The sequence below is a fragment of the Haliotis rufescens genome, unplaced genomic scaffold (genome assembly GCF_023055435.1).
Source record: "Haliotis rufescens isolate VD_foot unplaced genomic scaffold, xgHalRufe1.0.p SCAF_3, whole genome shotgun sequence".
Taxonomy (NCBI): domain Eukaryota; kingdom Metazoa; phylum Mollusca; class Gastropoda; order Lepetellida; family Haliotidae; genus Haliotis; species Haliotis rufescens.
In genome coordinates this window covers 25,435,545-25,496,492 of record NW_025964001.1, presented here as the reverse complement: position 1 = coordinate 25,496,492, position 60,948 = coordinate 25,435,545, and the positions used below count along the sequence as shown (strand labels likewise).

General features: G+C 40.7%; 3 protein-coding genes across 5 annotated transcripts in view; all 3 read left to right on the top strand.

Moving 5' to 3' along the window:
- Positions 1-1,300: 1,300 nt before the first annotated feature.
- On the top strand, positions 1,301-9,247 carry LOC124144626 (toll-like receptor 2). The gene is made up of 2 exons (XM_046514118.2): positions 1,301-1,705; positions 5,112-9,247. The coding sequence occupies exons 1-2, from the start codon at positions 1,692-1,694 to the stop codon at positions 7,228-7,230; spliced, it is 2,133 nt and encodes a 710-aa protein (XP_046370074.2). The 5' UTR covers positions 1,301-1,691; the 3' UTR covers positions 7,231-9,247.
- Positions 9,248-16,862: 7,615 nt separating this feature from the next.
- On the top strand, positions 16,863-38,690 carry LOC124144608 (toll-like receptor 3). Of its 3 annotated transcripts, none has more exons than XM_046514106.2 (2): positions 16,863-17,012; positions 36,149-38,690. In XM_046514106.2, the coding sequence occupies exons 1-2, from the start codon at positions 16,975-16,977 to the stop codon at positions 38,265-38,267; spliced, it is 2,157 nt and encodes a 718-aa protein (XP_046370062.2). In that variant the 5' UTR covers positions 16,863-16,974; the 3' UTR covers positions 38,268-38,690. The 3 variants fall into 3 exon arrangements, with proteins under 3 accessions (XP_046370062.2, XP_048259909.1, XP_046370056.2); XM_048403952.1 differs by lacking the exon at positions 16,863-17,012 and adding an exon at positions 20,261-20,474; XM_046514100.2 differs by lacking the exon at positions 16,863-17,012 and adding an exon at positions 20,261-20,659.
- A 16,338-nt stretch (positions 38,691-55,028) lies between these two features.
- The window catches only part of LOC124146464 (acyl-coenzyme A amino acid N-acyltransferase 1-like), a 9,213-nt gene continuing 3,293 nt past the window's right edge, over positions 55,029-60,948 (top strand). Inside the window, exons 1-5 of the mRNA XM_046516770.2 lie at positions 55,029-55,175; positions 56,625-56,946; positions 57,590-57,856; positions 58,721-58,890; positions 59,282-59,395. Of these exons, the coding sequence (XP_046372726.2) occupies positions 56,652-56,946; positions 57,590-57,856; positions 58,721-58,890; positions 59,282-59,395 (846 nt within the window). The 5' untranslated portion in view covers positions 55,029-55,175; positions 56,625-56,651. The remainder of the gene's footprint in view (positions 55,176-56,624; positions 56,947-57,589; positions 57,857-58,720; positions 58,891-59,281; positions 59,396-60,948) is intronic.

Here is a 60,948-nt window from a genome sequence, read left to right as displayed (position 1 = left end):
GTTGATTCAACACTGTTTGGGACAGAACTTCAGTTATATCACAGCTGTCCATCTTAATGTGATAGGAAAGCACTTAAAATACAAACATCCTAGCAAATTAGTCTATTAGTTTGTTATTTTTTGTTGGGAACATGACATGTGGACCGAAACAATGAAACTGCTCCCACTATGTTGCAAAACTGACATACATGTATTTCTTAAAGGTTTCCCTATATATACTCTGCAAAAAATGAAACGCAAAATTAGTAAAATCGTAAATATCTGATACAAAAGAAACACACACACACAAAAATGATTGGGAATTTCTGCATGGATTGGGATTCATTTGAGTGGAATTAATGCGGTATTGCAGAAAATTGGTGAAAAGACGGAAATATCGCAAAACCACAACCACGTGAGAGCCTGGCGCCGAAACACACCAACATGACATGCACGTGCAACATCACTTGTTGGGCTGTAAAACATTGGATTTTGCACTTGCATGTCATCACAATATAGCAAGTGATCAGCAAAACAAACCACGACTGACCGACAGCAAACAGGAGAATAATCTTCAGATGGAGCCAGGATTTTCCACGGTGCACCACGCACCATTACGAGACCGTGGAACCGTCACCAGACACACGGGACAACACGTTACCTACCCAGATCCGGTCGACCATGTGTCACAACTAGAGCACGGCTACGCCACTTTCGTGAAAGAACCATCACCTCTACAACGACAATTTAACGACGCAAGGTTACGCGGATGAGATTCTTCGGCCACACGTCCTTCCCATTATGCAACAAGCGAACGTTATTTTCCAACAAGACAACCCCCGACTTCACACGGCACGACTGACAACAGCCTTTTTTTCTGGAATCACAACTTCCAGGTTCTACCATCACCCCCCCCCCCCCCCCCCCCCCGAAAAGTTAATATATATGGGGATTGGATTTCAGCGATTGCGAGCGTCAGCGCAAGAACCACAGAACCTCCGACAGTTGGCAGAAGCACTGCAGGCAGAGTGGGTGAATATGAGCAAGGCTACAATTTAGGATGAACAGATGACCTTTATCTTGAAACTCCACTGATCCATGTGTGCCATATGAAACCTAGGTCAATGACAATGATGTGCGTCAATTTTGAACGATCGATAACCATCTGTTGATTATTTATATGATAGGTCAAATATACATAAACATTTTTTGTAATTGCGTTTCTCTTTTTGCAGAGTATATTAGCAGCAGAATCTCTGCACGTACACACACTTTAGAGTGTCGACCTTACTATGACACCAGATGCGTCAGAATAGCGCAATGACAGCCGAGACAGCGATGCGTTCGTTAGACATCAACAGCTTTGAGGAAGATAGTGTCACGTGCATACACAAGCCACGCCCACTCATGAATATTGTAGACTTAAGACCATTGTAGGTTTAAGGGCACAACAGACGTACTTAGGTTTGGTTAGCTGTCGTACTGACATCGCTGTGTTGACCGTGCTGTCTCGGGATAGATATCACAAATTTCGAGTAAAGCAGTCCCTCATAGACACTGATCTCAACAACCACACCTGTCTCCAGTAAGTGAGAGCTACACAACGTGCACCTGTGCACCCACAGCTATTATAGTCTGGTGCTAAAGTGGAATTGAGTGTTGCCATCATTGGTATTGGAGAGACGCTGTGGAGACAGTCACTCGGAACAGAGATGATGTGGAAAATGTAAGTTTGTAGTTTTTAGTTGTTATCATGTTTGTACACTTCCGGAATGAATCTCTATTGTGATAAATTATTTCACTGTTGTGACGTTTAACGGTGAAGGGGCGGTCGGGTAGCCTAGTTGTGAAAGCGTTCGTTCGTCACGCCGATGACCCGGCTTCGATTCCCGACATGGGTACAACATGTGAAACCCATTTTTAGTGTCTCCCGCCGTGATATTGAAGAAATATTGCAAAAAGCGGCTTAAAACCATACTCACTCATTCACAGGATGTTCAACGCGTGTTCATGTAAACTGCATTAAATACTGGACTTATTGTATTGTATTAAGTCAAACGTAGTGACACCAAAAACTAGAGCTAAGATATTGAACACTATTAAACATCTTAACACTAGTTTTTGGTGTCACCACGTTTGACCTGTTACAATACAGTAAGTTCAGTATTCAATGCAGTTTCCATGAACACACATTCCACCATGTGTTGACAAGCTCAGCCACCAGAAAACAATCAATATCACCAGTTTTCGATGAATATGATTCAAAGAAAGCGAGAATACCCTTTTCATATCAAATAGAAATCTCTGCATAAAGCAGAGTCGATAATACGATTCCGACTATATCATGAGCATGTGTTTATGAATCACTATCAAATAGTGATGATGCCAGGTGTTCGCGAAAAGGTGAGCGAATCCTTCCCCACGGGTGTCACGCGTCACACACACTGCAAAGGCAAGTCGGTTTTCCATCTGAAAAAAACAACACGGGAACACATGGTATAAGGCAAAATAGGGAATTGCATCGGACATAATCTTTGTCACTGATGCGTCAAATTTGGAACATGCCTACCATTAAACTTTGCTGAGGCCTTGAATTTTGTAACCTTGATCAAACAATGTCTGAGCGAGAGTCAGAAACACTAGGACAAGGATAACAGGAAGCAGGCAAGTATGTATTTCCGAGGTCACGAATATCGCCCATGATATGATCTGTTGTGATTGGTGTGTGTGTGTGTGTGTGTGTGTGTGTGTGTGTTTTGAGACCACTGATTGGGGAGATACTTCAAAACAGACAAAGGAAATTCATTAAAGGACCACACAGAAGTTCATCTTGTGAAGCATGATATATCACAGTAACGTAAAATACAACTTGACAACCACTTGTCACTGATCACCAGTGTCTACTGTAGGCCCATGCCACTGAGACGGAAGAAACGAGGAGGTGAAACAAAATGATACAAAAGATTTGGGAGATAACCCTGATGTGTAGGCTCATGGACATCTGAAATAACGTAATTGTATTTGAAACGGATCGTGTCCTCAGTAAACTGAAATACACATGAAGTGTTCCTATACCTTCAGTACACGACAATCAGTCCCGAAGTCCACGGGGGGGGGGGGGGGGGGGGGGGGGGGGGGGGCAGTGGCCCAGTCGTCTAAGGCGCCGCGATTCGCTGTGCAGAGTTGCGTCCCTTGGGCACGCCAGAATCCTATGATTGTGGGTTCGAATCCCGGCTCGTGGGTTTCACCGAAGTGGTAAACGTCTGAGACCTGCATCACTTCGGGCTTTCCTCCCACATTAAGCTGACACGCCGTGATATAACTGGAATACTGTTAAAAGCGGCGTTAAAAACCCAACTCACTCACTCACTTAATGGGTCGGTTGGTCACGCTCGGTGACCAGGTTGTTTGCGTTTCATCCGGCGTGGATTGTTGCTCATAATATTAATCACTGGTTTTCTTGTCCAGAGTCAATTATTTACGAGCCGCAGTCATATGACTGGAATGTGAAATGAGGCGTTGAACAATACACAAACAAAAAACTATAATTGGCCACCAGTGCACAGTTCAAACCCCTGGTCAGTGCTTTTTACATACACGGTGTTTAGTACATGGACATACAATCACTATATTCCATGTGATATAACGAAAAATATTCCCCGTATGGGATGATGGATCGGGTGTTGTATCTTTCCAGTCCCCAGTGCCCAGCACCATTCATTTACTCGGGACACACAATCAGATAAGTAATACCTAGAAGCTCACTGAGTTGTTCTCCCATTAATACATAGAGGATATTTCATGTGTCGAGTGAAATATCACGTTTCTCTAATCGAGTGATCTTTTTCACGAGATTAGAGAATGAATGAATGAATATGGTTTTACGCCGCTTTTAGCAATATTCCAGCAATATCACGACGGGGGACACCAGAAATGGACTTCACACATTGTACCCATGTCGGGAATCGAACCCGGTTCTTCGGCGTGACGAGCGAACGCTTTAACCACTAGGCTACCCGACCGCTCCCACGAGATGAAACATTATGTATCACGAGACACATGGATTGTCTTTTTTATCATATAACTTTTGCGTAGTTGTCTACCGGCAAATTATTTCATTACAAATATAAAACCTTAAAACGTAAATTCTCCCTACCTCACACACAGGGACGGTTCATCGCCCCTTGTATTTGAGACTAAAAAGTAGTTTTCGTGTTTGTAAATTTAAAAAAACAAAAAACTAGGGTCACGAAAGCTCTGTATCATACATTATAGATATGATTGCAAATCAACTTTTACTAAAACATATTTTTGAAAATTACTAGGCCGCTGTTGGGAGAGAAAGAATACACGCTGGTCAAGGAACAAAAGTGGCGCTTTGTGAAACGAAACGTCTCAATTGACGGGTTAAATCATAAATGTACAGTTTATAACGAAACGTTTTCAAGAGAATAACAAACGGCACGAAGCTATATTTACACCATAAATGATCATCTGTCATTATTTTGCCTTGTCAATGTGAAACTAACGTAAAAAGGAAGTCAATAGGGCTCAGACACGAACGATAAAGGGAGACAATTTGAGGGGAGGTAACTCTTGTATGACAATAGTTCCGTCAATGTGTTATGGTTCACAGCAGTGAAATATCAGGTGCTATGTTCACTGCAATGACAATATCACTTTTTTCAACTTCGGAAAACTCCGTCTTTCACACTGAAGTATATAATGCATCGTGGGGCCACCCAGTCGTCTAAAGCCCCGGAATTCACTGGGCAGATTCGGTTCACTCAGGCGTGCCAGAAACCGTATGATCGTGAGTTCGAATCACGAGTATGTTTCTGGGTTCGTCAGAGCCACACCCGTGCTCGTGGGTTTCACCAAACTGTCTACTACCGGCATTACTTCGGGCTTTCCTACCACAGTAATCTAACACGCGATATAACAGAAATACTGTTCAAAACGGCGTTAATATTGGCCCACTCTTTCAAACACTCACTCACTCATCCAGTATATCAACAGTATGCTGCACCAGCCTCACAGATATATTCCCTGACAATGTCCATTTCTCAAACATCATCTCAAACGCAATTCATGAAACTTCTTACTCGACAATTTCTTTTTCTATGTTTCAGTGGCCATCTTGAAACGACAGCCTTCTGCCAACTTCTCCTCATCCTGCTGCTAGTGACGCTGACATCAGCAGCACATCACGGGAACTGTGGCGACAGCTGGTGTAGCTGTGACAATCACACCAAACAAGCAACATGCAAAGGTCACGGAACGAAACTGACATATATTCCAAGGCTACCAGAATTCACAACTGACGTGGATTTCTCAGGAAATTTTCTTCCAAACATGTCCTCAAAAACTTTCAAGAATATTAAATCACTTAAGTTGAAAAGGTTAACTCTGAAATCAAACAGGATAAGGAGCATGTCAGCTGACTCATTTATTCATCTCAGTACTTTAACAGAGTTGAATCTTGATTACAACAGTTTCTCAGGAATGTCTTTAGCTGGAACATTCCCGACTTTGAGCCATCTTCCTCTTGTAAAATTATCGCTTGTGCGACTAAAGTTGAATGATTCACGCATCTTTCATCAGTTACATAGTTATACAATCAAGTCCATAGACCTAGACAGAAACGACTTTAAAAGTTATAATCAGACCGATTTTAGTGGCCTCTTCAACATCCAGAATTTATCTTTGGCTTACAATTTCATCCGTGAAGTAAATCTGGCGTACACCCCATCGTTACTGGTGTTGAATCTGAAGGATAACCTTATTCCCACACTACCTAATTTTTGTTTGACAAATGGGTCCTTTTTCCCAGGCCTTGGAAAACTGAAGTTGGATCACAACTATATATACCAACCACTTGAGGGTCGTTACATTCAATGCTTAAAGAATTTGGTTGTCTTTTCTGCCAACAACAACCACCTTGAGGCAATAAAGCCAAATTCATTCTCTGAAATGCCAGCACTGACTTACATAATCCTGAGAAACCTCGGAGGAGGCAACCTTTATATAGACAAATATGCTTTCAATAACAGCAAAATAGAATACATTTCTTTAACATCAAGCGGTATACACTTCAAGAGACAAGTACACAAAGATGCATTCAAAGGATGCCCCAATCTTCAGTCAGTTGATGTTTCTTTTAATCATTTTTCAAACACATCCGACCAGGACCTAACTGCCTGGTTTGGACACTTAAAATCTTTAACAGGATTTGGCCTTGGAGGCTGTGGAATCAAATTGTTTCCAACGTTTGTGTCAGTTTACTTAGAAAACTTACAATATTTCAAACTGTATGGAAATTATATCTATAAGTTACCCGCAGGTGCGCTGACACCTTTAAAGAATCTTACCCATATTTGGCTGTCAGGTAACCGATTAGCCAAAATAGACGAGCGAGTGTTCACCTCTGAAGTCCAACAAAAGCTTCAAGTTGTTGATTTAATGCACAACCCATATGCATGTAACTGTGAACTCCACTGGTTCCTCAAGTGGACAAAGTCCGAACCTCACAAATTCAAAGACTATCCAGAGAAGTATGTGTGTTCCAGTCCGGGGGAAATGAGAGGAAGCATGCTCTCCAAAGTAGATCTGTCTGAACAGCCTTGCCTTCTCCCTTTCCCTGCTATCTTTGCCCTGCTTGGAGTCTGTGGGATTGTCTTCCTTGTCCTCATCTCAGGGTCTATTACGTATAGATATCGATGGCACATTCGTTTTTTCATGTACAGAAGAAGATACCAGAGAGGGGAATGTCAACGACTTGAAAACATAGAGAATACATACGATGCTTATGTAATATATAGTGTGGAGGACATCAGATGGATCAAGAACGAACTCATTCCCAAAGTAGAGGAAACACATGGTTCCAGATTGTACATTCGTGACAGAGACTCTTTGGCTGGTATCCCTATCGTCGATAACGTTGTTAACAATATGAATGTTAGTAAAAGCATCCTGATTCTTCTGTCGAATGCCATGGCCAGAGATGAGCAGTGTCAGTTCGAGCTGATGTTTGTCCAGAGACAGCTGGAAGGGGAGAGGAATCCTATCATCCTGGTCCTGCTGGAGGAGGTGCAGGTCGCCAACATGACTCAGTCTGTGTACGCCCTGGTCAGGATGCATCCCTTCATCCCCTGGGGGGACGAAGAGGATGCCAGAAGATTCTTTTGGGATCGCTTAGTTTTGTCACTTAATACTGAACGCGAAGTCAGGCCAGATGTTGTCGATGCATAATTTATTTACTTTGACACTTTGGATTAATTGCGGATTCTAAGAGTGTGTCTAAGTGTTCTAAGTAAGGTGAAAGTGGATACCAGAAGATTCTTTTGGGATCGCTTATTTTTATCACTGAACAATGGACGAGAAGACAGACTTGAGGCTGGAGATACTCAACACCTCTCATGAAATGTCACTTCATCTTTGAATTGCGAGAAGATGTAGATCTCAATTGCCATTACGTTGGTTTATCCTTGATTTCAGCAGTATTTCGGTTTCATGACGGCGTACCAGTATGGAATGCCATAGGTCATAACGGTCGTAGATGTTCATCACCTTGGTGAAATCCACGAACACGGATGCAGTGTTGACAAACCCTGGATCATTATTATAACGAATTTTGTATTGGAACCAGCGATCAGTGCAACTCTGCACACTGTCGCCTCTGGTCTCTGTGAAATCCATGCCCAGTATTGACATGCACGTGACAGAAGTAGGAAACCTATGAGCATTAACTAATATTTTTTTAATTTGAAGTTTACACGATATGAAGCTTTTCCATTGGACGAGGGGTCGGTCACATTACCGCGAAATTGTCGTTCATAAGTGTATGAACGACGCAATTTGACGTTCATACGTTTTTCACGAGACCGTGTTCTTGAAATGACGTAAACACTGACGGACTAGTTCCATTCCATAGCACGAATACATGCAGAAGCGTTCTTTCTGAACATTTAGACCCTTAAATCTTGAACTCAGCATTTCAATGTACATTGAGAAACGTCAGAGAGTTTGACTGCATGATCGCTTACGAAGAATTGTAAACCTATAGAAAGTGTGTTCTGTGTTGTGATTGGCTAATTTGGGTCACATGACCAAATGTTAAAGGGTGAAAATATGATTTGCATTCCCTGAAGCAAGCGACCGAAGGTGTTAAAGAGTGCGCATGGTTTTTTTCTAAATAAAACAATAGGTTTACAATATCGATAAATACTATGTGTGTGTCTATTTCCGGGATTTTATCGAGTATTTGCATCTTGGAAATTTTCTTTCGAGCCCCGCAAGCTAACGCTTTCGGGTCTCGAGATGAATTTCCAAGATGCAAATACTCGATAAAATTCCGGAAATAGACACACACATATTATTTATCTTCTAAATGCACATCCAAACTACTGAAGTATCGGCTCGATCCGTGTCTAGGCTGATAGTGAATCTACAGCAGTCTATGAATTCACCTTAGTGTCGCAAGCTCCGACGTTCATACAGTTTGGCCCTCACTCTATGAAGGTTCATACTCCAATGAACTCACACAAAGTGAAGGTCAATTCTTAACACAACTGGTAAGAGGATCACGTACCATAATATTTAGGATGTATGTATGCTCAACTATTCGCTGTACCAAGTATGAAACCACTGCAGGTTTTTTTTATGTGTACTTAATTCACTTAGACAAATGTTATTAAAGGCGGATTCTATGAGGTGTCAAGGTGACCTTTCGGATTGTTCAGTTATAGTGGTTTGAGAAGTCGAGAAACGTAAATGAAAGTGACAAAACTCTTTCCATATTCATAAGAACACTCTGCCCAAAGCAGAGTTGACTGTGCGATTCCGGAACCCGTCACAAACACATGCAAAGGCAAGTCAATACTTCACCTGATCGGACATTGTATTCTCTGATGCGTCAAATTTGGAAATGTCCCCTACATGTCGACCATAAATTTTTTGCAAGCTTTACTGAGGCAATAAGGCAACCACCTCCTTTAAAACCCCGTCTACCGGGTTGTCACGCTGACATATGTATTAAACGTTGGTGACTATCATTTCCTGTATGTATTTGCGTCCCTCAGCTTCCTGAATTAGCCTGTACAACAGCCCGAGGTGAAGACGAGGCACTATATCATTTCCCGGGAAACACGTTTGTGTGAGGTGAAATGGGGTTTAACGTCGCGTCCAAGATTATTGCACTTATATAGCGACGTGCATGCACGTGTGTGTGTGTATGTGTGGCTGCTTGTACTATATAGTCCGGACTGATGCCGATTTTTTAGTGCTAGCCCACTGAGATCCCATGCCACAGTTTAACAAGAGTACCCCACTCAGATACAGTTTACAGACTCAGTGCCGAACAGTCCTTGTTTTTCCCCTTAATGCCGAGCGCCAGACAGGGTAACAACAAGTACCATCTTTTAACGTCTTTTGGTATGAATCGAACCCCGGACTTTCCGCTCTCCGGGCGGACGAAACACGTTTGTTGTAAATATTGTACTATTGCAGTCTAATTTTATTATTTGAATAAGTGTCACATTTGTAGATAAGATTAAAAAGTTTCAACGTGTTGGTTGATAAATGTCACCCTTGTAATGAAAGGCCCACTGTCAAGCATGTATTGTTGAATTCGTGTGCTCTTCAAAGTCGCAGGGGGTTCTTATTATGACGGGGAAATCTGAAAGATCTGTTTACGCTGAGAAAGGGTATCTGATCTCAAATTACGAGGCCTGTATCATATGATATCGCCTTGAAATTAGTATTGTGTTTATTATATGTAGTTAATATATGTGTATAATGTAAATGTATCATACCTTGTCTATCTGGTTTGATGTATAGCGAAACTCTGTGATGCGATATGTACTTTGATGTTTTACCGTGTTTAATCTATGTGAAAATGACATTGCCGATGCGACGTTAGATATTAACTCTCTCACTGACTCAGTGATGTGTTTTCACTTGTGATTCCCCACTTGAAGATACAGTGTGCCGTGTGACAGAAATGACATGGAAGTACGCGGAAGGCGAAAATGAATTATTACATTGAAGTGTCATTTTCATATTAAGCATGAAAAGAAATCTCTCAGCAGGATTAGGGTGATTATTAATCCTCTGATCCTGACATGTTGATTTTATCCCAAAAAACAATTAAGATTTTTCCCGACCTGTGATATATAGGGTAGGTGAAATGGGTGTTTAACGTCCCGTTCAAGATAAATACACTTCTATAGCTACGTGTGTGTGTGTGCGTGCGCGTGCGTGTGTGTGTTTGTGTGCAAGTGTGCGTGCATGTTTATGTGTGTGTATGTGTGTGTGGTGTCTCTGTGTGGTGTGTGTGTATGTGTATCTTTATTGTATATAAAACACCTTCTTATCGTGAGGAACTTATTACTTAAGTTAGTTAAAATGCTATTCCGTGGTTTCGTATTAAAGTGTGTTTAAAAACACACTCAATGGCTAGCCTACTGAAGCTGGTTACGTAACGGGTGGTTTGATCCGGAGTCTGTTAAGCTATGTTGGCAGGCGACGTGGCAATATTAACATCGGTAGAAGATTTGTTATACCCTCTGTGTATTTAGATGTGTACTTGTACTGACTAGTTACTATCAGTGCTGCTAGCTTGTGTATATTTGCCTGTTGTACGTACTCACACTGTGGGAGTCATTCTGTCAAGTGCTTACTTAAATCTTATGTGCTTTAGCCAGGTTGTTGCTTAGTGCTAATAAATGTTCAAATTGTGTGTGTTTTCGGGTTCGCTTTGAAACGCCTTTGTTAATTACGAGTTGGCTTTTCTGTGGATTGTGTCGTTACTCCAGCGAAGGCGGCGCAAACGATAATTGAGCACCGTGACAAAAAAATGGGGACTCGTCCGGGATTTTATAGTAATTTTGTTTAAGACAAGGTTCCCGTTATTATTTCCCGTGTGTGTGTCTGCTCGTACTGGACTGGACTAATGCCGGTTTTATATTACTACCCACTGAGATACAATTCCGCGAGGCGACTAACGGGATCGGGTGTTCAGGCTCGCTGACTTGGTTGATGCATGTCATTGTATTCCAATTGCGTGGATCGATTCTCATGATATCAATCACGGGATACTCAGACACAGTATGCTGACCCCGAGCAACCGACCAGTCATGGGTTGATCCTCTTTATGCCGAGCGCCAGGGAGGGAAATCACAAACACAAGCATGAAGCTGCTACTAATGCGCATGCGTAGACATGTTAGAAATGCAGGGACGTATCGCCATGCACGTTGCAGCCTCATAATGCCCACCCACATGTTGCACGTGTTTTAGCGGACCTTTTGAGACAGAGTAACATTGCTGTACTGCAATGGCCGGCTGTTTCTCCAGAACTCTCCCCCATAGAAGATGTCTGGGATGATGTAGGGGACGCCTACGACAGGACCCTGAACCAGCCGGTAACGCTAGCTCAGTTGGGCCAATCTTGTTTGACATTTGAAACAAAATCCTCCAAGACGTTTTCAATCATCTCGTGTCTTCCATGCGCCGCTGCTGTCTCGCCTGTATCAACACAACCGAGTGTTGCTGTTGGGAGTCGGCACCCTCATGTAGGTCTGCATTTTAACAGAGTCATCATTGCTGATTTGGGCGAACACTTAAAGTGACTGAGTGAGTATGGTTTTATGCAGGTTTTCTCACTATTCCAGCACTATTGTGACAGGGGACACCAGACATGGGCTGTACACGTTGTTCCCATGTTGGTAATCCAAGCCGTGTCTGCGGTGTGGCGAGAGAGCGTATTAACCACTAGGATACCTCACCACCAACGATTAGCTTGGATAAATTGGCAAGTTTGATTGAAGTCATTGATTACCACAATGTTCATGATGTACATGGCATCTCAGTGTTTTGTAGTGCCGAATATATACTGAGTAGCCACGGTGTGGCTTCATGGGCGCACACCGACGGTATATTTGGTGCCAGATTTGAAGAACTGCCGAAGGTTGTTATTGCCATCAATAGAGATATCCGCTGTGATTATATCCCCAAAAGGTTAGGAGCAGTATGATGAGCCAGCCGCAAGTAGATAGGTTCACCACATTAGCTGTCAAGTCCACGTTCCTATATTTGAAGGGCGGTCGGGTAGCCTAGTGGTTAAAGCGTTCGCTCGTCATGCGAAGACCCGGGTTCGATTCCCAACATGGTACAATGCGTGAAGCCCATTTCTGGTTTCCCCGCCGTGATATTGCTGGAATATTGCTAAAAGCGGCGTAAAATCAAACTCACTCACTCACACTCCTATGTTTGAATAACTTGGATGAAATACTGTTTGTATAGGAAAACGAAACTAAATAATTGCTCTTGTTAATAATTAAGGAAGTTATGGAATCTCCGGAAAGGATGAACTATATTGTCTGGTCTGAAACGGTTATTTACAGGCCGACATCATACATCTGGAATATCGCCGAGTACGGCCTTACAATAAACTAGAATATGGCGTTGTGGTTTGCTAATGTGTAATAGAGTAGAAAATATGTATTGACTGTTTATAGAAATCTTCGAACTCCAACTATATTATAAGCATATGTTTGTGAATCACTACGAAATAGGGATTTCTGGTGAGCGTATCCTGTCCCATCCCGCAATTCAAAGTGGCATTAAATCAAACTTTATAAGCAGAAGAAGACGGGAGTGTTTTTAAGTGTCTTGAGACAAACATGAGAGTTCATTCAGTATTGAAGGCCCCGTGGCCAAGAGTACAATTTCTTTCATATAACATGACTACGATAGTGGGATGTGGATGTATTACGTAATTTCTAAATATAAAAGTATATATCTATAAATAAATCTAACCTTTAATGCAGATTAACACTTCTGCTTAACGGTAAACTGGCAAATGTCTCTTTAGATAAAGAGCAAAACCTCTTATAACATTAACATTTTGGGGGGACTTTAGGTAGGCAAATGTCTGTCTTGATGGACAATGATGAAAATAACGAGGAATTGAACTATCTTTACTTATCTCGTAATATAGGCAAACTAGTGCTAAATGATATTCATCATCTAATTCTAATAAATCACAATTATTACAGAACATTAATTCAGGTTGTATAAACTGTTTGCTAAAGCGCTGTTTTTGTACTTTTAAATCATGTGCTAAAAGAAGCGCATGTAAAATCCTCCACTTCCATAAATCCTCTCTCTATCCATATATATATATAAACGATAAACGTCTGTTTGAAGACACGCGTGACACCACGTTTGCATGGAGACACGAGTGACACCACGTTTGCATGGAGACACAAATGGCAGCACCCATGTTTGCATACACGAGTGCCAACACCTAGGCGTGGATTTCTGGTGTCCCCCGCCGTGATACTGCTGGAATATTGCTAAAAGCGGCGTAAAACCATACTCACTCACTCACTCACTCCTCCATATGGAGACAGAGGAGATCCTTCCCTCCGACCCGCCGCCCCCAGTAGCAGGGTTTGAACTCGCTCCCCTCGAATCCAGAGGGGAGGAGCCCTTCCGCTCGCCCGAGGGCACGAGGTATGGGAGAAAGAAAAGGAAGAGGAGAGACATTCCCTCTCCCCAGACTTCCCCCGGCCCATCACCAACGCTGACCAGGTCCCTCAACGACAGCCACACCCAGACCATCCCGGTCGAGGTAACTGGCCCATCCCTGAGCCACAGTCTCTCTCAGACTGACCCGCTCGATGAGGACCCCCGCAAGGACCTAGACCAGCAAGCAGCCAAGGCCTTGGCACTATTCAAGCTCGGCTTCTCGGCCTGCATTGCCAACGACTACGGCAGGGTCTATGTCAGCACGCGCACACCACCAACACCACTAGTCCTGGTGCAGTACCTAGGACAAGAGCGGTTTGATCATGAGATCAGCAGCTACCAGGATCTCTCCGACTACCTGGCCAACTGCGACCTCAAGACCACCCCGAGTTCACCGCCCACTGTGCCGCCAAACTGACCAAGTCACTCTTCCGAGGTCTCAGCCCTGAGGAAGCTGCCCTAGCCAACAGGTTACTCAACGGGCACCCCCATTAGACGGCAGCAGACCCAAACCGCCACACACACGCTCGCCAGCCAACGCCGTGCCTTCCCACGCTTGACCCCCTCCCCTCCAACCCATGCCCACATTTTTCCATAATATTGTATATTATTTTATCCCCCGATCCCACCCAGCAAAACCCCCATCCCCCTTAGCTTTAGTAGATTAGGCCAGTAAAATTATTATATTTTTGGGGGTTGCACTTCTCTATTTATTCATTACGCTTTTTCCCCCCAATAGTATATGTGCAACCCCGTGTGCGAGATACGCTAAATGTATTTTATTACATGCGGAAAGCGCACGTTAAATCTCCGAGTCTACCTACCTACCTACCTACCTACCTCCCTACCTACCACTCACACTGCATTCTATGGGATCAACATGGAAAACAGCACAGAGAATTGGGATGTGGACTTGGAACTCACGAAGACAGAAGCATTGCCATCGCCTCCATGGCAACGCAGCATGTGCAAAGGTTGTCTTCCAGTATACGCTCTTGCCACGAAGGCACGTGATGGGACGTTTCAATGCGTGTATTGTCACACCGTCCTGAAGGACACTTACATGAGGCGTTTAAGCCGACCAGTAAGTGTCCTGTCAGAAGATAGATGATGGTCGATCCGTGCCTTTGTAGCACAGCGACTATGTGGGTGAGGGGTTATCTCCCAAAACCCCTACATCCCATTTCCCCTACAACCCAATTCCCCTACAATTAGATAAAACAACACACGGCATTTACCTGTCTGGCATTATGAACTCACCTAAAGTAGAGATTAAGGTCTGGAGGGGATTAGGGGACTTAAAGGAAAGTTTTTAAAAAAAAGAATTAATGTAAGTGTAATGTAAGATGCCTGTATGATGAGAAGATTTTGAAAAATGAACATTTTGTTATAATGTATTATGAATTTTGAAAAATGAACATTTTATAATAATGTAGTATGAATTTTGAATAATATCGTAATCGTAATTAAATATTTATCTCAATCTAGACTCTATTCGTGTTTCTTGGGTTGTTCCATTGTATGAAATAGGTAACAGACTAGGGATAAGAAGTGCCATGGACCGTGAACTTTGTTATCTTAAGCTGTAGGGGAAATGGGATGTAGGGGTTTTGGGGGGTTACCAGGTGAGGAGGTAATCTTCAAGATCAAACGGCCCTTTTCAGAGCCATCCCACTCTCCCGAAAGAACGCTTTCATATTTACAACACTAAAACATGAAGAAAAGGCATATATGTGACAGTCTTAAAAAACAGCTAATGAAATTCTCACTTTCATAAAACAGTTCAAAACAAACAAAATCCAGGCGAAGATGATATAAGGAAGTAACTTTTAAAAGCAATATATTGTACATTGATAGGCCAGTTGGTTAAACTGTTTAATGTCTTAAGTAGTAGCCACCTCCCACAGAGTTTAGTCATGCACCATGACTGTGGAATATATTTATTGTATGAAAAAACGGTCTAGATATGTATATAAAGCAAGTCTATCCAGCGCCAGCTAGCTCTATTCCAATAATTTCTTACATAAGAAGGCTGTTAAGACTGGCCAAACGACTACAGGCGTTTTGCACTAAACAGCTGCTTGGGTAAACTATTTTTCAACTTGATAAAAGAAAGAATAAAGGAACACATGGAAAAACTGTATTACACGACCACTGTCAGTCTGGATTTACTAAGGGGATACCGAACATCAGATAATGTATTTGTTCTTTGAACATTAGGTTCAACAAAAAGTAACAAGAAAAGAATATACGTACAGTTGCTTTGTAGACTTTCAAAAGGCCTTTGATTCAGTTGACAGATCACTACTAACAAAGATATCATACTCCTATCAAATAAAATTTGAGGAAATGTATAAAAGATAACATCATCACTATATAATGATATCTCTTATGATGTAAAAACTGACGAGGGCATTTCACAATCCTTTAACTTCAACATCAGGGTAAGACAAGGATGCTATTTACTTCCCACATTATTTAATTTATTCCTCAATGATCTTCCACATTATATCAAATCTGAAAGTTAAAATATAACATTTAATGGTTTTAAACAAGTACTGCTCATAATAATTCAGATTTCATATCACCAGCATCCAAAGGTGACAATAAACTCTAAATTAGACTCTCTCTTGGAAACTCTTCAGATGCTAATGCAACCAAAGGCACAGGACAAGCGAACTTCGTTTTCCGACAAGACAACGCCGGACCCCCACTCAGCAAGACTGACAACAACCTTTTTCAGGAATCACAACATCCATGTCCTGCTCTCCAGATTTCTAATTGAACATGTATTGGGTGCACTGGATAAACAATTGTGAGCACGTCAGCAACAAACACAGAACCTCCGACAGTCAGCACAAACACTGCAGGCAGAGTGGGTGAACATTCCAACGGCTCTGATTCGGGATCTGACTGCTTCAATGGGACAACGATGCCAGTCAGATTTGGACTCTAATGGTGATTATACAAGATATTGAGAACAGATGACATCTACCTTGAAAATCTACTGTTCCATATGTATGAAACAACCACTAACACACACACAAACACACGCACGCTCGCACGCACACACACAAACAAACACGCACACACAAACACACACACATACGCACACACACAAACACAAACACACACATACACATACACACACACACACACACTCACTCACTCACGTCGCTATATAAGTGGTGCAAAAGTATAAACGCAATTTTAAACCCCATTTCACCTAACCTTTAAGCTGCCATAGTCCAACAGAGGTAACTGTGTTGATCGCCATTGTCCGTAACACATATAAGGTTTTCAACATCCACGTCCTGTTTCGTGTGAGAGCTACATAACGTGCGCACGCACTGTGCACCAGAATCAGTCACAGCTACTGTGTGGTGATAACGTGGATTCTGTAAGGAAGCGTTGATATCAACGCAGAGACGCTGTAGATATTCCGGTAGGGAGGTGAGAAGGTATGAGGCAGTCGCTCGGAACAGACATGACATGGAAAACGTAAGTTTGTAGTCGTTAGTTTGTATTCTGATTGCACTGATCTGGAACTAATCGCTATTGTGATGAAGGCTTTCGTTGCAGTCACGTTTTAATGTACACTCAGTGGGGAAGCGTTAAATGTAAAAACTCTTTTGGTGTCACCACGTTTGACTTATATGATTAAACAAGGAACAGTACCAATACTAATATGGCTATACATACTGTGTATAGTTGCCTCTATATATGACTAAACAAGGAACACTACGACTATTCAATCTACTGCGTATAACTTCTTCAAGTGGCATTTAGAAGCTAGTACGATGAGGTGGATGAGGTGAAATGGGGTTTAAAAGGAAACAACACTCCATCTCTCAGTCGTCAAGCCGGCGCCGTTTTAATTATCCCGCGTAATCACCCGATGTTGATCCGCGACCCAACAAGGGAGGACAGCGTCAACAGCGAGGGGGAATCCCCATGAATCCTCCCAAGATAACCTGACAAAGACTATGGAAAATAACTCTGTATCGTTCACCCTGCCTCTGAGGATGTCAAGGATATATAGCAATTGGCATTTCTCGTGACCGGGGATAATTACCTTATCTAAGATTGGGTTATTTTGTCAAAAGTAAATGTTTTTATGTGTAGGTTTATAAATCAGCTTTATGACGTCAAGAACATAACGTTGACCTAGGACTACGTTTCACTTTTCCCTCTATTGTCACTGTTACAGCATAGGCATTATGACGCCACAAATACTACTGTTGTGCGTCGCCTACGACAACAATGTAAGTTAAAGTTTTCATTTCACCTGAAGAGCCGTTGAACGGCCAAAGATCTTGTGTGGATAAAGGAGTTTTGACAAGCACGAATATCTGGACTTTTGGTATATTTTAAAACTGCTGCAACGTCTGGGGCTGTGGTTGACGTCGTAAACGTCTATCCAATTCATCCCACAGGTGCTCTATCGGGTTCAAATCCGGGGATCTGGAGGGCCAGGGGAGAACATTAACGTTGTTGTTGTGTCAACTTCCTGTTCGCAGTTTCCGGCTTAACGTTCTTCCCGACGTCTGTAGACCCGTGCTCTTCCATCCCCTCGACGGAGGAGAAATCTTGAGTCGTCGCTGAACCAAACATCTCTCCATCGCAATTGAGGCCATACCCTGTATTGACGACGCCAATGCAGTGGTTGTTGACGACGTTGTCGACTCAATATGATACGTCGACAGGACGTCTTGCTCGTAGACCTGCTGCTCTTAAACGGTTTTGTCGGAGATTCTGCGCAGTCCGGGGATTTGGGATGCGGGTGGGGTGGGGTGGCTGTGGTCGTCCTTTCACGTAGGTGGCGCAGTCGGATGTAGCGGTCTTGGACAGTGGCGGTTACTCTTGGTCGTCCCGATGGTGATGGGCGCTACATCGAAAACCATGGCTACAGCTGATCGGGATTCCTCTGCCTGCAAGCGGCCTATGACGTTGTTTCTTTGCACTTCTGATAATCTTGGCATGTTGTTGAACTGTCACTGTTCGATTAATTCCGTTCAAAGTGCTGCTGTACGTGCATATATATATGGACATATGGAAAAGGTTCAAGCTAAAGTAACTCGACACTGGAATATATTATTTCTGATAAATTAATAGTTTCAGATACAATTCATCCGATCACTGCATCAAATTTGCGTTTTATAAAAACGTATACTTGTAGCTATTCAGTGAAGTGTGTTGATAAAGTCTCGCTGAATACGACTCCCTTTACATGGGCACACTAGTCTATGATATTATAAAGTTTCAGTGCTAGAGAATCACCAGTCTCGATTATTCGCCGAACAGATTCCATTGGGGGCAAAAAGCAAAATAGCGGCGCGAGATATATGAATGGATCTCTGAAAATCAGTGTGTGTTTCTGAAGCACCAGAAGCCAGAAGCCTGGGAACTCAGCATGTTGACATCCTTGTCATGCCCAAATCATTCCTTGGAATGAGTCTTGCTGAATACGACTCCCTTTACAGGGGCACACTAGTCTATGATATTATAAAATGTCAACGCCAGAGAATCACCAGTCTCCATTATTCGCCGAACAGATTCCATTGGGGGCAAAAAGCAAAATAGCGGCGCGAGATATATGAATGGATCTCTGAAAATCAGTGTGTGTTTCTGAAGCACCAGAAGCCAGAAGCCTGGGAACTCAGCGTGTTGACATCCTTGTCATGCCCAAATCATTCCTTAGAATGGTTTCCACTCTCTCCTGAATGGACCCGTGAAGATCCGGGGTAGAATAGGTCTTCAGCAACCCATGCTTGCAGTAAAAGGCGACTGTGCTTGTTGTAAGAGGCGACAAACGGGATCGGGTGGTCAGGCTCGCTGACTGGGTTGATGCATGTCATCGATCACAATTGCCTGGATCGATGCTAATGATATTATTCACTGAAGTGTCTGGTCCAGACTCGATTATTTACTGACCGCCGTCATATAGCTGGAATATTGCTGAGTGCGGCGTTAAACAACCAACCAACCAACCAACTCTCCTGAATGATGCCTACTATGCCTACTATGGTGAGTCGTGTGGTGAATCGTATTTTATCAACATTTTCTTGAGTGGTGCCAATTGATGGTCTTCCTGTTCTTGGATCATCTTCGAGGCTCTCATGTCCCTTCTGGGGCGGTCTGGTAGCCTAGTGGTTAAAGCGTTCGCTCGCCACGCCGAAGACCCGGGTTCAATTCCCGACATGGGTACAATGTGTGAAGCCTATTTCTGGTGTCCCCCGCCGTGATATTGCTGGAATATTGCTAAAAGCGGCGTAAAACCATACTCACTCACTCACTCATGTCCCTTCTGGAACTCCGCTATCCACCTCTTAATAGTGTCAGGGGGTGAACTTCAGCCCTAAAGTTGACACTATGTCCGCATGGCTGGCTACTGTAGTTATCCTTTTTAGCTGGAGATATATTTACTTGATGACAGCCAACAGACTAAAAATACCTTGTCAGCATGCAGAGCTTTGCTGTCAAGTTTGGTTCAAATGCTGCCTGTTAGTATGGAAAGCGTTGTACGTAATACACGCAAACTATTATGGGTGTGTTATAGTCTTCCTTGTTAGTCGCAGTACATTTCAAACGTTTCTCGTACGTTAAAGAAAACGAAGCCACGAAAGTAAAGTAATGTCTTCATTCTGAGAATTGAACAAAGCTTCTTTGAACAGTATTTCACTTATATCACAGCTGTGATCCATGGAGGCCACCCGCAACCTAACATGATCACTAAGATGATTAACAAAACTAATTGCAAGCGCTGGACACAGAATTTTCAAAACCAAAGGGTGGAGGTGCACTTGAAATACGGTTCAATATATACAATGGGACCTTATCTGATGTAAGCGCCCAACACGACTGTGACTCATGCTGGTGACCTGCTTGCATGCGATCCAGTCAAATGATCACTGCTCTCCGCACGCTCCCCCGGGACAGATGTCACGACGCTCGAGTAAAACAGTACGTCGCGTATATTGATCTCAATAGTCCCACCCTGTCTCTACACAGCCCGCACCTTCACTGTGCCCCAGAATTAGCCACAGTTTTATACCAGTGTTACAGTACATTCTGAAAGGACGTGTTGCTATCATTGGAATGGTGGATATGGAGTAGTGGTTACTTGGAACAGACATGACATGCAAAATGTAAGTTTGTAGTTATTTCCTCATTCTGATTGTACTGTTTTTGAGTGAATCTCCACGCAACTGACCACCGACGCATCCAAGCAGCAAACTCTCCACCTACATTGGTACACACACATACATACACACACACACACACGCACACACACGCGCACACACATACACACACAAACACACACACATATACATATACGAATTATATATGATTATAACCATGCTGACTACGATGGCCTAAGTGATTGTATTGCTGCCACTGATTGGGGAAATATTATTGACCACACTGATATTGACATGTCTATTTCACTATTTACTTCAAAATTATTACAGTTGCTGGATCTGTACATACCCCGAAAAGAAGTGGTTGTACGACCAGGGGATTGTTCTTGGATGAATGGCCACTTGCGTAAGCTGATGAGGAATAGAAATCGATTGCATAGAACTGCTAAAAGAAGAAATTTACAGACTGATTGGGAGCGCTTCAGATTAGCACGGAACAAAGTTATTACTGAAGTTAGGAAAGCTAAGCGCGCTTATGATTTGAAATTAGATGATACTATTAATTCAGAATGTGGTACTAAATCATGGTGGCGCTTAGTTAAAAAATTTATACAGCATAATAGAAACTCAAATACACAATCCCCTCCTATTATGATTAATGGGAACGTTGTTAGTCATCCCAGTGATATTGCTGAGGCTTTTAATGACTTCTTTATTCAACAAGCCCAAGTTGAAGAACCCGAGAAGGAAACTAATAACTTACATGAGCCGGTAAATACACTTAACGACTTGCTCTTGTCTGAAAAAGAAGTCCATGATATTTTATTAAGTCTAAATACTACCAAAGCTAAAGGTCCAGATAATATTGGTAATAAGCTTTTAAAAAAATTAGCTTTACCTCTATGTGCTTCCATTACTTTACTGTTCAATTTATCGCTACGACTTTCCTCTTTTCCTTGTCAATGGAAAAAATCTCTTATTGTTCCAATCCATAAAAAAGGTAGTGTTCATGATTGTAATAATTATAGACCAGTTGCCCTGACAACTTCTCTTTCTAAGGTATTTGAAAAATGTGTATTTAAGCATGTCTACAATTTTTACTTGGATAATGATATCATAACCACTTCACAATCGGGATTCAAACCTGGAGATTCAACTGTTTATCAGTTAACTGAATTATATCACGTGATCTCCAAAGCCTTGAATGATGGAAAGGAAGTTCGCGCCATATTTTGTGATATAAGTAAGGCGTTTGATCGTGTCTGTCATGAAGGCTTATTAGTTAAATTAAAGTCAACAGGGATAGGGGATAATCTTCTGGACTGGTTTGGAAGTTATCTTTGTAATAGACAACAGTCTGCAGTAATTAATGGCTATATGTCAAATTATAAACCTGTTCTAGCCGGAGTGCCACAGGGCTCAGTTTTAGGACCTCTGTCATTCCTTATTTATATTAATGATCTGACTCATGGGATAACGAGTAATATTAAACTTTTTGCTGATGATACATCTTTATTTCTAATTATTGAAGATCCTGAATCCACAGCCGCTATATTGAATAGTGATTTAGAATGTATAACAAACTGGGTAAGTAAATGGCAGGTGAAATTTAGTCCTTCCAAAACGGAAGCCATGTTATTTTCTACTAAAATTAATCCTAGTCCTAAATTACCTCTGCGAATGAATGATATTCCTATACCTGAAGTAAGTGATCATAAACATCTAGGACTTGTATTCCAGGAAGATGGAAAATGGGAAACACATTGAATATGTTGTACGTAAAGTGAGCCCATTAATTAATTGTTTGCGTAGCCTGAAATACCGTCTAAACCGAAGAACGCTCGAAACCATGTACAAATCTTTTATTTTACCTATTTTTGATTATTGTGATAATATTTGGGATAATTGTAATGATGAACAAGTAAAACTATTAGAAAATTTACACTTGGATACTCTACGAACAATATGTGGAGCAGTACGAGGAACCAGTCACAAAAAACTTTATAGGGAAACGGGTTTATGCTCACTGTCCGACAGACGACATTACCATAAATTATGTATATTTTACAAAATGGTCAATGGGCTAACTCCTAAATATCTATCTTTATGGGTCCCACCTAATATATCCAGCATAACTGGATATAACCTTCGTACTTCTAATGACTTCCAGACCAGTGCAGGACGCTTATCCCAGTATAATCGATCTTTTTTACCATCTGTTATACAAGCTTGGAATGCACTTGATATTAATATTAGAAATGTAGATTCCTTATCTCGGTTTAAGCAATTAATTTCTAGAGAAACTAAGCTTACTGCAAATTTTACATCTTTTGCTAGTTATGACCAGCGGCAATGTCAGGTGATTTTATCTAGACTTAGGCTAGGTTGTAGTGATTTAAAATTACATTTAATGACAGATTTCTGATTGATAATCCCATCTGTCCATGTGGCCTACATAGAGAAGATGCTTCCCACTTTTTATCTTGTCCACGCTATGCCAAGTTTAGAATTGATAAATACTTTTTTGTTAACCAGCTCAGCATACATACTATACTCCACGGCAATGAAGATTCATCTTCCTCAGACAATGAATACATTATAAAATCAGTTCACAATTACATCATTGAAACAAACCGCTTTACGTAAGTTTTGTGTCAACTTAAGAATATAAAATGCATTTGGTATCTTGCTTTCCATTTTATTTCATGTTGTGTTACTCATTAATGTCTGCTCTATAGACTTCATTACAATCTGCATGTATAATGTACAATATTAGGAGAAGCATTAATATAGGCCTTTTTGGCCTGTTTGCTGATCCTTTTTCCATTTTGTAATGCTATTTAATGACGTCCATGGACGGGTTCAATCATGATATCGGGTGGGATCAGTAGAGCTGGAAGAGCCGATCTTCATGTCCTGGCACGATGACAGGCGTGCGCCACATGGATGTCATTCTGGATGTGTACGGGAGTCCTTCTGCTGGTGCAGTCGGACCGGACTTCATCCTCCTGGACGATAACGCACGACCTTATCGTGCCAGGGACGTTGGTGCCTACTTACAGCAAGAGACAACTGTATATACATGGAGTGGCCAGCCCGGTCACCAGGCCTCAACCCCATCGAACCAGCCTCAGATCGCCCGCTCCTGACGCCCTGTCCTTCCGGCAACTCTGAAGGAACTCGGCAAGGCTTGTACTCAGGAGCGGAACTATCTTCCCCTGGGGCATTGCCTAAAAGTCGGGCCGGGCCGGGCCAAGACGGGCCAAAGTGTTACTGGCTAATTACTTCATTATCGGCGATCATACCTACATATAATTGATGCAACATACACACATGACATTAATGAACAATCACCAAAGTGCACCATAAATAAGTAATTCGGAGTAAATCGCTTGACAACCAGAAAGTGGAGCAGTCTGTAAGCGTCGCTGATCTTGGGAACATGTAAAAGAGCAATCGTTAAACGAAGTAAGATTTGAAACGTATCAAATACTTCTAGCTATCATGATACAAATTTCCATCTGTGAGCATAGTGTTTATATTTATAGGAACGTTCAATATTTAAGTAAATACCACTTTATAATGTCACTGATCGTCGTATTTAAAGCAGACCTCTTCTCCCTATACTCTCAACAGTCAAACAGGTGTTCGGTCCGACTTGGCCCGGGCTGTCAAAATCAACTTTCAACTCACAGATGTATCATCAAATGGATTCACATCTTTAGATTAGTATTATATCTACCTAAATAACACTTTATAGTGTCTAAGATCGCTGTACTTAAAGAAAACAAGGGGCTCAAAGTGAAGCCCTTTTCCCTTTACATTCTCAACATAGTCTCTATCAGAAGTGTTTTGCTTGTGTTGGGTCCGACTTGGCCCGGGCGGTCAAAATCAACTTTAAACACAGATATGTATCTTCAAATTTGTTTACATCTATAGATTAGTGTTATATCTACCTATATACTACTTTATAATGTCACGGTACATCGTATTTAAAGAAAACAAGATACTCAAAGTGAAGCATTTTTACTGTATTTTCTTAAGAAAATCCATGTCAGAAGTGTTGGGTCCGACTTGGCCCGGGCTGTCAAAATCAACTTAAACCTCACAAATGTATCATCAAATGGATTCACATCTTTAGATTAGTATTATATCTACCTAAATACCACATTATAGTGTCTCAGATCGCTGTACTTAAAGAAACCAAGGGGCTCAAAGTGAAGCCCTTTTCCCTTTACATTCTCAACATAGTCTCTATCAGAAGTGTATGACTTGTGTTGGGTCCGACTTGGCCCGGGCGGTCAAAATCAACTTTAAACACACAGATCTATCTTTAAATGTGTTTACACCTATAGATTAGTGTTATATCTACCTAAATACTACTTTATTATGTCACGGTACATCGTACTTAAAGAAAACAAGGTGCTCAAAGTGGAGCCCTTTTCCCTCTACATTCTCAACATAGTCTCTATCAGAAGTGTTTGTCTTTTGTTGGGTCCGACTTGGCCCGGGCTGTCAAAATCAACTTTCAACACACAGATGTATCTTTAAATGTGTTTACACCTATAGATTAGTGTTATATCTACCTAAATACTACTTTATTATGTCACGGTACATCGTACTTAAAGAAAACAAGGTGCTCAAAGTGGAGCCCTTTTCCCTCTACATTCTCAACATAGTCTCTATCAGAAGTGTTTGTCTTTTGTTGGGTCCGACTTGGCCCGGGCTGTCAAAATCAACTTTCAACACACAGATGTATCTTCAAATGTGTTTACATCTATAGATTAGTGTTATATCTACCTATATACCACTTTTGTGGTCTCGGTACATCGTATTTAAAGAAAACAAGGGGCTCAAAGTGAAGCATTTTCACTGTATTTTCTTAATAAAATCTCTGTCAGAAGTGTTCGGTCCGACTTGGCCCGGGCTGTCAAATTCAACTTAAACCTCACAGATGTATCATCAAATGGATTCACATCTTTAGATTAGTATTATCTCACCTAAATACCACTTTATTATGTCACGGTACATCGTATTTAAAGAAAACAAGGTACTCAAAGTGAAGCATTTTTACTGTATTTTCTTAAGAAAATCCATGTCAGAAGTGTTGGGTCCGACTTGGCCCGGGCTGTCAAAATCAACTTTAACCTCACAGATGTATCATCAAATGGATTCACATCTTTAGATTAGTATTATATCTACCTAAATACCACTTTATAGTGTCTCAGATCGCTGAAATTAAAGAAAAGAAGGGGCTCAAAGTGAAGCCCTTTTCCCTTTATATTCTCAACATAGTCTCTATCAGAAGTGTTTGTCTTGTGTTAGGTCCGACTTGGCCCGGGCTGTCAAAATCAACTTAAACCTCACAGATGTATCATCAAATGGATTCACATCTTTAGATTAGTGTTATATCTACCTAAATACCACTTTATAGTGTCTAAGATCGCTGTACTTAAAGAAAACAAGGGGCTCAAAGTGAAGCCCCTTTCCCTCTACATTCTCAACATAGTCTCTTTTAAGAAGTGTTTGTCTTGTGTTGGGTCCGACTTGGCCCGGACCGTCAAAATCAATTTAAACCCCTCAGATGTATCATCAAATGGATTCATATGTTTAGATTAGTATTATATCTACCTGAATACCACTTTATTATGTCACGGGACATCGTATTTAAAGAAAACAAGGTGCTCAAAGTGAAGCATATTTACTGTATTTTCTTAAGAAATTCTAGGTCAGAAGTGTTCGCGTATTTTTGTGCTTAAGTCACTTGGACATTGTTTAGCTTCATGAACTCTTCAGCCCTTCAGATCTTTGTTTACTGAATACACCTTGACCTATGTTCAGTGATATAATTTATAAGATATTGAAGCTACATGGCCGCCCTTAGTTTCTTGGAAATGTCCTGGCTACACTTCAAGGTTTCGTGCTCAACAAATATATATGAATGTATATGATGTCTCATCTTGATGTACTTTAATAATGCAATTCGACAAAGAAAGATGTACAGATGCCTCGACAACATTTTTCACACATGAATGACTTCAACCTTGGCTCTCAACTAGTACAGGTAAACATGGCTATTAATGCTCATGTGTGTCAGGTTGCCCCAACCTCGCCGTCGTATCAAGTGCAAAGTCTAAACTGGGCTACATATGCATTTCTTCAGCCGTTTCAATAATGCAGTGCGCTGTCACAGCATGCTGCGTAGGTCTGTACAGCACAATGTATTTTATTAGTAATTGGTCGATCCTTCATAAATAATATTTTTGCCATTCATTTCACATATGCCTCGGTAGAATTGAGGTAGGGGAAGGACTTCTGGTCAGATAACGAGGTATTCAGATATCCAGAAACTCGTTTATCCGGACAACATTTTAGAAAAAGCAATTGTCCGGATAAGCGAGGTTCGACTGTAAAGCGCGTGATACATGACAAAACAGATGTGTTAGGACCTGATTCGCACTTGCTGAAGGGATACCAATGGACCCTGATCATAATACATTGGTTGCTTATTATTATTATTAAACATTTTGTATTGTCCAAAAAGACAAAGGGATTGGGCACAAGTGCAGCACTTATTACCACCTTCTCCCTATATACAGTTATACACAATATTGCATAATGAAAATAAACAATTTACAGTTGAAGCATCACATCGTGGAAACATAGTGCGCAATATAAATTTATATACAGTGCTCATATGAAGGATATGCACAATGTGCTGGAAAGTGAAGACAGTGTGCATCTCATTCATATGCTAATTTTTACATGTTAGTGTTGTATATAGATTTAACAATATTAATGATTAACAGTTTGGAATCAATACTATGCTAGCTACTGAATCTGTTAGTCGTTTCAATAAATTTGTGTACAGACAAGAATATTTTTGTATTCAGGAAAACATCTAAGTTTGGATCACAAAAAAGAATACTATTTAGAGTTTTTTCTCCTACAAGATTATCGATAGCTGTCAGTAATGTCTCCCTAATATCATCATATAAGGTACATTGGAATAGGAAATGGAATGAATTTTCACAAGGAGCTCCGCATTTACAGGAAATAGTATCAGATAATCAACACGAAACAGGTTGGAATTTAGTGTGCTACAATTGTGTTTCAATCTAGTGTGCAATATGTTTGTAGATCTCTCACCGCAATTATAGTGCATAGGTGGTGATGTAGGCTGCTCAGATGCGACAGCTTTAAAATAAAGATATTGACGGACTATCCCTGATTTCTGATGATAGATTATTCCATTGGCCTAATGTATCTATAATATAAGACCTTTTAAACGTAGATGTCCGTGCAAATGGAACTACAAAATCATGGCGGTTTCTGAGATTATAACTGACCTTCTGTGACACAGCTGGTGGTATAAGATCAGTTACATATGAAGGACATGGCTTATTTATTATTTTATACATAGTTACAAGTTTGTTGACGTTTCTTTTATACGCTTAGATATATGTATCCACGTCACACACGCCTAGAACAAGTACACTTATTTGAATATTACTAATATTACATGAATGTTACTGAGCAGTCAGTTAGAGTTTATATCTTTGCGCTTAATCAGCAACATTAAGCCTTTCACGTATATTACAACTTTGTAAGTTAACTTTCCTTTCCAGAAATACCATAGCATGGTGACAGAGATGAACTTCTACCCCAGGACATGTGTCATTGAATAAAATCTGCTTTGTTAATTTGATTTCAAGTGATAGCCTTCACCTGGAAGGAATTTATATTTGTATTATTACAATTTTTCTTTTCATATATATCCCTCTGAATTTTGGGTTTTGAAATAGCATGTCGCAGAAATAACTCCTGTTGGACCCTTAGACTTGCAAGATTACTCTAATCATTGGCCGAAACATGCCCCATTTGTGCTTCTTGCTTTGTCAGACCAAACCCATACTGTTGAATTTCTCAAAAGCTTTAAAAGGGTTAAAGCTATTTTTGGAAGTATAAATGGGTTGATTGGTGACTACCACAGAAGTAGCAAATGGAGTTATGTCCGATGAAATTCTCTGTTTTGACTTGTGCTAATCGGGTTTAACAACTAACTTGCCTTTGTGTTTGTTCCACCGGTGGTGCAGGATACGCTCACCTCTATGCAAACACCTGTTATCCTCACTGTTTGATAGTAGTTTATACACGTAAGTATGTATAAGTTGTATGTAATCTTAATATATCACTTGTGTTATCCCTCTTTCTGGGGTGTACTACAAACATGAATCAAAGTTTCTTTTATGCTATCATGAATATCATAAAATACTTAGCAAGTCTATGCTTATCATTCCCTCTACTCCTATCAAAGGCTCTAATTGTGGCTAATTGTTACATATTCTTCACGAATACTGTAAATCATGAAACGTGTAACCAAATTAATGCGAGTTTCGACCGCTGGCTAGACTAACATCTAGTTTCTGAAATGAACATATTTTACAAAAATAAAAACAATTGTTTGATTATATTGATAAAATATATAACTGCAGTAATCTAGTCTTGCCAAATATGATTGACTTGCATCGGCTGTATTGGATATATTTGTTTCAGGAACTGTATGACAGGCCTAAAATGCGTCACGAAAGTAATGCGATTAACTTTGCTTTTGACCTGTAAAAGCTAACCAGCAAACGAAAACACGGCGTTGTTTACAATGAACGCATGTCTTAACAAACATCTTTTTTTATATACTTAAGTAGAAGTATCACGATGGACAGTGCATACAACTGTTTGGCAAACAATATCAAGCAATATTTTAGATTCAGAATCAACATACCATGACATAACAGAAACATATATATTAAATTGTATATATTCATATTTGCCGCTATTCACGATAAATTTATTTTACCGTCACTGTTTAAAACTACTCTGAACTACTTGTATGTATAGATCATCTTATTTGTAAACAGTAGGCGGACGTAATATATATCTAACAGTTACAAAAGTCTGCTGAAATCTTCTATTTCTTTATTATGTAAAATGCTGTCAAGATGAATAAATGCCAATTATTTCATAACACTCCAAATATAGTTGTCATAATGAACATAGTTTTAAAGTATATTTGTCACATGCAATAATACTGTCCGGTATTATTAGTAATATTTTCAATATCAACCTCATATTGTGAGAACCCAGTAAAAAGGAACTGAGTAAAGCAGTGGTAAAATCTATCCATATATACAAAATTGTATATTTTTGGATATACCATATATACAAAATTGTATATTTTTGGATATAACATATACCATATATACAAATTGAATATTTTTTATATATTGGAATTTTCCCTTGTGATACTTTCACTGGCCACTGACAAAGATAAGCAGTATTAGAATAAGAAACTAAATTAAATCCAGTATGACGTGATGATGTGTAAGCATACAGAAAACTAAGAGAGCCCAACTTACTTCAGTTTCTGTACCGTACTTGCGCTTACCTCCTTTTGCATCCTGCGTATCATTCAACCTGTCGGATCGACTTGTCCCGGGTGGTTAATAATCTTAAACATCACGACTGTAAAACAAAGTTACTTACTTACTTACTTACTTACTTTGGAGATTTAACGTGCGCTTTCCGACTGATGCGTATTTCGCACACAGGCCCGTCCAGGCCATTTAATGTGTTTCCGAAAGGTGCGTTAGTGGTGTGTGCATCCCAAGAGGGGGCTTGAGGGGTTGCTTATATAACCAAAGTTGCTAGATATATAGAGAACTTTAATTTATGGCGTCTTTTAACCATCACGACAATAATACTGAGTGGCCCAAGTCAGGTTCAGGAGAAGTGTGTTTTCACAGAACGAGCTTATCGGAGATGCAGCACGTATTCTCGCGGTATGACAGATTACAACTGTCTCAGATAATCCTGTATTCCTAAACACACTCATAGATAATAGAAGCATTAAGCAGGGTTGAGGGAGAGGTTTATCCTGAAATGCAAAGTGTCTCACCTTACCTTCTCCAAGTGTTACCCTGTGAGTATGATCCTTGAAAAAACCCACGACGGATTAGGTAAAAGCAAGGGATTTTCCGACCAGACACATACCATGAAAAAAGGGCTTCACTTTAAAGAGTATACGTCACTCCAACACATTTGGTGAAATTTTCTTGAGAAGATACAGTGAAAGTGCTCGACTTTAACAGACCAGTTTTCTTTGAGTTATCGTGCAACATTATTAAGTGTTATATAGGTAGATATAATACTAGTCATGTTGAGAATGTAGAGGGAAAAGGGCTTCACTTTGAACTCATGGTTTTCTTTAAATGCGATAAACTGTGACATTATAAAGTGTATATAGGTAGATATAACACTAATCTATAGATGTATACACAATTGAAGATACATCTGGTGTGTTTAAAGTTGATTTTGACAGCCCGGGCCAAGTCGGACCGAACACTTCTGACATAGATTTTCTTAAGAAAATACAGTAGAAATGCTTGACTTTGAGCACCTTGTTTTCTTTAAATACGATGTACCGTGACATTATAAAGTAGTATATAGGTAGATATAACACTAATCTATAGATGTAAACACATTTAAAGATACGTATGTGTGTTTAAAGTTGATTTTGACCGCCCGGGCCAAGTCGGACCCAACACAAGACAAACACTTCTGATAGAGACTTTGTTAAAATGTAAAGGGAAAAGAGCTTCACTTCGAGCACCTTGTTTTCTTTAATTACAGCGATCTGAGACACTATAAAGTTGTATTTAGGTGGATATAATACTAATCTATAGATGTGAATCCATTTGATGATACATCTGTGAGGTTTAAGTTGATTTTGACAGCCCGGGCCAAGTCCGACCCAACACTTCTGACATAGATTTTCTTAAGAAAATACAGTAGAAATGCTTGACTTTGAGCACCTTGTTTTGTTTAAATACGATGTACCGTGACATTATAAAGTAGTATATAGGTAGATATAACACTAATCTATAGAGGTAAACACATTTGAAGATACATCTGTGTGTTTAAACACATTTGAAGATACATCTGTGTGTTTAAACACATTTGAAGATACATCTGTGTGTTTAAACACATTTGAAGATACGTATGTGTGTTTAAAATTGATTTTGACCGCCCGGGCCAAGTCGGACCCAACACAAGCAAAACACTTGAGAATGTAAAGGGAAAAGGGTTTCACTTTGAGCCCCTTGTTTTCTTTAAATACGATGTACCGTGACATTATAAAGTGGTATATAGGTAGATATAACACTAATCTAAAGATGTAAACACATTTGAAGATACATCTCTGTGTTTAAAGTTGATTTTGACCGCCCGGGCCAAGTCGGACCCAACACAAGACAAACACTTCTGATAGAGACTATGTTGAGAATGTAGAGGGAAAAGGGCTTTACTTTGAGCACCTTGTTTTCTTTAAATACGATGTACCGTGACATTCTAAAGTGGCATATAGGTAGATATAACACTAATCTATAGATGTAAACACATTTGAAGATACATCTGTGTGTTTAAAGTTGATTTTGACCGCCCGGGCCAAGTCGGACCCAACACAAGACAAACACTTCTGATAGAGACTATGTTGAGAATGTAAAGGGAAAAGAGCTTCACTTCGACCACCTTGTTTTCTTTAATTACAGCGATCTGAGACACTTAAAAGTGGTATTTAGGTGGATATAATACTAATCTATAGATGTGAATCCATTTGATGATACATCTGTGAGGTTTAAGTTGATTTTGACAGCCCGGGCCAAGTCCGACCCAACACTTCTGACATAGATTTTCTTAAGAAAATACAGTAGAAATGCTTGACTTTGAGCACCTTGTTTTGTTTAAATACGATGTACCGTGACATTATAAAGTAGTATATAGGTAGATATAACACTAATCTATAGAGGTAAACACATTTGAAGATACATCTGTGTGTTTAAACACATTTGAAGATACATCTGTGTGTTTAAACACATTTGAAGATACATCTGTGTGTTTAAACACATTTGAAGATATGTATGTGTGTTTAAAGTTGATTTTGACCGCCCGGGCCAAGTCGGACCCAACACAAGCAAAACACTTGAGAATGTAAAGGGAAAAGGGCTTCACTTTGAGCCCCTTGTTTTCTTTAAATACGATGTACCGTGACATTATAAAGTGGTATATAGGTAGATATAACACTAATCTATAGATGTAAACACATTTGAAGATACATCTGTGTGTTTAAAGTTGATTTTGACAGCCCGGGCCAAGTCGGACCCAACACAAGACAAACACTTCTGATAGAGACTATGTTGAGAATGTAGAGGGAAAAGGGCTTTACTTTGAGCACCTTGTTTTCTTTAAATACGATGTACCGTGACATTCTAAAGTGGCATATAGGTAGATATAACACTAATCTATAGATGTAAACACATTTGAAGATACATATGTGTGTTTAAAGTTGATTTTGACCGCCCGGGCCAAGTCGGACCCAACACAAACCAAACACTTCTGATAGAGACTATGTTGAGAATGTAAAGGGAAAAGAGCTTCACTTCGAGCACCTTGTTTTCTTTAATTACAGCGATCTGAGACACTATAAAGCGGTATTTAGGTGGATATAATACTAATCTATAGATGTGAATCCATTTGATGATACATCTGTGAGGTTTAAGTTGATTTTGACAGCCCGGGCCAAGTCCGACCCAACACTTCTGACATAGATTTTCTTAAGAAAATACAGTAGAAATGCTTGACTTTGAGCACCTTGTTTTGTTTAAATACGATGTACCGTGACATTATAAAGTAGTATATAGGTAGATATAACACTAATCTATAGAGGTAAACACATTTGAAGATACATCTGTGTGTTTAAACACATTTGAAGATACATCTGTGTGTTTAAACACATTTGAAGACACATCTGTGTGTTTAAACACATTTGAAGATATGTATGTGTGTTTAAAGTTGATTTTGACCGCCCGGGCCAAGTCGGACCCAACACAAGCAAAACACTTGAGAATGTAAAGGGAAAAGGGCTTCACTTTGAGCCCCTTGTTTTCTTTAAATACGATGTACCGTGACATTATAAAGTGGTATATAGGTAGATATAACACTAATCTATAGATGTAAACACATTTGAAGATACATCTGTGTGTTTAAAGTTGATTTTGACCGCCCGGGCCAAGTCGGACCCAACACAAGCCAAACACTTCTGATAGAGACTATGTTGAGAATGTAGAGGGAAAAGGGCTTTACTTTGAGCACCTTGTTTTCTTTAAATACGATGTACCGTGACATTCTAAAGTGGCATATAGGTAGATATGACACTAATCTATAGATGTAAACACATTTGAAGATACATCTGTGTGTTTAAAGTTGATTTTGACCGCCCGGGCCAAGTCGGACCCAACACAAGCCAAACACTGCTGATAGAGACTATGTTGAGAATGTAAAGGGAAAAGGGCTTCACTTTGAGCACCTTGTTTTCTTTAATTACAGCGATCTGAGACACTATAAAGTGGTATATAGGTGGATATAATACTAATCTATAGATGTGAATCCATTTATGATACATCTGTGAGGTTTAAGATGATTTTGACCGCCCGGGCCAAGTCGGACCCAACACTTCTGACAGATTTTCTTAAGAAAATACAGTAAAAATGCTTCACTTTGAGCCCCTTGTTTTGTTTAAATAAGATGTACCGTGACATTATAAAGTAGTATATAGGTAGATATAACACTAATCTATAGATGTAAACACATTTGAAGATACATCTGTGTGTTTAAAGTTGATTTTGACCGCCCGGGCCAAGTCGGACCCAACACAAGCCAAACACTTCTGATAGGGAGAATGTAGAGGGAAAAGGGCTTCACTTTTGAGCACCGTGTTTGCTACTGCAATATGAGACACTAAAGTGTTATATAGGTAGATATGATATTATAATTAGTCTATAGATGTAAAGTATGTGTTGTAATTTTAGAAGCGCTTTGACAGTTATTAACACGTGTCGTGTCAGTCCTATGACATTCGCGAATATCCACTTGCAGAAAACATCCTGTGTTGGTTTAACATGAATTAGTAAAGGTTAATTAGGTATGCCAAACACGTTAATTAATGAAAGAAGAGTAGTCAAAACACTGTCATTTCGAATTCCTGCCCAGGACATCACACCCCTGCACGCTAAGGTCGGTGAGAAACCTTCTCATCAAAGTAAAGACACAGTCAAGACACTGACTTTTCGGTATGAACTCTCGGTATGTAGCTATAATTATCAGTTTATTACATTGCTGAAGATACATTTTGATTCAAACTCAATTAAATGAGCAAAACTATCCGTTTCTGGACATTTGAGATCTGTCTAGATATGCACGTTTCGTTTTATTAGTCTGCAATCCATTTTTAGTATTACCCGCTGGCCCGGCCCGGCCCGACTTTTCTTGGACCGACTTTGAGGCAATCTCCCCTGGCAACCACCCAGACAATTATTGGGAGGTGACGGTGCCAGTCTGTGATCGTGCCACTCGGATCACATACGCGTTACTGAATTAGTTTTCGGTATTTTTTACGCAATATTGTCTTTGATTATTTCAACAGATGCACACACTTTGACGTATTACCTTTCAAAGTGGTGACCCTTAGCAATCAATAGATCGACCCGTGAAGATCTGGGGTAGAATAGGTCATCATCAACCCATGATGCCGTAAAGGGCGACTAACGGGTACGGGTGGTCAGGCTCGCTGACTTTGTTAATGCATGTCATGGATCCCAATTGCGTGGATCGATGCTCATGATGTCAATAATTACAGACCACCGTCATATAGCTGGAAGATTGCTGGGTGCAAACAAACAAACAAACAAACAAACAATCAATAGATCCGTAACATAGTAATGTAAATTACTATTTTATAACCACTTGTCACTGCTCACTGTTGTCTACTATGGGCCAGTCACATACCACTGAGACTGAAGAAACAATCATTGATAGTTGTTGATATTTGTTTAACGCCGAAGCATTCCAGCTAAATGGTACGTCAGCAGAATAATACAGTGCAATGATGTAATGTTTGTTCTTTATCGTTCTAATTTATAGGCAACCAACTCGAAACTCAGACCAATAATTACAGAAAAATATTCCTCCGTCTACTGCCAAAACGTCGGGACTTCCACCATTCATTCACTCGGGACACCTTATCAGTACTACCTCGAAGCTCATTGGTCGTCTTCCCAGTAATACATCGCTTGGGCCACCCAGACTTCTAAAGCACCGTAATTAGCTGTGCATACTTGCATCACTGCGTGACAGAAACCGGATGATCGTGGGGTCGATCACGGGTTGACCACGAGTATGTTTCTGGGATTGTCTGAACCATACCCGTGCTCGTGGGTTTCACCAAATTGTTAAACGTCTACTACCTGTATAACTTCGGGCTTTCCTACCACAATAATCCAACACGCGATATAACAGAAATACTGTTCATTCCATTTCCCAAACATCATCTCAAACGCAATTCATGAAACTTCTTACTCGACAATTTCTTTTTCTATGTTTCAGTGGCCATCTTGAAATGACAGCCTTCTGCCAATTTCTCCTCATCCTGCTGCTAGTGACGCTGACATCAGCAGCACACCACGGGAGCTGTGGCGACAGCTGGTGTAGCTGTAACAATCACACCAAACAAGCAACATGCAATGGTCACGGAACGAAACTGACATATATTCCAAGGCTACCAGAATTCATAACTGACGTGGATTTCTCAGGCAATTTTCTTCCAAACATTTCCTCAAAAACTTTCAAGAATATTAAATCACTTCAGTTGAAAAGGTTAACTCTGAGATCAAACAGGATAAGGAGCATGTCAGCTGACTCATTTATTCATCTAAGTACTTTAACAGAGTTGAATCTTGATGACAACAGTTTCTCAGGAATGTCTTTAGCTGGAACATTCCCGACTTTGAGCCATCTTCCTCTTGTAAAGTTATCGCTTGTGCGACTAAAGTTGAATGATTCACACATCTTTCATCAGTTACATAGTCATACAATGAAGTCCATAGACCTAGACAGAAACGACTTAAAAAGTTTTAAACAAACCGATTTTAGTGGCCTCTTCAACATCCAGAATTTATCTTTGGCGCACAATTCCATCCGTGAAGTAAATCTGGCGTACACCCCATCGTTACTGGCGTTGAATCTGAGGGATAACGTTATTTCAACGTTTCCTAATTTTTGTACGACAAATGGGTCCTTTTTCCCAGGCCTTGGAACACTGAAGTTGGACCACAACTATATATACAAACCACTTGAGGGCCGTTACATTCAATGCTTAAAGAATTTGGCTGTCTTTTCTGTCAACAACAACCACATTCAGGAAATAAAGCCAAATTCATTCTCTGAAATGCCAGCACTGACTGACATAATCCTAAGAAATCTCGGAGGAGGCAACCTTTATATTGACCAATATGCTTTCAATAACAGCAAAATAGAATACATTTCTTTAACATCGTGTGGTATAAACTTCAAGAGACAAGTACACAAAGATGCATTCAAAGGATGCTCCAATCTACAGTCAGTTGATGTTTCCTTTAATAAATTTTCAAACACATCCAACCAGGACCTAATTGATTGGTTTGGACACTTAAAATCTTTAACAGGAATTGGCCTTGGAAGCTGTGGAATCAAATCGTTTCCAACGTTTGTTTCAGTTTACTTAGAAAACTTGCAATACTTCAAACTGTATGGAAATGGCATTGATGAGTTACCCATAGGTGCGCTGACACCTTTAAAGAATCTTACCCATATTTGGCTGGCAAGTAACCGATTAGCCAAAATAGACGAGCGAGTGTTTACCTCCGAAGTCCAACAAAGGCTTCAAGTGGTTGATTTAATGCACAACCCATTTGCATGTAACTGTGAACTCCTCTGGTTCCTCAAGTGGACAAAGTCCGAACCTCACAAATTCAAAGACTATCCGGAGAAGTATGTGTGTTCCAGTCCTGGGGAAATGAGAGGAAGAATACTCTCCAAAGTAGATCTGTCTGAACAGCCTTGCCTTCTCCCTTTCCCTGCTATCTTTGCCCTGCTTGGAGTCTGTGGGATTGTCTTCCTTGTCCTCATCTCAGGGTCTATTACGTATAGATATCGATGGCACATTCGTTTTTACATGTACAGAAGAAGATACCAGAGAGGGGAATTTCAACGACTTGAAAACATAGAGAATACATACGATGCTTATGTAATATATAGTTTGGAGGACATCAGATGGATCAAGAACGAACTCATTCCCACAGTAGAGGGAACACATGGTTCCAGATTGTACATTCGTGACAGAGACTCTTTGGCTGGTATCCCTATCGTCGATAACGTTGTTAACAATATGAATGTTAGTAAAAGCATCCTGATTCTTCTGTCGAATGCCATGGCCAGAGATGAGCAGTGTCAGTTCGAGCTGATGTTTGTCCAGAGACAGCTGGAAGGGGAAAGGAATCCTATCATCCTGGTCCTGCTGGAGGAGGTGCAGGTCGCCAACATGACTCAGTCTGTGTACGCCCTGGTCAGGATGCATCCCTTCATCCCCTGGGGGGACGAAGAGGATGCCAGAAGATTCTTTTGGGATCGCTTAGTTTTGTCACTTAATACTGAACGCGAAGTCAGGCCAGATGTTGTCGATGCATAATTTATTCACTTTGACACTTTGGATTAATTGCGGATTCTAAGAGTGTGTCTAAGTGTTCTAAGTAAGGTGAATGTGATTAGCGTGACAGTGGCGATACGAAAATTACATGGATGCATGTTTTTCAGAATTCATCCCATAGAAATATGTTTTTGTACAAATTGTACTATTGCAGTATATTTTGCTTGATTGTGTGCACTTCACAGTCGCAGGGGATTCTTATGTAAAAGCAGAAAATCTGAAAAAACAATTACCATGTAAGCGGGCATCTGCTCCTAAAGTATCTTAAACAATTTGGTCTGTGTCAATATTGTGATAATGTGTTAAAATTATTATCATGTGTATCATAGTTAATGTATATGCATAGATTTTACTATACTTTGTTGTACATTGAAACTTTATACTGATAAAAATTTTTTATCTGTGTTTGATATTTTCATGTCTGTATAGGGTGCCGGTGTCGTTAACTATTAACGGACACACTGGTTCGAAGCTGGAAAAATATATGACTTGTACCATAATTCCCGTGTTTTGTCAGGTGAACAATTGACTTTCAATTGCCTTGAGTGTTGTAACCCTGATCAAACAACTTATGAATCGTATGAGGCTGGTGCTGCAGGAGCACTTATACAAGTTCTGGCTTTTATTTGCATTATTTAAAAGTTTTTGATTAGACTATCCTTTTAAATTCTCTTTAAATGCATATTTTGCCTCTGTAAACGCCTTCTCCTCTGAAAATGCCAGCTTGAGGGAGTCAAACTTTGGCATGTATGTTTCTTCTTTTGATGACATCATAATTTGTTCAATTCATTAGATTTCAGTGTTAGTTCTCGGTATTTATACAGAACATTTGAACATTATTGACCACTAACGATTTCCCCATACGAAGGAATGTGACCTAAAACGGCGGTATAACGAGGACATTTTAACTGATAGGGTAACCTTTAAACGTTTACCTACCTTGTTTTTAAATTGCAGACAGAATAGATTCGAATAGGATTATAGAAATATGTCGAACATAACTTTCAATCTGACAGGGCATGGAGGACATGAGTGAAAGAAATGCTGTAGTGTTTGGTAGACGTATGCAACGAACGTCAATGACCATTCAGAAACCCTGTAAATAAGCTCCAGATGCGAGTGCACATTTACTGTGACTGACGGTTACAGTCAAGGGTAGATTAGGCCATATCGCTGTTGTCCCGTTGGTACCCTAGTTAGGGTTTGTCCCAGGCAACCTATTCTTGTAGGAGGCGACTAAATTGGGACGGGATTTCTGGCTCGGCGATTATTTGCGTGCCATTGTTCCCCGGCGACGTGACATTACTCAGAATATCAACTATTGTTTGGTTTATTCTTGATTCGATTATGTACAGGCCACAGTGATGTCGGATGAACATTGTTGACTGCGGCGTTCAACAACAAACATTTTTTTATGTCCTTTGACAACGGATCTGCATGCACAGCTGGTGTTCGATGGCGTTGGTTTTCTTTGTTTAGTATTGAGTGCTGTAACAGCCTAGCATAACCACATGTGACATAACGTCACGATGTTAACGTAGTAGTAGGTCATAGTGATGTAATTGAGGTCAGTGTTATTTTGTTTACTTATTTATTTTACCTGAAACGAACGTCAACACAGGTAATTCATTATTTGCTTCTTCGAAGTCCAATTCCTGTGACATTTTCCACAAGTTAAATCAATACTTTCTTCTGTTTAATTTATGAAGCGTTCAGCAGTATTGAGCTATGTCGAGGCTGCCTGTAAATAATCAACGAGGCCGGAACTCTAGTGCTTGATAGTATCATAGAGACATCGGGATCTGGACAAATTACTGTGATTTTAGTTCATAGCTCAATTTAGACGTCAATCTTGGTTCAGATCGATGAGTCTGATTATTAACAACTTCACCGACATCTTGTACCTAAGATACCACCGCCCATCCCATGACCGCCGAGCAGACGAATTCAGGTGCAAAAAAGTAAAACCATACAAACGCTCTCGGAAGGATATTGTTACGTCACAACATGTGTTTGTTATCACAATCAATAGTCTAAGTATATCGACAATCAGTGTCTAAAACGTTTCAGTTGGAACTATATTGCCTCTTGTCCAATCTGCCTGACTAATCACTGAACTTGTGGCGTAATATATTATTACGCACATTCCAGGACAATTTTCAATGTTTAGGTACCGGTTGTGAGAGATGACCACAGATGTTAACGATAACATTTAAAGATGACATTATATTAATAAAGAAGTTATCATTGGGAATAAACACCCCCTAAACACAATGATTATTCCTAAAACAGGATATGTACCGCTCTAAAACACCCTCGACCCGTGAAGATTCCGGGGTGGAATAGCAACCCATGCTTGTCGTAAAAGGCGACGAACGGGATCGGGTGGTCAGGCTCGCTGACTTGGTTGATGCATGTCATCGATCCCAAATGCGTGGATCGATGCTCGTGATGTCAATCACTGGATTGTCTGGTCAAGACTCGATTATTTACAGACCGCCGTCATATAGCTGGAATATTGCTGAGTGCGGCGTTAAACAACAAACCAACCAACCAACTAAAACACCCTCGCAAGAACAACTCTCTTTACACAAACCACGGAACTATATAACCGGTTATACAAGTCTGTGCACAAACCAATACTGACCTCTGACAATAGTCTGAACATCCGTAAGAGCACTAGCATTACTTCTAGGGCCTGTTACTTAGTGCCGCTGCCACTGATATGACCCATATATTGTATTACCTTTATTTTTTGTAAACGTATCAGTTTGTGTTTACATATAATTTAGTGGTTACTTATTTCACGTTTCGGTTTGAATAACCACAAAAGGCTTCGCAGCTTCGTGTGGAACGGTAAACGTCATTAATGTGTTTTTTAGAAATAAAATCTTTTGGCGCATAGTTTTATATTAAAAACATAATAAAAAATTCCAGACATCCCCCCTCCCCACATCAATTAGAAATGGTCAGTCCCTTAGGTCTGTGTTAAACCCAAGGCCCATCTTGATATGTGTATAACAGGAATAGGCATGCATGGAAAATGAACTACACATGGTTGCTAACAATTACACCAACAGGGATGTATTTAATATCATAGTTGTGGTTTGGACCTTAAGTTTGCGAGTGTCTTTTGGGTAGCCTAGTGTCAAGCTCACGGCAAATGTGCGATCAATATTGACAATATGTTATTTGTAAGTCCTATGAGCAGCTGGTGTGGCTACAAGGGGATATAGACAGTGCTACCTGGTTATAATTTAGGGTTCGTTTCCAGTCCAAAATGCTGCAAATAGCTTACTCAAACTAACATGAACGTATATAATACATACAGACGAGAATAGTCTGTTGTTTATTATCATATCTTTCTCTAAACTTCTGGTTCTGGTCATTTATTTGGAAGAACATTTAGTTCATTCATTTTCAACTCAGTTTTTATGTGCATTTATTGTTTTTACGTCAGCCAAAATGAGACATTTCAAAATAAATATTGTTTTATATGGTTTCATTAGTTTCATAGATACCTGCATCACTGTATCCCTTTCAATAAATTAAGCCATGTCACATCATTGTATCTTATTCGCTAAAAGATGTCACATAACTGCATCTCATTAGGTAAAAGACGACATGTCACATAACTGTATCTCATTAGGTAAAAGACGACATGTCACATAACTGTATCTCATTAGGTAAAAGACGACATGTCACATAACTGTATCTCATTAGGTAAAAGATGACATGTCACATAACTGCATCTCAATAGGTAAAAGACGACATGTCACATAACTGTATCTCATTAGGTAAAAGACGACATGTCACATAACTGCATCTCATTAGGTAAAAGATGACATGTCACATAACTGCATCTCATTAGGTAAAAGATGACATGTCACATAACTGTATCTCATTAGGTAAAAGACGACATGTCACATAACTGTATCTCATTTGGTAAAAGATGACATGTCACATAACTGTATCTCATTAGGTAAAAGATGACATGTCACATAACTGTATATCATTTGGTAAAAGTTGACATGTCACATACCTGTATATCATTAGGTAAAAGATGCCATATCAAATAATGTTTTTAAAAAAATCCAACACTAATGTTTTCATGAAATCGCTATATTCGCTTCTGTCAAACCAATCGTTGCTTTACTAACATGTACAGCTTACTTTACAACATGGTAACGACGCACATACAAACGACTTCCTTCTTCGAGTATATATCATCTATTAGAAGACTCTTTTGAAAGACTACCGCATGCCCATTCACGTTATACCTTGGCATTGTTTAATCTCCATTTTAACACACACCAGAACATGGTGATCACAAGTATTTTATTTACAATTCAGAAATGTCAGTGTATAATCCACACAATTCTTTACATGGAATATGCACATCCTTATCCAATAAAGGGAGAGGTACACGAAACTGTCATTTCGTAGCCATACACCCAAGCATATTGACATCGAGACTCAATGATCAACTTGCCCTTCCTTTATCTTCAAGCCTGCGTATTGCACACGTAACAACCAGAGGAGACTCAATGATCAACTTGCCCTTCCTTTATCTTCAAGCCTGCGTATTGCACACGTAATAACCAGAGGAGACTCAATGATCAACTTGGCCTTCCTTTATCTTCAAGCCTGCGTATTGCACACGTAACAACCAGAGGAGACTTAATGATCAACTTGCCCTTCCTTTATCTTCAAGCCTGCGTATTGCACACGTAACAACCAGAGGAGACTCAATGACCAACTTGCCCTTCCTTTATCTTCAAGCCTGCGTATTGCACACGTAACAACCAGAGGAGACTCAATGATCAACTTGCCCTTCCTTTATCTTCAAGCCTGCGTATTGCACACGTAACAACCAGAGGAGACTCAATGATCAACTTGCCCTTCCTTTATCTTCAAGCCTGCGTATTGAACACGTAACAAACAGAGGAGACTCAATGACCAACTTGCCCTTCCTTTATCTTCAAGCCTGCGTATTGCATACGTAACAACCAGAGGAGACTCAATGATCAACTTGCCCTTCCTTTATCTTCAAGCCTGCGTATTGCACACGTAACAACCAGAGGAGACTCAATGATCAACTTTCCCTTCCTTTGTCTTCAATCCTGCATATTGCACACGTAACAACCAGAGGAAACTCAATGACCAACTTGCCCTTCCTTTATCTTCAAGCCTGCGTATTGCACACGTAACAAACAGAGGAGACTCAATGACCAACTTGCCCTTATTTTATCTTCAAGCCTGCGTATTGCACACGTAACAAACAGAGGAGACTCAATGACCAACTTGCCCTTCCTTTATCTTCAAGCCTGCGTATTGCACACGTAATAACCAGAGATGTATGAGATAGCATACAAGTACATCCTAGAAGCCAGACACAAGAGCTAAAAAACCCTGACGACCGACTGTTGAATACACCCTTGTCGAGAACGCATACAATACAATCTAAATCTACAGCCAGGTAATATTGACATGGACTGTATTGAGCTATCTGATGACCTAGTTAGCAGGTCTTTATTACTGCCCTAACTTTTCTTAGCGTGTGGGCGTTATCTGAATATTTTGTGTTGAGAGCTGCACACAACAGTGTGGACGGAATTCAAAGACACCGTAGGAATATTATATCATTATTTTTGAAAGGCACGAACCCTTCTTGTGAGTGAGTGAGTAAGTGAGGGGGCTGGGGGATAGGGGGGAATGATTATATATCTGACGCTACACTGACGAGCACCAATGAACAGTGAGTGAGTGAGCTGTGTTTAACGCCGCTTTTAACAGTATTCCAGTTATATCACGGTGTGTCAGCTTAATGTGGGAGGAAAAGCAAGTCTTCCACTTCACACTTCGGTGAAACCCACGAGCACGGGTATGGTGCTGACAAACCTAGAAACATAATCGGGGCGAACATAATCATAGGTTTGTGGCGTGCCCAAGGGACGCAACTATGCACAGCGAATTGCGGCGCCTTAGACGACTGGGCCACAATGCCCCCACCAAGGAACATAGATTAGTTGCTGAAACTGATACACTAAACAAACATGAAACGATAACCCGTGTAAAAAGAGTTCTCAAATACATTAGAAAAAACAATTTCGCATACGTTTGTTTCTAGGCAAACCTCGATGTTCTGCCTTTTTTCTTGTAGTATGGGTTGTAGCCAATGCATACATCTGCAGCGCAACAACAAGCACCGTAACTACTACCAACTCAACAATTACGAGGTTCAGCTGTGGGAGGGACCTATGCCCCATCAATCAGTGGTATTGTGACAAGGGACGCAGCGTGGACCGAACTCAAAATTGGCATTTTTATCCCTGACATCATCAACGAAATGCAATTACTACTCACAGTTCAAGTCATTACTAAATGTGGAATCATATATTACTTGTGATGTGTCTTCTTACCAACGTATACTTATAGCCATGTTCCGGTGTAATAACTTCAGACTTGCTGTTGAATTGGGGCGTCACAACGACATCCCATATAATGAACGTGTCTGCACTTTCTGTTTTTCGAAGGGACATAACCATGTTGAAGATGAATTCCATGTTCTTATGATTTGTGACCGGTATTCTAGAGCAAGAAGAAACTCTTTCCCCGAGCGTCTTGTTACCCCTCCCTCCATTGAGAATTTTATAAGACTTATGTCAGCTGAAAACGAACAAATTATAAAAAGCTTAGGTAAATTTCTCTTCCAAGTCATGAACATTCGAACGGAAACACAGTGTTGAACGGTAAATCATTATTAAATCTACTCAGCATGCAAATATATATATACAGTATATTTCCATTGTATTTTGGGCCGGTGGCCTGAAGTACCGAATAAATTTGTCTGTCTATCAGTCAGTCTGTCTGTTCAAACCCAGTGGCGCTGCAGTCCATGCGCAGAGGTTCAAGTCTGGTGTCAAAAGGGCATAGCTCGTGTGCCAAAGGATTGCCTTTGTCACTGTGAAGGTAAACACAAACATCAAAGAAAGCCATCGAGTGTCACACAAAGGCGGGAAGACCCAAAGTAACACGAAATAAACACGTCACAATGAAATTCCCTTATTATACCCATCAGTGTTATAACAACCACTACACTATATTTGTTGAACCTATTTCGAAAACAGGGGCGGTCGGTGGCCTAGTGGTTAAAGCTTTCGCTCGTCACGCCGAAGTTCCGGGTTCGATTCCCGACATGGGTATAATGTATGAAGCCCATTTGTGGTGTCCCCCGCCGTGATATTGCTGGAATATTGCTAAAAGCGGCGTAAAATCATACTCACGCACTAGCCATTTCGAAAACAAGGACCTATGGGTAGAAAACATTACAAATTAACGTAAGACTCTTTGGGGGATAAAGTAGCGCATGCAATGAGTGTTCGATGTCTACATTTAACAATATCCCATGTCCCAAGTTTTGTGTAGAAAAACGATGCTTAACATAGCACGATAATGTTAGCCTCGTTATGGCATTGGACAGCGCTTGGAATGAGATCCCGCTGGTACCTTTAAGATCTTCTGAATGAACAAAGTATGGGCGGGTTACTGTGTATCTGTACCTTCCTCTGGCAAATATTACATATGTAACCTAACTACATTCAGAACACTCTTCAAATCACCAGAACGTTCCCACTATCTAAACTTGCAACTCTCAGATGCAATGCTGCCATGAGGTCACTCGAATCACAAAAGACAGAGGAGTGCATGACATGGGTGGACAATGCCACAGGACCATTGCAAGTCGACGTGAAAGAGCGTCAGAAACAACTTGTGGCCACAAAGGAAGAAAATGCGTCTCTGAAAAAGGTGGCATTTTTCCTCGAGTGTTATGAATGAGTGAGTGAGTGAGTGAGTGATTGAGTGAGTGAGTGAGTGAGTGAGTGAGTGAGTGAGTGAGTGAGTGAGTGAGTGAGTGAGTGAGTGAGTGAGATAATGTTGTTGTACGTCATTCAGCCACATTCCAGCCATATGACCGCGTCTTGTAAGTAATACAGTATGTTCAAGGATAGCAGTACTATTTTGACAGTCAACAATATAAGTGGTTGGACAGTCACATAATGAACCTGGTGACAAAACCATTTTCATTATCATAAGAAATATTTGCTAAACGCAGAGTCTATTGCACGAATCGGACTAAATCATGAGCGCGTGTGCACGGATCACTATTCAAAATGATGATACCGGGTTTTTGTGACAGGGTGAGCGTATCCTGCCCTGCAGGTGGCACTCGTCACAAACACATGCAAAGGCTAGTCAATTGTTCACCTGAAAAACAAGTACACATGATACAAGTCAAAATAGGGAATTGTATCGGATAACACTGGTGCGTCAAATTTGTAAACAATCCGATTGTTTTCGTGCTAAATGATACCACTGAATACATGCATATATTTTGAATAAATAAAGTGACAAAAACCCTTTCAAAATTCATAAGAAATCTCTTCTAAAACGGAGTCCATTGTACGGTTCCGACCATAATCATGTGTTTATGACACACTATGAAATAGTGATGATACCAGGTGTTTATTGTATAACCTACTTTAATTAACAACGAAAGCGTGCTAACATGTCACTGTCGTTATTGCAGGGAGTTAAGGTAGAGTTTTGGCCGAGAATGGCATCTTCGTGGCTGGTGTGTTCGTTCTATGACTGATCATCATTGTCGGGTTGTGTGTTCGCCTTTGGTGGAAAAGGATTATTGGCAGCTGTACCGTGAAGCCTAGAGGAATGTGGACACGCTAATTGCTATGTTGAAATGGGATATCTCCTCGGAAAATCATGCTCAGGTATATATCGTCGTTGATTTTCGAAGAAACAAGTGTTCGTTCTTGAAGCAATTGGTGTCTTGGTGTAGGCACTATTAGATGACCAACACGCAGACGAGATTTGTCAATTTCATGGTAGTTAGTCCAAGAGACGTGGTGGTGTGTGATAAGAAGCAAATATTCATAGAGTAGGTATCAAAAGGGTGATGCACACCAGAATTGTTTCCTAAATTTCTACAAGGGAATTATCTTTATCCAAATTTTTGTCAATATCAACAGTTCTCTTTGTAAGATCACACCTTACTGAAGCTTTGTTTGTTGTTTAATGCCGCTCTCCACGCTGTATGACGACGGTCTGTAAATAATAGAGTCTGAACTGGTCAATCCAATGATTGACATCATGATCATCGATCTAAACAATGGGGATACGATGATATCCATCAAATAAGTCAGCGAGCCCGATCGACCGATCCCGGCAGTCGCCTAACCACCCGCAAAAGTTGCTGTGGACCAATAATTTTAACCTGGACCTTCACGTGGGTGAAATGTTAAAATTGCAACGGTGCTACATGTGACCGACAACAGCGTCATAACACCAACCTACCAACCGATTAGATTCCGACTCATTCAATGTGGCGACTCTTAATGTATAGTATACTGTTTTGAAGACAATGAATGATGTAAAAACTGAATGTAGAATGTTATGTTTAAAAGTTAGAAACTGTACATTGGTGAGGTTTTTCACGTTCACTCCCTTCTCTCGCTGATCTTGTTTAGACATAGAGGAAAAGTTTGTTTCTGGAGTGTTTTTTAATAGACTTTATTCCATTTCCAAGTACATGTTAACAAATATATGGATAGGGCAAGTACAATTACAATCAAGTTGAAGACAAAATCAAAAACTGTAAATGGAAGGCCTGTATACATTGTTTGAAGTGGACAGTGATTGCAATTAATTATATATTTTATGAACGCTTCATGACTATGGACATAGTAGAAGTCAGTTGCTTCCATTTCTTATAATAACAATGGATTCTGTTGTTTGTGTTTGCAATATATTTATCAGTTTGACAAATATCACTCAGTCTTTTCATGAATAGATCAAAGGTCGGTATTTGTTGATTAATACTTGATAAATAAATTAATCGTTTTGCTGACGGCAGTATATGGTTAACACTATGGTCCGACTATGCTTGTCGTAAGAGGCGACGAACGGGATCGGGTGGTCAGGCTCGCTGACTTTGATCCCAATTGCGTGGACCGATGCTCATGATGTCAATAACTGGATTGTCTGGTCCAGACTCGATTATTTACAGACCGCCGTCATATAGCTGGAATATTGCTGAGTGCGGCGTAAAACGACAAACCAACCAACCAACCAACCTATGTACAAAATCCAAACATGACATTATATTTTGTAAGTTCAATATTTAGATTACTCTTGATAAATATTTCAACCTGTGATCAGACGTCTTTGACGTGTTCACATTCATAATGAATATGTGATAAATCTTCTCTACAGCATTTGATTTACAGAATGTACAAATATCATCCACTAAGTTCATCACAAGTAATTCTTTCTTTGTGTCGACTGTTCTATAAATAAATATACATTGAAAATCCAGCAGCTTACAGTCCTTAGTACATTTTCTGTACTATGAAAATAATTCTTTCCAATTAAAACATTGTTGATGTTTAGTTGACTGAACTTAATGATCCGTTTGTAATGAGTGACGGCCGGGTAGCCTCGTGGTTAAAGCGTTCGCTCGTCGCACCGAAAACCCGGGTTCGATTCCCGACATGGGAACAATGTGTGAAGACCATTTCTCGTGTCCCCTGCCGTGATATTGCTGGAATATTGCTAAAAGCGGCGTAAAATCAAACTCACTCTCTCACTGTTTTTAATGACAATTTTCCAAGCTTTAGGAATATTGGTTAACAGCTTTTGATAGTCCAAAATTGCTTCTTTTACGTTGTATCTGCTCTTAAAATCTTCAGAATTTAAAATACCATTTTTATTACAAATATCTCTTATAAAGTGGACACCGTGTTGAAACCAATGCCTTATAATGAATGAAGATTCAAAATGATGATTTAACCAGCTTCCAATTTCATAACAGGTGCGTTGTATGTTGTTCACTTCGTTCTGACCTTTTCAAAACAAAATTCGTCATTAAAAGGTTTTTGCCTTAAGTCAAGGATTACTCGTTATGCTGATTACTTTATGATGTTATGAAACAATAAGTCTGTACTAAACGTTTGATGATAATATAACATTTAGGAAGTAGTGACGTTTGTACTATACTCTAATAGCATTGCATGTGCATTAAAGTCCTGACTTCATCATATAGAACCATCTAGATCAAACCGCAAGAGGGACTAACGGTGGTCAGTCTCGCTGACTTGGTTGATGCATGTCATCGAATCCCAATTGCGTGTATCGATGTTCATGATATCAATTGTCTGGTCCAGACTCGATTTTTTACAGAACGCTATCATATAGCTGCAATATTGCTGAGTGCGGCATAAAACAACAAACAAAGTATGTGCCTCCGATGCATTTCGAGAAAATCCCGATTACAGTACGGTTTTGTTCATTGTGAATATTATTTGTGACCCGACATGTATGCACATATACATGTATGTAATAAGAAACTGTTTTCAGATTGAGGTTTCTCGCAGGGAGCAGTGTCACACAAAGCTGCCAGATAGCCACAGCTGTCACCACAGGCGCCCAGACCGAATCCCTTCAAGCTGACACTGGCAGCATCAACCAGGAACAGGCTGACCAGGAACAGGCTGTCACACAAAGCTGCCAGGAAGCCACAGCTGTCACCACAGGCGCCCAGACCGATTCCCTTCAAGCTGACACTGGCAGCATCAACCAGGAACAGGCTGTCACACAAAGCTGCCAGGAAGCCACAGCTGTCACCACAGGCGCCCAGACCGAATCCCTTCAAGCTGACACTGACAGCATCAACCAGGAACAGGCTGACCAGGAACAGGCTGTCACACAAAGCTGCCAGGAAGCCACAGCTGTCACCACAGGCGCCCAGACCGATTCCCTTCAAGCTGACACTGGCAGCATCAACCAGGAACAGGCTGTCACACAAAGCTGCCAGGAAGCCACAGCTGTCACCACAGGCGCCCAGACCGAATCCCTTCAAGCTGACACTGACAGCATCAACCAGGAACAGGCTGACCAGGAACAGGCTGTCACACAAAGCTGCCAGGAAGCCACAGCTGTCACCACAGGCGCCCAGACCGATTCCCTTCAAGCTGACACTGGCAGCATCAACCAGGAACAGGCTGTCACACAAAGCTGCCAGGAAGCCACAGCTGTCACCACAGGCGTCCAGACCGAATCCCTTCAAGCTGACACTGGCAGCATCAACCAGGAACAGGCTGACACCAAAGGAGTTGATGGAGTCTGGGTCCTCCCTAAGGCCACTGTCGCTGTTGATACTGATGGCAAAGACTGCACTGAGAATACTTTCTTCTTAGATGCCGCTCGTCAACCACGTTTGTCCTAGGATCATGACATTAATGATGCTGGCCTGCTGGTGCTGATTTGTACAAAGCCGTGAAGATCCGGAGTAGAAGAGCGTAGACTGATGCTCATGGTAGCAATCACTGGATTGTCTGGTCCAGACTCGATTATTTACAGACCGCCGTTATATATTTGGAATATTGCTGTGTGCGACGTTAAACAACAAACAAACAAATAAACTTTGCCCAAATGAATTGTATTTATGTTGTCATCATATGATGTGATGAAAACTGTGCCAACGTGTCATGAAAAACCTTTAAAGAGTTTATTATTCTTTTTTAGTTTTGGCCCATTTGCTCTATAGTTTGCTGTGCAGAGTTATATTTCCTAGTTGTGCCGGGATACGCTGATCTTGAGTTCGAATGTCAACTTCGCGCTGATAATAATCCTTGGTATAAATAATACAACTTCATTGTATTAGTTGTTATGTGAAACAGATGATGTCAGGATATAAGCTCAATTAAACCGTTGCAATAATATGTTCAAATTAACTCTTTATTAAGTGTGCATATTTTTCCATTTTCGGTTTCCTCTCTGATTGGCGCCCATTTTGATGTATCCACTCGTTTTGCTGATGTAGCTGGGATCGTAAGAATGTCGTGTTGTCATGTTTGTATACTATGCACCATGTTGTAAATGTATTAATGTATTCTCATTTCATGAACACCTGGCCCTGTTTATAAAGAAAATTTCGTGCTCAACTCAGTTTCATCCTCAAATTCAAGCTCATGCGCGCTCAAGTTCGTTGAAATTTGTACTCAAGCAGAGGTTATAAAACATATTGAGACTGTACTCAGCTGAGAACAACTCACACTCGACTTGAGCATGCTGAAAGGACTCTTTGTTTTTGAAAGAAGCTGCAATTTGGAACTCTTCCGTCGAGAAAGGAAAGAAAACAACCCGAATGGTGTCGTCTGCTTATTTACAATGACAACGGAGGGCGTGTCCGAGTCAAGAAGGCGGGGTAAGGTGTGGTCAGATGCGGTGGAAGTGTGTCTTACGGAGCTACAGATAAGTAGCGTATTTGTATTACCACGGTGTGTATGAGCACGGTCCAAAGCGTACCTGAGATCGGACGTATTTCATGCTCAAGTTGAGCACGAAAACGTACTCAGATTATTTATAACCTCCGTTTATTGAGTCTGAGTTTTGAGTTGAGCACGAAACCGGATTTTCGATTTTTTCGAAACCCGGAAGTTTTATAACCTCGGGGCCTGGTGTCATAACTGATTTCAGTGATACATTCATGCATTTTTTATATTTTGCCTTTAACGTCTCGGTAGATAATTGATATTACTCTGTGGTGTTGACGTTTCGTTCTCTGCATATCTGACATAGCTGAGGCTTGTGGATACTAATGGCTAAAAGTTACTGGTTATACGTCATTTTTATATGCAGCCCTTCAATCATACCATAGGAGGATATGGTGTCGCTATGCCGAGGAGTTGCGTCCCTTAGACTCACAAGAAATCTATGATCATGGGTTCGAATCCCGGTTCGCCCCGATTATGTTTCTAGGCTTGTCAGCACCTGTCCCGTACTCGTGGGTTTCACCAAAGTCGTAAACGTCTGAAACCTGCATTGCTTCGGGCTCTCTTCCCATATCAAGCTGACACGCTGTGATATAACTGAAATACTGTTCAAAGCGGCGTCAAACCGAACTAACTCATATCTCTTTTTTTCGTGATAATATTAGCACGCGAACCACGACAGAACCCAATGGGCATTGAGATTAACTCCGTCTGGAACTGTATTCCAATTGTACCGGTTTGTCAGCTTAATGTGAGAGGAAAGAACAAAATGAACGTTTACAACTTCTGTTAAACCTGCGATCAGGGGCATGGCCCAGAACAAACTTGAACTTCGAAAATCAGTTGATATTTATAAACAGTGGAGCAGGTAAAAATAATTTCCACTCATGTACAGCAGCACCAAACAGCGTAACTCACACCTTAGACAACAGTGTAAATTCCAACGCCTAATCAAATGTACAATTAAGTCATTATTCATTGAAAGTTGAAGCCAACACAAACCTTTTTTTCTAGGATACGTCTGGGCACGGGTGGCCCATTTGTCCGAAGCGCCGCAATTCGCTGTACAGAGTTGCGTCCCTTGGGCAGGCCAGAGACGTATGGTCGTAAGTTCGAATCCCGGTTCGCCCCAATTAGGTTTCTCGGTATGTCAGCACCATACCCGTGCTCGTGGGTTTCTTCAAAGTGGTAAAAGTCTAAAACCTGTATCACCTTCCTCCACATGAAGCTGACACGTCGTGATATAACTGGAGTACTGTTAAAGCGGCGTTAAACACAACTCACTCACTCGAAAACAGCAACTGGGTTGTATGCAACATACACGGATATCCCATGGTTCCACTGATTCGTTTGTTAGGGGTATACATGGAGATGGTCATTAAACAGCCAGTTCAAATCAGTTGTGTGGATTTTTTGGAGGATTCAAGAATTTATTCCTGTATTGAATGTCACGAGGCGATGTGTGGTGGGATCGTGTTTTTCGTTGTTTTTACCAATATGAGTTAGACTTGCAATGTGCTGTCCGTTTCCAAGTAAGGGTATATGATGCTTAATGGTCATTTCCCATCACAGTCAACAACTGTTATGGCCTCTTGAAATGAAAGATTTGAAAAGATTATTAATAAATAAGGGTTACAGGCATACTATCTCTCTGTCAAAGATTATGGCTTTGCTCACGAAATATTCTGTATTGACGAGGATAACCATATTGCGTCGATACTTTTTATTAAGGCCGAGTTATATTTTTTCAAGCAAAAATTTCACTCAGAAATTATATATATGGCACAAACTAACTAAAATCATGTTTAGGTTTCGATTATTTATAGGTCCGGTTAGAATGTTTCTTGGCACCCTAGGCAAGGGGGTTAACTAAAAGATTACTAAACAAATCCAATTTCGACTTTTATGGTCTGTTAACGCCCTTGCCTCAGGAAGATGTGTGCTTAGTTACGACCCTATGGGTGCCAGAAACCTTTCATTGTCGGCTCGTAGCTCAATCTCAATAAAATCAGATCTTAAATCTCGCTATCGCTAAACAAAGATCTGCGGACATCCCATTACGGGTCATATCAGAACGACCTTTCATCCGACCAATCAAAGCGTCGCTTACCAGATCATGAAAGTGACAGTCGGAATAAATTTTCTAATCATGAAACCTCGAAAACGTTAACACGGAGTATTCCGAACGACAGTTACGGCCCATACGACTGATTCCGTCAAAATGATCGTCTTTCTCTCGGTTTCGTGGGATAAACATTTGAACGGAGGAGGCACTGCTATACATTCTCAACCATATATTAGACATTCCGGAATGTTCGTTTGTTCAGTTTTCAAAATATTAATCAAGAACTGTGAACTATATTTTTCAAGCGTAGACAGAAATGGAATTTGCCAGGTTGAAACGAGTGCCGTAAAGCTCGAGAAAGCTGCTTTCTAATTGGCTGATGTCGACTTCTTGTTAGTCATTTCAGTCGTCGGTCAATGTTCGCGAAAGGTCGTCCTGACGTGACCCATAATGTGATGTCCTCAGATCTTTGTTTAGCGGCAGCGAGATTTTAGATCCTATTTCAATGAGATTAGCTCGTAGGTCAGCCTGGGTTTTTTCTTTCTAGGTTTGTCAGGACTGTACCCGTTCTTATGGGAGTCTGCATCACTTCAGGCTCACCTCCGCATAAAGCTAACACGTCCTGACATATGTTTCAAATCAGCGTTAAACCCAACGTATTCACTACCAATCTCATTAAAATCAGATCTTAGTTCTCGCTACCGCTAAACATAGATCTGAGGACATCCCATTACGGGTCACGTCAGATTGACCTTGCGCAAACTTTGACCGACCAATAGAAATTAGAAATCACATTCCGACTGTCACTTTCATAATCTGGTAAGCGATGCTCTGATTGGTCGGATGAAAGGTCGCCCTGACGTGACCCCTAATGGGATGTCCTCAGATCTTTGTTTAGCGGTAGCGAGAACGGAGGTCTGATTTTAATGAGATTGACTCACTAAATCACTCAGAACAAATTGAATTGTTGACGAGTACAAAAATCCTGATTTAAACCACACAGATCATAGTATATATATTCCTCGTCACTATATGGCTGAAACATTGCCGATGTGACGTTAAATCTTAACTCTCTCACGTATATATATTCAGCGTAGTCTGTCATAAAGCCCATGCAAATCTGCAAATCTATAATATTTGGCAAGTCTAGATTACCGCAGTATCTGATAATGAAGAGACTCTGGCCTCCTATTTCTTATATTTTTATAACTATATTTTAACAACTGTTTTAATCTGTAAAATGTGTTCATTTAAGAGACGAGATGCTAGTCTAACAATCAGCGTTATGGCCCGAACGGAGAGTCATACACAATGACCGGTTAGGGTTCAATAAATAGGAACAGCCACCACGCTATCAGGTGTGGATGTCACCAGAAAAATAAGAGGACAAGCGGCATGCCAGTCGATGACTGACGTGAAGTCTGGATAGAACAACTGATTGATCTCATTTGCTGCCTACAAGCCAAGGATGTAAAAGTATAGTATACAGGTTTCAGTCAATGTCTTGAACTTGGGCCGGGAAAGTATCCGTTCTCATGTGATGGAACCATGTGTGTGAATATCAAAGGAATATGGGCGGTCACGTCAGGCGATTTCAGACAACAGGAACTCGGCTTGGAGTTTGTAAATAATAATAGGTACACCCTATATACAAGTAGAGAAAAGGAGCGTCACTCGCCGGGTTTGATGACATCGCTATCCAGGTCGATGTTTTGTTATGATACGCTTATTGTCAAACCAGAGATAATCTGGCCGTAGATTGATAAGCAACATTTGTACAAGTCATCTAAATTCAATTAATGTCCCTTCTTTGCTGAAATATCGATAGTTTTTTTCGCGAACTGGAAAATAAATGTAACAGCGCTACGTTTATCGAGAGGTATGCCTGAAGAGTCGCGTCCCTGGCAAGAGGTATACCACTCGATAAACGTAGCGCTGTGGCCTGGTCTGGGAAAGGGATGTATACTGACGCGACCATGTCACAATAGGTGAGCGGAAGAAGATTCGGCCACGAGCCACCTGATTGGTTGAAAATATTCAGTGCTCTAATTAAACAAATTGGCGCGAAATTTGAAGACGGTTATTTTGAGCACTACAGCTTTCTTTTTCGAAATGTACATGTAGAATCTAATAGCACAGAAACTCGTTATTGGCTAGTAAAGTAAAAACAATATATATCCCTATATTAATATAATAGGACCATAATTCCTAGATATTGTTTGTGCTTGACCACATGAGGAATACTGACTGGTTATTCTATGTTTTGACATTAAATGTTATTAATGCAGAAGTGATAAATTTATTTGAAAAAAAAAATAAGGATGACGTTGGTACTTGTTGTTACCCTCGCTCGGCATTAAGGGGCTAAAAACAAGGACTGGTCGGCTCGGAGTCAGTATACTGTGTCTGCGTGGGGTGTCCATGTTAAACTGCGGCATGGTATCTCAGTGGGTTAGCACTATAAATCGGCATCAGTCCGGACTAGCACACACACACACTGTCTGTTTTGAAGTATCTCCCCGATCAGTGGTCTCAACATAGTTACACGCACACAAGCACGCACGCATGCACGCATGCACGCACGCACGCACGCACGCACGCACGCACGCAAGCGCGCGCAATTGGGATCGATGATATGCATCAACCAAGTCAGCGAGCCTGACCACGCGATCCCGTTTGTCGCCTCTTACGACAAGCATTGTCGCCTTTTACGGCAAGTATGGGTTGTTGAAGACCTATTCTAGCTCGGATCTTCACGGGTCCGGCCCGTGTACTAACATACACACGCACATGTCGTATGCACGTCGCTATGTAAGTGCAGTATACAATCTTGAACGCGACGTTTAACTCCACTTCACTTCACCTAATGTTATTTCATCATCGCAATTACACATCTTGATAAGAGTAACTCTGTCTTCCTTTCAGTCACGTGACCAAACCTACGGAATAGAGATGGCATGTCATTCAATCCGTGCATATACAAGCCCAGTACGACGTCTTCATGTCATCGGCAGAGCTCTGTCATCACACACCTCCTCCCCTACTCTGCTAGTGGAACCGTCCGATGCTTTGATAGATGAGCCTTTGACTATCAGAGTATCAGGCCTAAAGCTTCATCAGAAGATCACACTTTCTGCTTTTCTGAGGGCTGAGGGGAAGGAGTTTGTGTCCTGCGCACACTACACAGCTGATGATGCTGGTTGCGTGGATACTGCTGTCCACTCAAGTGGAGGGGGGTCCTTTTACGGTGGGTTTTACGGTATATGATATATGTTCAACGATTGTTTTCCATTGTAAATATTCACTTCTTCTTAAACTCAACATTCTTAATAGATACCCTGACCCCTGAAATTCTATTGAAATAAGTCTGTTGCCCAGGAGAGAGCGAAGCATTCGGTGCAGCATATCAGATGTTGAAAGCGAACGTAAACGGGAAGTTCCGAATGGAAATATATTTGTCGCGTTTTGTTGTGGATATTTTGCAGCCTATCATTTCAGTCGCGTCTTTTCAATCAGCGACAGAAGAGTTTCTTTTAGCTGTGATTTCATTTCTGCTGCACCAAACAATAAAGACAGTTCGACAATGAAGCCTGTCGTTTCAGAAGCTGATTTCTGGTTGGCCTAAGACCCAAGCATCACCCAATAGAGACGGAAACGGGTATCGAATCCGACTAAAATATCTCTGTCCAACTCGGCAATAAGTTGACACTAAGTAGCTCTCAACGTGAAAGAACTTAGCTTTGAAATTATTATTGAAACATATTATTCCCAGTAAATCATTGCTGAATGAAGATACTCGCAATGTGTTATATGCATTATTCTTAATAATTGTGTGAATGGCAAATACTCGTACATCTGTATTTTACGTAACGTATATGTTAATGTTTCAGGTGTTGAGCCGATGGGACTATTATGGTCAATGACCCCATCTAAGGATAAGGGGGCGAAACGACTGCTTATAAAAGATGTCACCAGGCCGTATGACGTCACCATGTCAGTCCACGCAGATCACATGGACTTGGAAGCTATCAAGTCTGCGAACAACATCTCAACTGTTCTCGATACACAGCACGTGAGACGATGGTACTTGCGGAATGGAGTACAGAGAATTCCTGTACGCAAGGGCCGCTTACGAGGAACCTTATTTATTCCTTCAGGTATACTGAACCTGCAATGATAGGATATATAGTTGTAATCCCGTGTTTTTCATAACAATTGACTTGCCTTTGCGTGTGTTTGTGACGGTTGCCAAAGATGTAGCAAGATTCGCACACCTTTTCGCGAACACCCGGTTTCACCACTATTTGATAATGATTCACAAACACGTGCTTATGACAAAATTATTTTCTAATCCTTGGACTCAAGGTTGCAGTTTTACAACCTTGTAAAACTGCTGGTATTATATTAACATCTTGGTACTATTTCCAAGGATGATCAAAGCCGCGGTTAGGGAGCAACTATGCATTTCATTTTCAAGTTTGGGAAAGCGTCTAAAACAATAACCAAGCCCCAGATTTCATTTGCCGGAACAGGAAATAGTCACTGGGGGCTAAGTCTGGGCTGTAGGGTGGGTGATTTGACTGTACAGCCCAGACTTAGCCCCCAATGACTATTTCCTTTTCCGGCAAATGAAATCTGCCCTACGTGGAAGACGCTTCCAGGATGACGAGAACATAAAGGCTGCCACAGAGGCGTGGTTAGACGGCCAATCTGCGGATTTCTATAAAGTGGTATTAAAAGCTTGAAGGACAAATGGAAGAAGTGTATTGAGGTGAATGGAGATTATATTGAAAAGAAAAGTGCACAAAATATTCTGCGTCTTGGTCATATATTGAAGTTGCAAAACGTATTGAACGCCCCTCGTATGTTTTTATGAAAATGAGGTTTGAGGTTTCAAAAGAAACCAGATATCAAACTAAAACACACACTAAGACACACGTACGCACAAACAAACAAACAAACAAACAGACACACTGAAAAGCAACATGGTTGCACCTAATATGTTTCAATGTGACATCCAGGTGTGGCGCCATACCCTGCCGTCCTTGATATGTTTGGTGGTTCTGGTGGGCTGTTTGAGTTCCGGGCGGCGCTTCTCGCCTCCAGAGGGTTCCTCACGTTCGCTTTGGCCTATCTTGCTTTTGATGGACTTCCCCGGAACTTCGATGAACTTGACTTTGACTATTTCATGGTACGTATACAGCATTAGAAACTATCAGACATTTGGATATTGTAGGCTGTACTCAAAGACAGATTCTTTAAAGTGTCAGTGTCAATGCTTATGCATTTTAATTTTAAGGGTGTTTATTACCCAGATTGTTCCACAAGTATTTTAAACATGATATCACAAGTATTTTAAACATGATATCACAAGTATTTTAAACATGATATCACAAGAATGCCTTGAAAACCGAATATATAAGATGTTACCGCAGAAGACGTTCGCTTTGGTTATTTGTTTAATCTGCAACTACTAAAAACTATGTATCGTTAACGAACTATGTATCATTATCCGGTACGTAGGGATTGTATCACAGGCGTTGGTACAAATATCTTGATCCGTTTCCTGCCTTCTTATTTAGGAAGCAGTAGAAATGCTGAGTGGGCACCTCCTTGCCCTACCTGGAGGGATTGGGGTCATTGGTTCGTCTTTTGGAGGTGGACTGACGAATATGCTGGCATCCTTTTGTGACAAGGTAGGAACGTGTATCAGCTAAGTAGATCAGCAATAAGTTGATTAAAAACGGTTAGTGAGTGATGAGGGCTTAACGTCACTTAGACCGCCTCCGTGGTCTAGTGTTAGAGCGTAAGGTCCGGGGTTCGATCCCCGGCCGCGTCAAATCAAATGACGTTAAAAGATGGTACTTGTTGTTACCCTGTCTCGCACTCGGCATAAAGGGGCTAAAACAAGGACTGGTCGCCTCGGAGTCAGTATACTGTGTCTGAGTGGGGTATTCATGTTTAACTGCGGCATGGTATCTGAGTGAGCTGGCACTATAAATCGGCATTAGTTCGGACTTGTAAAAGCAGTCCCCACCCACACACGTGCATGCAAGCCGCTATATAAGTGCAATAATCTTGGACGCGACGTTAAACCCAATTTCACCTCACCTCACCTTAACGTCACTTTGAAAGGTACCTCAAACACTATTTTTTTAAGCAATTATGTGACTGGTTAGTGCTTCCGGTATGGCAGGACTTACTTCGCGAACACCTGGTGTCATCACTGATTTTCAGTGATCCATTCATATCTTTTTCACGGCTGTTTTGTCTTTTAAGCCCAATAGAATCTGCTTCAAAATATGTGAATTCTAATTTGATCTTTTCGCTTGTCCTGACTTCTGTATCAGCTTCTGTATCAAGACAAGTAATTCGATTACCCACAAACTGCAGAACATGTGGAATAGTGTAGAAAGAATGGTGACCTCAGGTCCAGAATAACCTTTGTATGCCGACAAGGACGCTAATCGCATGAGGGTTTTGATCCTTCCCAGACTAAGATTGCAGAAAGTACCTCATGAAATCAAATGATCAGTATTCCAATAACATTCAAAATGTTTTCTAAAGCTTATTTGTGTCATGAATGACTGTTTTGAGCATAAAGTTCTCTACCTTTGAGGCTGTTACATTTTACTAAATGACTAACTGAATTATAGAGAAGATAGTATTATACATATTACACGCATGTATTATGTGGAATTTACCATTATAAGTGTTTATGTCTAGTCTGTGAGTTGAATGATATTTAGAACGATGAATCTCCACGTGAAGAAAACATGATTATCCAAAATGGAACCAGGATTTCACGAAAGTAATATTTGTAGGCAAAAATAAATACTAGTAGATGATGCCATGACGATCTTTAGGGCATCTTCCCGTGGCAAGAGCCTCTACTAGCCTTTTTATCAAAGTCTTGTTTCCACCCTTACCACATCAAGCCTACTTTCCTGTGCTAAATATGATTGGACTATAGCACATATCAATAGTCCAATCAGAGAACGTTTCACAAAATCAACATCCACGACTGGTACACCTTTGTATGAAAGTTATTTACCGCTGCCTGTCTTTGTTGACACGAATGTGCCTTTTTCATCTTTTAAACCCCCCAACGATTGCCTATGTTTTTGTGTCGGGGATAAAATCGCGAATGTTTTCGTTATCTGATCGACTAGGTCGTCGCCTACTATGGTAGTCGCCATCTTTGTGAAGTTATTCGAGATAAGAACAGCGATCTGATTGGATATCGCGT

Coding starts and splice junctions, on each gene's coding strand:
- LOC124144608 (XM_048403952.1), top strand. CDS start 20,401: ATGCGATCCAGTCAAATGATCACTGCTCTCCGCACGCTCCCCCGGGAC. Junction 20,475..36,148: donor CACGACGCTCGAGTAAAACA/GTACGTCGCGTA, acceptor TCTATGTTTCAG/TGGCCATCTTGAAATGACAG.